Source organism: Bufo bufo, chromosome 1, assembly GCF_905171765.1.
Source record: "Bufo bufo chromosome 1, aBufBuf1.1, whole genome shotgun sequence".
NCBI lineage: Eukaryota > Metazoa > Chordata > Amphibia > Anura > Bufonidae > Bufo > Bufo bufo.
The window spans coordinates 172,468,134-172,540,222 of NC_053389.1; positions in this window are offsets into that span (position 1 = coordinate 172,468,134).

Consider the following 72,089-nt stretch of genomic DNA (forward strand, 5'->3'; position numbering starts at 1 on the left):
TTCTTGCCAGCCACGCTGTGGAGAACTTGGACGCGTGTGATGGAGCATTGTCCTGCATGAAAATCATGTTTTTCTTGAAGGATGCAGACTTCTTCCTGTACCACTGCTTGAAGAAGGTGTCTTCCAGAAACTGGCAGTAGGACTGGGAGTTGAGCTTGACTCCATCCTCAACCCGAAAAGGCCCCACAAGCTCATCTTTGATGATACCAGCCCAAACCAGTACTCCACCTCCACCTTGCTGGCGTCTGAGTCGGACTGGAGCTCTCTGCCCTTTACCAATCCAGCCACGGGCCCATCCATCTGGCCCATCAAGACTCACTCTCATTTCATCAGTCCATAAAACCTTAGAAAAATCAGTCTTGAGATATTTCTTGGCCCAGTCTTGACGTTTCAGCTTGTGTGTCTTGTTCAGTGGTGGTCGTCTTTCAGCCTTTCTTACCTTGGCCATGTCTCTGAGTATTGCACACCTTGTGCTTTTGGGCACTCCAGTGATGTTGCAGCTCTGAAATATGGCCAAACTGGTGGCAAGTGGCATCTTGGCAGCTGCACGCTTGACTTTTCTCAGTTCATGGGCAGTTATTTTGCGCCTTGGTTTTTCCACACGCTTCTTGCGACCCTGTTGACTATTTTGAATGAAACGCTTGATTGTTCGATGATCACGCTTCAGAAGCTTTGCAATTTTAAGAGTGCTGCATCCCTCTGCAAGATATCTCACTATTTTTGACTTTTCTGAGCCTGTCAAGTCCTTCTTTTGACCCATTTTGCCAAAGGAAAGGAAGTTGCCTAATAATTATGCACACCTAATATAGGGTGTTGATGTCATTAGACCACACCCCTTCTCATTACAGAGATGCACATCACCTAATATGCTTAATTGGTAGTAGGCTTTCGAGCCTATACAGCTTGGAGTAAGACAACATGCATAAAGAGGATGATGTGGTCAAAATACTCATTTGCCTAATAATTCTGCACGCAGTGTAAGTGGTTGTGCGTCAGTGCATTCTATGTCTTCCACCCCTGTGGAAGGGCTAGGTGTATATGTAACATCCTGAAGTATGTCACTAAACTTCTGTCACCCTGCTTCATAATGTTAGGTGTATATGTGTATTACTATCTGGTGTGATTTAACTGTGCATTGCCATGATATGTATTTTTAGGCCTGTTTTATATATTTGCTGTAATTTCAATGTACACCAGCAGGTGGCAGCAGTATGTAGCAGACCATAGTCAGTTAGTATCTAGCCTGGAATAGTCCATTCCAGCCTAGGCTCCCCTGTGTGAGCAGAAGTGGGCTGGCCCCATGTCCTGTCTCATGAGAAGGAGAAGGAAGTTAGTTAGAGTGTAACCAGCCCCCCTGCTGAGGAAGGCTGTGTTGGTAGGAGCTACCAGTTACAGGGATCTCAACCTAGGATCCAAACAAGCAAGCAGCCCTCCAGAACTATAGATCTCCAGGAAGAAATCACCATACCCTGCGAGCTGTCCTGTGAGTACTTATCCAAAGACCAGGAGAAGCTAAGTACCTCCTCAGCTAGTCAGGCCCAAACAAAGCAGACTAAAGTCAGAGCAGAAGATAGATACCTGCCAGATCTACTAGGCATATGTATAAGAAGCAGAATAGATATAAATTCCTGCCACATATTGCCAATACCTGCTGGGATCCAAGACTATTGCTGTATCTTGTATGGATCAAAGCTGCCATTAAGTAAAGACAAGTTGGATCGTATTACCTGTTTGGATCTCAATTATTCCTCAATTACTCCTACTGACCACACTCAATTTTATTGCAAGTGAGCCAGGATTCAGGAGTCCAGCCATACCAAGGTAGGAGACACCGTTGACACTACCATATCTGCTACACAGAGACATTATCCCCCTCTGGCATTTCTCACCTGGTACGTGAGCTATAACATCTTAAAGGGCCCTGCTACAGTACCTGCGCAAGCTGCAATTGGCGTCACGAACTACTACACATATATCCTGACCCACTGCATAGCATCCCCATTGACCCAGTGTTTTGCTCATTGCATTAAAGTGGCGTCACAAACAGGATCGGATTGTATTGTGTGTCCATCCCTAACAACAGCACCGGATCCAATTGTGCGCTAAAACGGACCGGATCACATGTTTCACAATACTGCAAGCGCTGCCGCTTGTGCAAAGACCCTGAAAAGTGACTGTATTGCTGTGCCAGAAAGCGCTAGATGTGCGTTCCAGCATTCAAAGGGTTAATTCGTCATTGTGAAATTCACCATATTCGTTAAAATGGCGCTTCATCTTCATGCCCAGAAACAATGAAGAAAGAAATGCCCTCTCAAGAGCGCGAAAATGCTAAATACGCCCCCCAGAAGCGGGAAAACCTAATAACTCCCCCTCAAGAGCGCAAAGATAACTAATACGCCCCTTTGGGAGCGGGAAAAATAGAGACTGCCCTCCATGAACTTGCTATTGGGACCCGAGGTGATAAAGACTCCTCCCTCTGCGCTCCACCCTTAGTTCTGGCAGTCTGTGTGTTCAAGAAGCAACCATGGCCTACCCGCGTCCCAGGTGGAATGAAATGTCCATCAGCGGAGAGCCAGTTTATCCGGAACATCCGCTGGAGATCCAGGTCTCCCAGCTACTACAAAGACGCGGTCCCTCAACCTTTGGTACCGGCCCGGAGGCAGTGTATCCCTCCGTGTCCAAAGACCCAGCGTCACCTATCCTGGCCAGCATCCCAGAGGAGTCGGAGAAGGCCGACGCTGGTGCCCCGATCCCTGATGTGGAAAGCCAGGACTTGATCAAGTTCCCGGAGGCCGTGGATCCCTCCGCTGAGTCAAGCGCCCCCGCGGAAGACGACGCACAAGACCAGATGGAGGTCGACGTCAACATGGTTCCCGCGGAGGACGCTGCCGACGCACTCACCTTAACCGTGGACAAGCCAGAGAAAAAGATGGCGCCAGAAGTCCATGATGGCCAACAGGAGGCACCGGAACCGGCCGCCCGGCCGCAACTACAGGTAGGAGCTGCCCCGCTCCCTAAGGCCCAGGCCAGTCCCCTCCTGCACTGCGTCTAGAGACCCCAGCACCCGCTGCCAGGCCCAGACCTGCACCGCGTCCAGCGACCCCAGCCAACGTCACCAGGCCTCAGCCTGCCCCGCTGTCAATACCTACTGGTGCGGCGGAGGCGGCTGGTGATTCCACTCCGCCGCCCAGCTACGAAAAGTTGTGGAGCCTGAATCCCGATGTCCCACACGAAATCACTGCTTTCGCCCAGACCGCATGGGAATACAAGTCAGCGGTCGAGGAATGGGTGAAGCAGGTTATTGATGATCCCCAGCCAGGAGACCCCAAGTTAGCTAGGAGAACTGGAACCGTGCTATGGTTCTCAGTAGAACGAGGGGTCGGGTTCGTCCAAGATAACTACTCCGGCACTGAAGTTTTTGTAGGCCGGCGTTCCGTCAAAAGACATTACTTGCCCCAGGCCCGGCACAACCTTTATGTGGGGGACCAAATTGAATACACCCCGATGCGGTCCATGCAAGGACTCTTTGCAGCTGGTGTTACTTTGCTGGACAAGCCGCTTACCCCTGCCATTACCCCAGAGACCTGGCAGGAGGATCCAGGCTCTGCGGGCAGGACCAGATGTCTGCAGGAAGCCCCGGATGGCCGTCTGCAATTTAAAGAGAAGCCACAGCCTGTGCCTGTATCGTTAATACCGGACCTGTCACCACCAGCCCTATCTTGGCCCACCATACATGCTACCTTGGAAGCAGCCCCAGGCAACTTCTCCAGCTCTTCCTGAGCCCCTGCAGCCAGAAGTGCTCCCACCTCCTGTACCGGCTGTGGATTCCGGATTACAGCGTGTCACAGCAGCATTTACCAGGCTGTCAGCACAGCCAACCCCTACAGCCACCGGTAGAGGGAAGTGGCGCACTACAACCAGCGCCACCCTAAGCTATCATCAGAGGCAGGAACAACCTCTGATGAGATTTAGCAGCTCCAGCAGTGATGAGGAGCTGGACACCTACCTGTAAGGTGTCCCCTACAATAAGGAAAATTCAGCAGTGACATTGTTCGGGACCAACGCCATGGACTGATTACCTGACGGGTGAGGACCTGTTTGGCCTTTGTGTGTGATTTTAACGTTTATGTTTCAGGTTGCCTGGTTTGTCCTCATCCAGATGGTCATGTCAGTAAGGACTCCCCCCATTAGCACTTAACCCACTCATGTCCAAGTTAACTGTTTTATCCCCTTTCTCAGGTTACCTGATAGCCTGCTGTTGTTATTATTATATGACATCTTAACCCTTTGGATTACAATTAACTTTTATCCTGTGGATTACAAATGAACTTTTATCAGTTTCCAGAGGATTCTTCAACTACAAGCACTTCCAGGAATAAGGACTTAAGTTATTTTTGAGCCTATCCTTGCACTTACAAAATTGCACTACTTTTATAAAATGTTTATTGCAACATAAAAGCTTGCACCCAAAGAAAGGACTCAAACGTGATACCTGAGCTCTTTGTGATTTTATACTTTGATATTTTTGCACTAGTAACTAGTTTACATGTTATGCAACGTTCAAAGTAACCAGCCCATTGTGTGTATTATCCTTCCAGATGCCACAATGTGAATTTATGAACTGTTTATCATGATTGCACTTAACCATTGCACTTAACAAAAATGTAGCAATTTGCGTAAAGTGTGCCTTTTTACAGCTCTTGTTCTCTTCCCCCTTCATACGGACTGTCATCATAGGGACGTTGTACACCAATGGCCTACACCCGGTGATATATACCCATAGGTACCCAGGGTAGGACCAAGTGGTAAGTCCAGGCAGATCCAGCTACTACACAGGTACCCCTGCTGCTTCGGGAATCGTTAGAAGCCCTAGGCTGCTCCTTCCCACTTGTTAAATGTTCCGGATTGTTCCCATCAGGAGGTGTCTCATTTCCAGGAGATCCATGGGAACGTACTGCCTTCCTCCTGTGACTTGCCAGAAGACACAGAGATGACAAATACCTCCCCTTCTGAGCATTGCCTAAGGTATGGTACCTCAAGCCTTAGAGCCATATACTTTAGCTTCCTCTCAGTCATCATAGTGATCGTGCTACAAGCCAAATTTCTTCAGGCTATGGTGCAGGGAAGGGAATACAGGATAAAGCCACCCTTCTATTTGCGGGCATTCCATTACATAATGATGGGATTATGGAATAAAGACACCCCCATGCTTTCTTTGATGTTTGAAGGCCATAATAACATACAAAGTCAGTTAGTAAAGGTTTTGCTTTGTGCAGTATTTAGGTTACCTGGTTATACCAAAAGAAGGAAACTGTGTGTTGGACACCTTACTCTAGCGGGCAGGAACCTCGAGAAAGCCGTTTCATGTTTTGTCTATGTATGTCATTTTATGTAAGTCACGCAGCACTTTGTATTGTATTGGGTACCCAGAGCTGATTCCTCACCTCCTCAACGTACGCCGAGGACGGCTTATCTTAAAGTAAGCGGGTATGTAACATCCTGAAGTATGTCACTAAACTTCTGTCACCCTGCTTCATAATGTTAGGTGTATATGTGTATTACCATCTGGTGTGATTTAACTGTGCATTGCCATGATATGTATTTTTAGGCCTGTATTATATATTTGCTGTAATTTCAATGTACACCAGCAGGTGGCAGCAGTATGTAGCAGACCATAGTCAGTTAGTATCTAGCCTGGAATAGTCCATTCCAGCCTAGGCTCCCCTGTGTGAGCAGAAGTGGGCTGGCCCCATGTCCTGTCTCATGAGGAGGAGAAGGAAGTTAGTTAGAGTGTAACCAGCCCCCCTGCTGGGGAAGGCTGTGTTGGTAGGAGCTCCCAGTTACAGGGATCTCAACCTAGGATCCAAACCTCGGCTGAGGTTAAAGATCACTCTTCCCAGCCTGAGTCATCTACCTCAGCTGGTGACAAGCAAGCAGCCCTCCAGAACTATAGATCTCCAGGAAGAAATCACCATACCCTGCGAGCAGTCCTGTGAGTACTTATCCAAAGACCAGGAGAAGCTAAGTACCTCCTCAGCTAGTCAGGCCCAAACAAAGCAGACTAAAGTCAGAGCAGAAGATAGATACCTGCCAGATCTACTAGGCATATGTATAAAAAGCAGAATAGATATAAATTTCTGCCACATATTGCCAATACCTGCTGGGATCCAAGACTATTGCTGTATCTTGTATGGATCAAAGCTGCCATTAAGTAAAGACAAGTTGGATCGTATTACCTGTTTGGATCTCAATTATTCCTCAATTACTCCTACTGACCACACTCAATTTTATTGCAAGTGAGCCAGGATTCAGGAGTCCAGCCATACCAAGGTAGGAGACACCGTTGACACTACCGTTGACACTACACAGAGACATTATCCCCCTCTGGCATTCCTCACCTGGTACGTGAGCTATAACATCTTAAAGGGCCCTGCTACAGTACCTGCGCAAGCTGCAATTGGCGTCACGAACTACTACACATATGTCCTGACCCACTGCATAGCATCCCCATTGACCCAGTGTTTTGCTCATTGCAGATGCCCTTGGGAAACCCTGCCAGCAGAGTCTTCAAAAAGCATAAGAGACTGCTGCATGACTTGAGGCTCAGACAGGTTCCCCGATATGCACGGGGGTGATATGACCGACTGATGGGCATGGGTTTCAGGCGTCACCTGTGCGCTTTCTGCAGAAGATTGGGTGGGAGATAATGTGAACGTGCTGGATCCACTGTCGGCCACCCAATTGACTAGCGCCTGTACTTGCTCAGGCCTTACCATCCTTAGAACGGCATTAGGCCCGACCAAATATAGATTCTGGTGTCGATTCTGGCGGCTACTGGGACCTGAGGTAGTAGGTTCAGTAGGATGTGTAGCTGTGGCAGAATGGCCACGTCCTCTCCCTGCACCAGAGGCTCCACCAACACCACCACCGCGACCATGACCGTGTCCCTTATTAGATGTTTGCCTCATAGTTAGCGTTCACAAAGCAAAGTAAAAATTGGTTAAGTATGTTAAAAATAATTAACCGCCAATATAAACCCTGATGAAGGGTATTGCACTCAATTCTTTTTTTTAGAACTCTATATGACAGCGGTATTTGTGGCCTAAATGTGACTGTATTCGATGTACGTTAAATCCAAAATGATCAGTATATGAACACACGGTTTATTTAAACCGCAGTAAACGAATAGCCGTATTTGTGGCCAAAATGTGACTGTATTCTATGTACGGTCAAATTCAAAATGAACAGTATATGAACACGGTTCATTTCAACGCAGTAAACGAATGGCCTTATTTGTGGCCTAAATGTGACTGTCACCTATGCACGTGTAATCAAAGATGACCAGTATATGAACACACGGTTTATTTCAACTGCAATAAACGAATGGCCATATTTGTGGCCTAAATGTGACTGTATTCTATGTACGTTAAATTCAAAATGAGCAGTATATGAACACACGGTTTATTTCAACCGCAGTAAACGAATGGCCGTATTTGTGGCCTAAATGTGACTGTATTCTATGTACGTTAAATTCAAAATGAGCAGTATATGAACACACGGTTTATTTAAACCGCAGTAAACGAATGACCATGTTTGTGGCCTAAATGTGACTGTATTCTATGTACGTTAAATTCAAAATGAGCAGTATATGAACACACAGTTTATTTCAACCGCAGTAAACGAATGGCCGTATTTGTGGCCTAAATGTGACTGTCACCTATGCACGTGTAATCAAAGATGACCAATATATGAACACACTGTTTATTTCAACCGCAGTAAACGAATGGCCGTATTTGTGGCCTAAATGTGACTGTCACCTATGCACGTGTAATCAAAGATGACCAGTATATGAACACACAGTTTATTTAAACCGCAGTAAATGAATGGTTGTATTTGTGGCCTAAATGTGATTGTATTCTATGTACGTTAAATTCAAAATGAGCAGTATATGAACACGCGGTTTATTTCAACCGCAGTAAACGAATGGCCGTATTTGTGGCCTAAATGTGACTGTCATCTATGCACGTGTAATCAAAGATGAGCAGTATATGAACACACGGTTTATTTCAACCGCAGTAAACGAATGGCCGTATTTGTGACCTAAATGTGATTGTATTCTATGTACGTTAAATTCAAAATGAGCAGTATATGAACACACGGTTTATTTCAACCGCAGTAAACGAATGGCCGTATTTGTGGCCTAAATGTGACTGTCACCTATGCACGTGTAATCAAAGATGACCAGTATATGAACACACGGTTTATTTCAACTGCAGTAAACGAATGCCCATATTTGTGGCCTAAATGTGACTGTATTCTATGTACGTTAAATTCAAAATGAGCAGTATATGAACACACGGTTTATTTCAACCGCAGTAAACGAATGGCCGTATTTGTGGCCTAAATGTGACTGTCACCTATGCACGTGTAATCAAAGATGACCAGTATATGAAAAAAAGATTTTTTTTTTAAACGCAGTAACCTAATGGCCGTATTTGTAGCCTAAATGTGACTGTCACCTATGCACGTGTAATCAAAGATGACCAGTATATGAACACACGGTTTATTTCAACTGCAGTAAACGAATGCCCGTATTTGTGGCCTAAATGTGACTGTATTCTATGTACGTTAAATTCAAAATGAGCAGTATATGAACACACGGTTTATTTCAACCGCAGTAAACGAATGGCCGTATTTGTGGCCTAAATGTGACTGTCACTTATGCACGTGTAATCAAAGATGACCAGTATATGAAAAAAAAAATATTTGAAGCACAGTCAGCAAAAAAGCTGTATTTCTGGACTAGCAGACATGCAGATAGATAGTGCTGCACCAGCATGTCTGCATAAAATGGCTGCCGATTAGGTATTCATAGTGACAAACTGAAGTAAAAAAAAAAGCGTTTTCAACAGAAGTTGGCTCAGTGCAGGCATAAAAAAACTGTGCACTGCACCCACAAAACACATTGGATTGAGATCGCTGAGTTACAAGGCAGTTCTTCTTAGTATTGATCCCTGATCTGTCCTTGACAGCAGCAGCATCCTCTCCCTACACTAGGAATAGCAGAGTGATGTGCAGCGCTACGTGACTCAGCCTTATATAGAGGCTGGGTCAAATGCTGCAGTTGGCCAATCACAGCCATGCCAATAGTAGGCATGGCTGTGATGGCTTCTAAGGGCACACAGTTAAACGCTTGTTGATTGGCTGCTTTGCAGACTTTCAAAAAGCGCCATAAAAATCGCCGAACACCGAACACGAACCCGAACTTTTACGCAAATGTTCGGGTCCGGGTCCAAAAAAAGCTAAAGTTCGGTACGAACCCGAACTTTACAGTTCGGGTTCGCTCAACTTTAGTGACAGTCACTTATGCACGTCTTATCCCAGATGTGCAGTATATCAGAGGGTTTTTTCACCCCAATAACCAAAAAGCCGTATTTCTGGCCTAAATGTGACAGTCACTTATGCACGTCTATTCCCAGATGTGCAGTATATTAGAGGGTTTTTTCACCCCAGTAAGCAAAAAGATGTATTTCTGGCCTAAATGTGACAGTCACTTATGCACGTCTTATCCCAGATGTGCAGTATATTAGAAGTTTTTTTTTTACCCCAGTAAGCACAAAGATGTATTTCTGGCCTAAATGTGACAGTCACTTATGCACTTCTAATCCCAGATGTGCAGTATATTAGAGGGTTTTTTCACCCCAGTAACCAAAAAGCCGTATTTCTGGCCTAAATGTGACAGTCACTTATGCACGACTTATCCCAGATGTGCAGTAAATTAGAGGTTTTTTTCACCCCAGTAAGCAAAAAGATGTATTTCTGGACTTGCAGACATGCAGATAGCCTGTGCTGGTGCACTATCGTTGCATAAAATGGCTGCCGATTATGTATTGATATTGACAAACTGAAATAAAAAAAGTTCGTCTTCAGCAGTAGTTGGCTCAGGGCAGGCTTAAAAAAATTGTGCACTGCACCCACAAAACACATTTGCTGTAGATCGCTGAGTAAAAAAAGCAGTTCTTGATAAGATTTCTCCCTGATCTCTCCCTCACAGCAGCTGCAGCCTCTCCCTACACTAATCCGAGCAGAGTGACGTGGGCGGCGCTACGTGACTCCAGCTTAAATAGAGGCTGGGTCACATGCTGCAGTTGGCCAATCACAGCCATGCCAATAGTAGGCATGGCTGTAATGGCCTTTTGGGGCAAGTAGTATGACGCTTGTTGATTGGCTGCTGTGCAGCCTTTCAAAAAGAGCCAAGAAAGCGCCGAACACCGAACCCGAACCTTTACATAAATGTTCGGGTCCGGGTGCCGAAAAACCTAAAGTTCGGTACGAACCAGAACTTTACAGTTCGGGTTCGCTCAACTCTAGTTACCTGTATTCTTGTCTATAATATGGGCCAGAATAGGACAAGTTCTATAATTTGCAAAACGGAATCGATCCTACATTTCTATGACCTCATAGAAATGAATGGCTCAGTGTGCTATCCTCAAAAAATGCAGATAGCACACACATGAACAATATGGTCATGTGCATAAAGCTGCTGTGACATCAAGCTCTTAAACCTCCATAAAAAGGACATGTTTCTGGGGGCCATGGAGGTGGATCCTGACATGTGAACCCACACTACTCACGGCATTAACATGTAGAGTGCATTCACAGGCGGTTAGAATTCTACAAAAATTTCTCAATTGTGAGATCAAACTATTTATGCTAATGCCATGCAAAAATCATACAAAACATGGCCTAAAATGATTAGGAGCTACTGATACATATGTACGAGGCACGGTAAGGAGGTGGTACAGGCACAATACCCAAAATCTAATTTTACTCATAATGTTCTGGGTAATTTTTATGTAAATGTTTATCCTTCATCTCATCTGATGTGTTGCTGGTAGATTGATCTTACGTAATCAATTCCAAAAGTCCAGAAACAATGGCGGCAGCTAGAGAAATGCAGATTAACTTGCAAGGATGAAAATTCATGAATACAGAAATGAAATAGTGATGTTGGCAGCAATGGTGCTGATGGTAGCAGTTGCAGTGGTGGTGGCAGTACGATGGTTGTGATGGTATCAGTGATGGCGACAGTTGCTGTTGTGGTGGAATTAGTAATCATAGCATCAATGGCTCGGGGTGACTGCAGTGATGGTAGCTGTGGGTTGAGATGTGGTGGTATCAGTGATGGTGGTGTTTGCAGTGGTGGTAGCGGTGATATCAGTGATAGAAGTGTTGGTAGTAATGGTATCAGTGGTAGTAAAGTTTTTCCACTTCATACAGTCTTTGTAGAAATGACAGATGTCAGATTTTAGCTGCAGCCATATTTAGACTTCATCATTACAGTGATAAATATCATCCTTCCCTTGGGGCCATACCCTGATGAGAAGTTCTGCTGCTGCAGCATTAAAAGTCATCAACCACATAGACGGGCATCTCGCCCTGTAGACTGTATGTGTAATATGTCACCTTGCTTCAAGACACATTATATACAAGAAATACCACTTTATACTGTACCTATAGAAGACTATAGTATACTGCAATACAGCTATAAAATACACCACTGTATCCTGCACCAATAGAAGACTATATATATATATAGTATACCGCAAAACAGCTATATTATACACCACTGTATCCTGCACCTATAGAAGACTATATACAGTGTGTATATATATATATATATATATATATATAGTATACCGCAATACAGCTGTATTATACACCACTGTATCCTGTACCTATAGAAGACTATATAGTATACAGAAATACAGCTATATTATACACCACTGTATACTGTACATATAGGAGACTATATATACTGTATACTACACACTACATGCACATCATACAACACTGTATACTATACCTATAGAAGACTATATATAGTGTATACCACACACTACATGTACATTATACAACACTGTATATAGTACCTATAGAAAACTATATATACTGTATACTACACACTATATGTACATTATACAACACTGTATACTATACCTATAGAAGACTATATATAGTGTATACCACACACTACATGTACATTATACAACACTGTGTATAGTACCTATAGAAAACTATATATACTGTATACTACACACTATATGTACATTATACAACACTGTATACTATACCTATAGGAGACTATATATACTGCATACCACTCACTGTATCAGAGGTCAGCAACCTCCGACACTCCAGGTGTTGTGAAACTACATCTCCCATCATGCACACTTGCTTGGCTGCTCTCTAAACTCCCACACAAGTGAAAAGATCATGCTGGGAGTTGTAGTTTCACTACAGCTGGAGTGCCAAAGGTTACTGATCCCTGCACTATATGTACATTATACAACACTGTATACCTATAGAAGACTATATATACTGTATACCACACAGTACATGTCATTGTACAACACTGTATACTATATCTATAGAAGACTATATATACTGTATACCATACACTACATGTAAGTCATACAACACTGTATACTATATCTATAGGAGATTATATCTACTATATACCACAATACAGATACATTATACACCACTGTATACTGTACCTATAGAAGACTGTATATACTGTATACCACACACACTACATGTCATAGTACAACATTGTATACTATATCTATAGAAGGCTATACATTATATACTGTATACCACACACTACATATACATTATAAAACACTGTATACTATACCTATAGGAGACTGTATATACTGTATACCACATATTCAGGGATGTGCCCAGACATTTTGAAGGGCAGGGGCTTAAGTAAAAAAAAAAAGGGCACTTGTCATAATTTCAAAAAATGTTTGTACCACAAAGCTTACTTTTCTAGAAGTCCTACCTTGTTCTCCATGGATTTTTTGATACTGTATTGTTTTGTGGTGGCGGACAGAAAATAATGTGGTGCTTATAGAACAGACTACACAGTGTAGAGGTATACTGTATATTGTGCGGCACAGTGTATGCTATATGTGTATAACAAACATATTTCACATGAAAACTTACAATTACTTGGCTTGGCCCTTGGGGATCTCGGACACCACTTCAACACTTTGGCTCGGGGGGCTCGGTGGAGCTGATGTTGTGCTTTATCCTAATGAGAAAGATTTCATAATAAGGATTTGGAGAATGGGCAGAGGGATAGCAGAGCAGGGAGAGGCTGGTGCTGCTACTAGGGGGTCATACCATGGAGGAGTGATAAAGCCCACCATAATGCCCCCCCAGTAGAACTAATTCTCCTTATATTAGACAGTGCAAAAAATACCCCCTTGTAATGCCCCCAGTTGAGCTAATGTTCCCATAGTGTCCCCCATAATGTGTCAGTATAAAATACCCCTATATAGTGCCCCCAGTAAATGCCCCATAGTGCTCCTCTCCCCCTTCCTCCTAGTGCCCCCATAATGCTCCAGTATAAAATGCCCTATATAGTGCCCCAGTAGATGCCCTCAGTGTCCCCTATAATTTGCAAGCATAAAATACCCCTTCTTAGTGCCCCCCAGAGATGACCTCATAGTACTCCTCTCCCCCCTTCCCCATAGTACCCACCATAATGTGTTCCAGTATAAAATGCTACTGTACAGAGCCCCTCATATAAAATACTTCTTCTTTGTGGCCTCAGTAGATGCCCATATAGTGCCCACCAATAATGTGCCGGCAAGAAGTGCCCCCATAGTGCCACCTAATAATGTGCCAGTAAAAAGTGCCCCCAATGATGCCCCCAGGCCTTAATGTTAATGTCACATTACTCCCCCTACATCCATGTCACATTTCTCCCCCTCCATGTCACATCACCCCCTCCTTTTTACATCACCCCCTTTGTGTCACATATCTCCCCCCCTCCATGGCAGCACTCCTCCCCCCAATGGAACATTTCTCCCCCTCCATGGGCCTAGCAGCAGCACATCTTACCCCCCCCCCCCCCCCCCCCCATTGGCACATTTCTCCCCCTCCATGGGCCTGGCAGCGCAGCAGCACATCTTACCCCCCCTCCATGGCACATTTCTCCCACTCCATGGGCCTGGCAGCAGCGCATCTCCCCCCCCCCCCCCTTGCTCCGGTACATTTCTCCCCCGACCCCTCCATTATGGCACAGTGGCAGTGGCACTCACAGACGAGCAGACACAGTCAGCTCAGCTCCAGACTCCCTGCGTGCCGCCCCACGTGACTACTACTGACTGAGTGACCCTGACTGCAGCGCTGAACACTTCTGCGTGGATGCGCCGCATGGGCCTAGCCTGGCACACGCAGGCTGGGCAGGTGCCCGGCAGTTGCGGAAGTGAAATAAAAAAAAAAAAGGCCATTAAAGGGGCAGGGGCAGAAGAGGCAGGGGCTCAAGCCCCTTTTGAGCCCTATGTGTGGACGTCCCTGCACATATTACATTTCCATAATTTCCCTCTATGTAATTGATGGCGAACCTTTTAGAGACCGAGTGCCCAAACTGCAACCCAAAACCCACTTATTTATTGTAGAGTGCCAACATGGCAATTTAACCTGAATACTGCAGTCCAATATAGTATATCTTCCATGTACTTTATCATTTAGCTATAATAGCCTGCCTACATTCAGTGCGCTGCCTGTGCTGTTCATTGTGCGCTGTGAGCTGATGATTGGCAGGAAAAGTCTAAGACAGTGGTGCCCAACCATTTTTCGTCTGAGGGCCGCACTAGACATGGTATAAATTTCGCGGGCCAGAACCAGGTAGCTTTGCCAGAAAGAAATGCAAACACTGTGAGAGGGCACGTGTGAGAATTACTACTGTGAAGGGGCAAATATCTGGGCTTTTTTTTTTGTGAAGAGGCACATCTGGGCATTTTTACTGTAAAGGGGGCATATCTGGGCATTTTTACTGTAAAGGGGGGCATCTGGGCATTTTTACTGTAAAGGGGGCTTATGTGAGCAATACTACTGTGAAGAGGGCACATCTGGGCATTACCACTGTGATGGGGCACATCTGGGCATTACCATTGTTAAGGGGGCACATCTGGGCATTACCATTGTGAAGGGGGCACATCTGGGTATTACCACTGTGAAGGGGCACATCTGGGTATTACCACTGTGAAGGGGCACATCTGGGCATTACCACTGTGAAGGGGGCACATGTGAGTATTACCTTGAAGGGGGCACATCTGAGCATTTCTACTGTAAAGGGGGCACATCTCGGCATTACTCCTGTGAACGGGGCACATCTGGGCATTACCCCTGTAAAGGGGGCACATCTGGGCATTACCCCTGTAATGGGCGCACATCTGGGCATTACTCCTGTGAAGGGGGCACATTTGGGCATTACTACTGTGTAGGGGGCACATCTGGGCATTACCATTGTGAAGGAGGCACATCTGGGCATTGCCATTATGAAGGGGGCACATTTGGGCATTACTACTGTGTAGGGGGGACATCTGGGCATTACCCCTGTGAAGGGGGCACATCACCCATGTGCAGGGGGCACATCTGGGCATTACCCCTGTGCAGGGGGCACATCTGGGCATTACCCCTGTGAAGGGGAAACATCTGGGCATTACCACTGTGAAGGGGGCACATCTGGGCATTATCACTGTGAAGGGGCACATCTGGGCATTATCACTGTGAAGGGGGCACATGTGAGCTTTATTACTGTGAAGGGGCCACTCTCTCTACTGCCAGCCACAGTGCAGACCACCGCTACCAGTGTCGCAATTCCAACCAAGACCAATGAACACCACTCATGTCCTGGCCTTCCCAAACTACAAGGAGGGGTTCCCTTCTTACCCCTCAAAGGCATGTGCTGCTGGACCCCCTGCCACATGGACACCACTGGCCCTTCAGGATATATACCAACTCTGCTCACTAAGGTACCAGCCACACTCACAGGGGGCAGCCCTCCTGAAACAACACTGCTCACACACTGACCACTGTCGCCTGTGCCCGCCATTAAGCAGTAAGGTGGTCAGCCCTTCCTTCCTCCGCACGTAGCAGCGCACACACAAACAACTACTGGGCCACAGGAACAACAGGAACTTATTACACTTAAATTCGTTCGCCTTGATGTTTAGAATGGCGATTCAGCACTGCGCCACAGCAGCCGCACAGGCGTGTCGCTTCTTCTCCTTCTTCTTCGACTGTGCGCAAGCTCTGCCTCCTGTCATTGCGCGGGCCGCATGACATGGCTTCACGGGCCGGATGTGTTCCGCGGGCCGTAGGTTGGGCATCACTGGTCTAAGGCATATTGGTACACCATAGACTTTTTCCAGTGCGTGGGTGCCCACAGAAGGGGCTCTGAGAGTGCCGCCTCTGGCACCCATGACATAGGTTCCCCACCACTGCTATATAGACTTTATCTGTACACATATATGTCTGTGTATAAGATATACACACAATTTCCAGCATCAACATCTGGGATGTGAAGGGGGCACATCTGGGCATTACCACTGTGAAGGGGCACATCTGGGTATTACCACTGTGAAGGGGCACATCTGGGCATTACCACTGTGAAGGGGGCACATGTGAGTATTACTACCTTGAAGGGAGCACATCTGAGCATTTCTACTGTAAAGGGGGCACATCTCGGCATTACTCATGTGAACGGGGCACATCTGGGCATTACCCCTGTAAAGGGGGCACATCTGGGCATTACCCCTGTAAAGGGCGCACATCTGGGCATTGCCATTATGAAGGGGGCACATTTGGGCATTACTACTGTGTAGGGGGGACATCTGGGCATTACTACTGTGTAGGGGGGACATCTGGGCATTACTACTGTGTAGGGGGGACATCTGGGCATTACCCCTGTGAAGGGGGCACATCTGGGCATTACCCATGTGAAGGGGGCACATCTGGGCATTACCCCTGTGCAGGGGGCACATCTGATGTATCTTGCCCCTCTGCAGCCCTTGTCACCATTTCCCCTGTCCATGTAGTGGTGGCGGGGGTGTAGATAAGTTCATCAGAAGTTTTATGAGAAAGAACAAGAATTCAGTGATTTATTGCTTCAGCTGCGGGGGGGGGGGGCTAAATGGATCCAATTCCCACTTTTACAGATTTATTATGTCTTCCAGTTTCTTCTGCCTTGTTGATGTCACATTTATCTGGACCTGCAAGGCCTCATTGATGAAGTTATAGAGGGTGCAAAGGTAGCAGGTTCCCCCACCCCAGACCATGATCCCATAGGAACCCTATCACGTAAGAGAGCAGTGGCTGTGAATATCGCCAGTGGGGAGGGGCAATGACAGTGATGTCATTAACGCTACATTATTATCTTGTTTATAGACCTTATACAGGATGACGTCATCGTTTGCAGTAAAATGTTAGGTATTTTCCATGTAAACACCAATATAAAGGTTAATTTCAGCATCAACCAGACACTGGATTAAATAAGGTTCAATACACACGTGAATTTGCACTTGTGGGTTTTTTTAAGCACTAGAAAGGAGCCATAGAAACTGCTTGCATTTTTTTTTCATACTGCATGTGGTTTTGAAACGCGAGTAATCGTATGCACATACCATATGGTCGCAATAATTAGCAATTTTTGAAGCTTCTCGACAGTTTTCTAAAGTGGTGAGCAAAGGGATGGAGCTTAGTATTAGGGACAGGGCTCAGCATGTGGGGCGGGGCTTAGTGCGGCCCACCAAATTAACTATAACTTACACCAGAAACTGACATAATAAATTATAGCTGAATTATATGCCAGTCCCTGGCTGGCGTAGACTTCAGTTTCCGGCGCACAGAGTGCCAGAGATGCGCCTAATTTATTAAGAGGCATCTGCCTCCTTATAAATTAGGCGCATCTCACTTTGGCGCACAGGGATCAAGACTGGAGTATGGGAACGCCAGTGTTGAATAACCCTCAGTGTGCTTTCCCAGTAGAGTTTTTCATGGCATTTTGTCCCCTAGAGAGAAGGGCATGTGAAAACCCCAGAATAAGGGGGTGTATTGGCCGGACCCATATTGTGGTCTGCAATATATAGGCCCTGGCCATTTTTCCACCGCATCATGGATGTGGACCCATTCACTTCAATTGGGTCCTCAAACCGGAAGGTCCGGTGTGGAACAGAGGCACGAAACCCACACGGAAGCACTATGGAGTGCTTCTGTGAGGTTGCTCTCCGTGTGGGTTTTCAAGCTTCTTTTAGGGTAGCTGACAATTATCTAAAATAAGAAGTGTTGAGGCGAAGTAGGGGCAGTACTAGATAGGTAGGGGAAAGTTGTAAAAACCTCTGGTATGCATGTGAATACAGGGGAAGAGCTTCAGTAAGCAGGGAGAGAGTGTGTATGCGTTTTCACCGCCAATCTTGGCCTTTGTACTAGCAATGCAAAAACAGTGTATGAACAGCAGTAGTAAATCAATCACCCCCAGAGTTGGATCGAGGTAGGAACGGGGGAAAAAGAAAATAGGCACTGTAGCTGAATAAGCAAATGATTTAATATACTAGGAGCAGTGTTAAAAACTCAGCGATAATGAAATCTTATATCGCTGAACCTAAAAGGCCCTGGTGCCATTACCAGACTGTCAGTTTCATCAGTCTGTAATAAATTCACTGATTTACAAAATTCCGCTATGAATGTTGTAACGGGTTGCTTTGCAAGCTTGTAGCGAATTAAATGCTGCCCTCTAAATGTAACAGTTCAGTACATACAGTAAATAAATACGTGTAATGTACTGATCACACAACTCTCACCAGCCACAATTCCCCTTCTCCAACCCCCTTAGGGTACTTTTACACTTGCGGCATAGGAATCCGGCAGGCAGTTCCGTTGCCGGACCTGCCTGCCGGATCCGTCAAAACGTATGCCAACTGATGGCATTTGTAATGATCAGGATCCTGATCGATCTTACAAATGCATTGAATTGCCTGATCCATCTTTCTGGTGTCATCCGGAAAAACTGATCCGGTATGTATTTTTTTAAAAAAAAATTTCAGTCTGCTCATGTGCAGACCGGAAGGACGGATCCGGCATTGCGTATTTTGAATGCCGGATCCGGCACTAATACGTTCCTATGGAAAAAAATGGCATTCAGGCAAGTGTTCAGTTTTTTGGGCCGGAGATAAAACCGCAGCATGCTACAGTATTATCTCCGTCCTGATCAGTCAAAAAGACTGAACTGAAGACATCCTGATGCATCCTTTGCAGCAAGACATATGGCATCCCTTAGAATTCAAAGTTATCACGTGTAGGACCAGGCAGACTTGAAAGAGACCGGACTAGGTAGTGGCACAAGCGTAGCATAAGACAGACCATCCTGGTCAGGACAATCGATCAAACGCAGTTATCTCCACAGGTGACAAGACACGCTAGTGTCCCATCCCTGGTGGAAAACATCAACACAGGTGGTACATACAGAGGTACATACCTTATGGGACTAAAAGGTTAAGGAACAAAAAGAAACCAATGTGGATAAACAGAACTGTAAAGAAAGCAATAAATGACAAAAAGAAAGCATATAAAACACTAAAACAGGAGGGTAGCACGGAAGCACTGAAAAACTATAAGGAAAAAAATAGAACATGTAAAAAACAAATAAAAGCGGCCAAACTAGAGACCGAGAGATTAATTGCCAAAGAGAGTAAAACTAACCCTAAAATGTTCTTCAATTATATAAATGTTAAAACGTATAAATCTGAAGGTGTCGGCCCTTTAAAGAGTAATGAGGGGGGAGTCGCAGAGAGCGACGAGGAGAAAGCAAAGCTGTTAAATATTTTTTTCTCCAATGTATTCACTGAGGAAAATAAACTGTCAGATGAAATGCTGAATGTAAAAATGTATTCCCCATTAAAAGTGTCCTGTCTGACCCAAGAAGAAGTACAACAGCGACTTAAAAAGATTAAAATAGACTAATCACCAGGATCGGGTGGCATACACCCCCGTATCCTAAGGGAATTAAGTAATGTCATAGCCAGACCCTTATTTCTGATATTTGCGGACTCTATACTGACAGGGAATGCCCCACAGGATTGACGCATAGCAAATGTGGTGCCAATATTCAAAAAGGGTCCAAAAACAGAGCCTGGAAACTATAGGCCGGTAAGTATAACATCTGTTGTGGGTAAACTTGTCATGGTCTTACCTGCTTGCTGCTCTCCTTCGTTTGACATGTGCTGGCGGCCATCTTGGTTTCTTGTAGCCTTCCACCCTGCGGCTCCTCCTTCCCCTGGGAGGAGCTGGATGCCTAGCTCATATATATAGGAGGTCTGTGGCTTCAGTTCCTTGCTTGGTCCTCTTGTGTTCACATGCTTCTAAGACTGCTGCTGCTTCTGGTTCCTGATCCTGGCTTCGTCTGACTACCCTTCTGGTTCCTGATCCTGGCTTCGTCTGACTACCCTGCTGGTTCCTGATCCTGGTTTCGTCTGACTACCCTGCTGGTTCCTGATCCTGGCTTCGTCTGACTACCCTGCTGGTTCCTGATCCTGGCTTCGTCTGACTACCCTGCTGGTTCCTGATCCTGGCTTCGTCTGACTACCCTTCTGGTTCCTGACCTCTGGCTTCGCAAAGACTCTGCTCGGTTTCACCATCCGTTTGGACTTTTGCTTTACAGCTTTATTTTCAATAAAGCCTTCTTATTTTCACTTATCTCTTGTTGTACGTCTGGTTCATGGTTCCGTGACATTAGGACCAAGCCATGAATTCTGACGGTACAGGGCCATCCTCGCTACCCACGCTGGTTGCCAGACTTGATCAGCAGGATCACCTGTTGGGTCGGTTCGCTGTGGCGTTGCAAACCCTGCTTGAACGCACGGCTCATTTCGCTCCCGTTGCCGATGGGTCGGTTGTCGCTCCTGGGCTCGCTCCTACTGCCGCTCCGGTTGTTGCGCCAGAGTCTACCCCGACACCTGTTGTTGCGCCTGCGGTGTTTCGGGGTATGACCGGTTCTGCCCCTCTTCCACAGCGCTTTGGGGGAGAGCCAACTCAGTGCCGAGGTTTCCTTAACCAGGTGGGCATTTATTTCGAGTTGCTGCCGCATGCCTTTCCTACTGAGAGATCAAAGGTGGGCTTCCTGATCTCGCTGCTCTCGGACAAGGCCTTGGCCTGGGCCAGCATTTTATGGGAGAACAACAATCCGGTGGTTGCCGAGTTTTCCGGTTTTGTTGCTTCTCTTCGGAAGGTATTCGATGTGCCGGCTCGTGCTGCCTCTGCTGCGAAGCTCCTTATGTCCATCAGACAGGGTTCACGATCCGTAGCTGAATACGCCATTGAGTTTCGTACCCTGGCAGCAGAGGTGGGCTGGAATAATGAGGCTCTGGTCGCTGCTTTCTCTCATGGTCTCTCGGATGCCTTGAAGGATGAGGTTGCAGCTAAGGACCTACCAGTTGAGCTCGAGTCTCTTATTTCTTTCCTGATTTTGATTGACACCAGACTCAGGGAGAGACCTTCCTTTAAGGAGAACCTGCGGAGGTCTTCTAACAGATTGGTGCCTACGTTTGCTGTCCCACCCGTGCCTCCCTCTCCTCCCACGCCTCCTGGGGATGACTTGTCTGGGGGTGAACCCATGCAGCTGGGGTTTGCTCGCCTGTCCGAGGGGGAGAGGGCACTCCGGAGACGTGAGGGCCGATGCATGTACTGTGGTCTCGGTGGGCATTTTCGGTTGGCATGTCCGAACCGTCCGGGAAACGCTCGTACCCTGAGATCCTGTCGGGGGCAGATCTTGGGTGGAGTCTCCTCGTCCCCGGTTTCCCGTGTTGACAAACCACTGATCACTGTTGTCCTCTCCTGGGTCGGGGGCTCGGTGACGACCCAGGCATTGGTGGACTCTGGTGCTGGTGGTTTGTTCATTGATAGTGTGTTCGCTGCCGCCAATTCCATTCCTCTGCAGGCTCGAGGTTCCCCACTGGCTCTTGAGGCGATAGACGGCAGACCCCTTCTGCCGCCACACGTGACTCATGAGACCCTTCCAGTGGGGATAGCCATTGGTGCCGTTCACAGAGAGTCGGTCTGCCTCCAGGTTATTTCGTCTCCACACTACTCGGTGGTCTTGGGGTACCCCTGGCTCCAGAAGCATAATCCGACTTTCGATTGGAGATCGGTCGAGATCCTCTCGTGGTCACCGCAGTGTGGGGCTAGTTGCATCCATGGGTCTGTCAAGTTGCTGTGTACTTCCTCGGACTCTCTGTTGCCTCCTGAATATGAGGAGTACCGGGATGTATTCGATAAGGTGCGCGCGGTTGCCCTACCTCCGCACCGCCCATATGATTGTGCCATAGAGTTACAATCTGGTGCCGTTCCTCCTCGTGGCAAAGTCTATCCACTGTCGGTAGCGGAGAATGAGGCCATGGAGGAGTACGTGAGGGAGGCGCTTTCACGCGGACACATTCGCAAATCTTCGTCCCCGGCAGGGGCTGGATTTTTCTTTGTGAAAAAGAAGGGCGGTGAGTTGAGGCCTTGCATCGATTACAGGGGTCTCAATCGCATCACGATCAAGAACGCTTACCCGATACCCTTGATTTCCGAGCTGTTCGATCGCCTTAAAGGGGCCACGGTCTTTACCAAACTCGACCTGAGGGCGGCATATAACCTGGTAAGGATCAAGGCGGGCGATGAGTGGAAGACCGCGTTTAACACCAGGACCGGTCATTACGAATCCTTGGTTATGCCCTTTGGGTTGTGCAATGCGCCCGCAGTCTTTCAGGAATTCATCAACGATGTTTTCCGTGACCTGTTGCAGCAGTGTGTGGTAGTCTATTTGGATGACATCTTGGTATATTCTGAATCCATGGAGTCCCACATTCTGGATGTCAGACGAGTGTTGCAACGGTTACGAGAGAACAAGCTGTTCGGTAAGCTTGAGAAATGCGAATTTCACCGATCCCAGGTAACCTTCTTAGGTTACATCATTTCCGCTGAGGGGTTCTCCATGGATCCTGAGAAGGTTTCGGCTGTCTTACAGTGGCCCCAGCCCAGTGGTCTTCGTTCCCTGCAGCGCTTTTTGGGCTTCGCCAATTATTATCGGAAGTTCATCAGGGACTTTTCCATGCTGGCCAAGCCTCTCACGGATCTGACCAGGAAGGGCAGTAATTCCCAGGTCTGGCCGCTCGAGGCCATCCGAGCTTTTGAGGCCCTAAAGTCCGCCTTTGTGTCGGCTCCGATTCTGTCGCATCCCAACCCTGGGTTGCCCTTTGTCCTTGAGGTGGACGCGTCTGAGACGGGAGTAGGCGCCCTTCTGTCTCAGCGTAGAACACCAGAGGGTCCTCTGCTTCCTTGTGGGTTTTACTCCCGGAAACTGTCTTCCGCGGAGTGCAACTATCAGATTGGTGACAGGGAGTTATTGGCCATCGTGCAGGCCCTTAAAGAATGGAGGCACTTGCTCGAGGGTTCGGTGGTTCCGGTTCTCATCCTGACGGACCACAAGAATCTGACCTACCTTTCTGAGGCCAAGAGATTGACACCACGTCAGGCCAGATGGGCTCTGTTCTTGTCACGTTTTAATTACGTGGTCTCCTACCTACCCGGTTCCAAGAACATCAGGGCGGATGCCTTATCACGGCAGTACTCCGAGCTGTCCAGGGAGGAGTCGATTCCGACTTCGGTCATACCTCCGAATCAGATCCTGGCCGCCATTCGCACCAGCCTGACCTCTCCCCTGGGTGAGCAGATTTTGGCGGCTCAATCTGGTGCTCCCTCTGGGAGACCCAACGGCAGATGTTTTGTGCCTGAGGAGTTGCGCACTCGGTTGTTGCGAACCTACCATAACTCCAAGACCGCGGGGCATCCTGGAAAGAATCAGCTGTCCTGGGCTGTTTCACGTCTGTTCTGGTGGCCTTCCCTACGTTCCGACATCGCCGCATATGTAGCGGCATGCTCCGTTTGTGCCCAGAGTAAGTCCCCTCGGCACCTTCCGTTGGGCCTTCTGCAACCCATAGCCACCGGGGAGCGTCCATGGTCACACCTGGGGATGGATTTCATTGTGGACCTCCCTGCATCCCGAGGCCATACGGTCATTCTCATGATTGTGGATCGGTTTTCCAAAATGTGCCACTGTGTTCCTCTCAAGAAGTTACCCTCTGCACAAGAGTTGGCCACGATTTTTGCCAGGGAGGTCTTCCGGTTGCACGGTTTGCCTAAGGAGATTGTGTCGGATCGGGGGAGTCAGTTTGTGTCCAGGTTCTGGCGCGCCTTTTGCTCCCAGTTGGGGATTCATCTCTCCTTCTCCTCGGCCTACCACCCTCAGTCCAATGGGGCCGCAGAACGATCCAATCAGGCCTTGGAGCAATTCCTTCGTTGCTATGTCTCCGATCACCAAGACAATTGGGTTGACCTCCTGCCTTGGGCTGAGTTTGCCAGGAACACGGCGGTGAACTCTTCCTCTGGGACGTCTCCCTTCATGGCCAATTATGGGTTCCAACCTGCCGTGTTACCGGAGGTATTCTCTCCCCAGGATATTCCGGCTGTGGAGGATCACCTTTCCGTCCTACGTGCTTCTTGGGTACAGATCCAGAAGTCCCTTGAGGTCTCTGCGCAGCGCCAGAGACTCCAGGCTGATCGCAGACGAGCGCCTGCTACTTCCTACCAGGTCGGAGACCGTGTATGGTTGTCCACCCGCAACCTCAACCTTCGAGTGCCCACTCCCAAGCTGGCGCCTCGCTTTGTTGGTCCCTTCCGAGTGCTTCGCAGGGTAAACCCGGTAGCCTATGCCCTTGCGCTTCCTCCTGGCATGCGGATCTCCAACGTGTTTCATGTCTCCCTGTTGAAGCCACTGGTGTGTAATCGTTTCACTTCCTCGGTTCCTCGGCCTCGTCCGGTCCAGGTGGGCAATCGTGAGGAATATGAGGTGAGCAATATCCTGGACTCACGCCTGGTCCGCGGTCGGTTGCAGTTTTTGGTCCATTGGCGTGGTTATGGTCCAGAGGAGCGTTCCTGGGTTCCCTCCGCAGATGTCCATGCTCCTGCCTTGCTCCGAGCCTTCCACGCACGCTTCCCTCAGAAACCGTTTTGTGCTCCGCGGAGGAGGGGCCCTTGAGGGGGAGGTACTGTCATGGTCTTACCTGCTTGCTGCTCTCCTTCGTTTGACATGTGCTGGCGGCCATCTTGGTTTCTTGTAGCCTTCCACCCTGCGGCTCCTCCTTCCCCTGGGAGGAGCTGGATGCCTAGCTCATATATATAGGAGGTCTGTGGCTTCAGTTCCTTGCTTGGTCCTCTTGTGTTCACATGCTTCTAAGACTGCTGCTGCTTCTGGTTCCTGATCCTGGCTTCGTCTGACTACCCTTCTGGTTCCTGATCCTGGCTTCGTCTGACTACCCTGCTGGTTCCTGATCCTGGTTTCGTCTGACTACCCTGCTGGTTCCTGATCCTGGCTTCGTCTGACTACCCTGCTGGTTCCTGATCCTGGCTTCGTCTGACTACCCTGCTGGTTCCTGATCCTGGCTTCGTCTGACTACCCTTCTGGTTCCTGACCTCTGGCTTCGCAAAGACTCTGCTCGGTTTCACCATCCGTTTGGACTTTTGCTTTACAGCTTTATTTTCAATAAAGCCTTCTTATTTTCACTTATCTCTTGTTGTACGTCTGGTTCATGGTTCCGTGACAAAACTGTTTGAAGGTTTTCTGAGAGATGCTATCTTAGAGCATCTTAACGGAAATAAGCAAATAACGCCATATCAGCATGGCTTCGTGAGGGATCGGTCATGCCAAACTACAAACCGGATTCCAAAAAAGTTGGGACACTAAACAAATTGTGAATAAAAACTGAATGCAATGATGTGGAGATGGCAAATGTCAATATTTTATTTGTAATAGAACGTAGATGACAGATCAAACGTTTAATCAGAGTAAATGTATCATTTTAAAGGAAAAATACGTTGATTCCAATTTTCACGGTGTCAACAAATCCCCAAAAAGTTGGGACAAGTAGCAATAAGAGGCTGGAAAAAGTAAATTTGAGCATAACGAAGAGCTGGAAGACCAATTAACACTAATTAGGTCAATTGGCAACATGATTGGGTATAAAAAGAGCTTCTCAGAGTGGCAGTGTCTCTCAGAAGCCAAGATGGGTAGAGGATCACCAATTCCCACAATGTTGCGCAGAAAGATAGTGGAGCAATATCAGAAAGGTGTTACCCAGCGAAAAATTGCAAAGACTTTGCATCTATCATCATCAACTGTGCATAACATCATCCGAAGATTCAGAGAATCTGGAACAATCTCTGTGCGTAAGGGTCAAGGCCGTAAAACCATACTGGATGCCGTGATCTCCGGGCCCTTAAATGACACTGCACCACAAACAGGAATGCTACTGTAAAGGAAATCACAGAATGGGCTCAGGAATACTTCCAGAAACCATTGTCAGTGAACACAATCCACCGTGCCATCCGCCGTTGCCAACTGAAACTCTACAGTGCAAAGAAGAAGCCATTTCTAAGCAAGATCCACAAGCTCAGGGGTTTTCACTGGGCCAGGGATCATTTAAAATGGAGTGTGGCAAAATGAAAGACTGTTCTGTGGTCAGACGAGTCACGATTCGAAGTTATTTTTGGAAATCTGGGACGCCATGTCATCCGGACCAAAGAGGACAAGGACAACCCAAGTTGTTATCAACGCTCAGTTCAGAAGCCTGCATCTCTGATGGTATGGGGTTGCATGAGTGCGTGTGGCATGGGCAGCTTGCATGTCTGGAAAGGCACCATCAATGCAGAAAAATATATTCAGGTTCTAGAACAACATATGCTCCCATCCAGACGTCATCTCTTTAAGGGAAGACCCTGCATTTTTCAACAAGATAATGGTAAAACACTCGGTAACACTAACATGGAAAAGGATCTAGGAATTTTAATAAACAGCAAACTAAGCTGCAAAAACCAGTGTCAGACGGCTGCTGCCAAGGCCAATAAGATAATGGGTTGCATCAAAAGGGGCATAGATGCCCGTGATGAGAAAATAGTCCTACCACTTTACAAATCATTAGTCAGACCACACATGGAGTACTGTGTACAGTTCTGGGCTCCTGTGAACAAGGCAGACATAGCAGAGTTAGAGAGGGTCCAGAGGAGGGCAACTAAAGTAATAACTGGAATGGGGCAACTACAGTACCCTGAAAGATTATCAAAATTAGGGTTATTCACTTTAGAAAAAAGACGACTGAGGGGAGATCTAATTACTATGTATAAATATATCAGGGGTCAGTACAGAGAACTATCCCATCATCTATTTATCCCCAGGACTGTAACTGTGACGAGGGGACATCCTCTGCGTCTGGAGGAAAGAAGATTTGTACACAAACATAGAAGAGGATTCTTTACGGTAAGAGCAGTGAGACTATGGAACTCTCTGCCTAAGGAGGTGGTGATGGTGAGTACAATAAAGGAATTCAAGAGGGGCCTGGATGTATTTCTGGAGTGTAATAATATTACAGGTTATAGCTACTAGAGGGGTCGTTGATCCAGGGAGTTATTCTGATTGCCTGATTGGAGTCGGGAAGGAATTTTTTATTCCCCTAAGGTGAGAAAAATTGGCTTCTACCTCACAGGTTTTTTTTGCCTTCCTCTGGATCAACTTGCAGGATAACAGGCCGAACTGGATGGACAAATGTCTTTTTTCGGCCTTATGTACTATGTTACTATGTAACACCGTCCACGTACAAACCGGTCCCAAATGCCAAGTCCCTAGAAGTCCTGTACTGGAAAAACAAAGATAGCAAATTAAATCAGTAACTGGATGACAAACAGACAAATCCACTGATGCCCAATCAGTCCAGAGTGACGATTTGAAGCAGCCAAACCATACGGACATCAAGAATCTCCTTAGGCAAGCAGAATGGATATGACAAAGTGTATCCGTCTAAAAAGAGACAAAGAAACAAAAACATATTACATGTTTGTATTTGAAGCACAATAACCTATTGACACTATTGTACTTTCATACACACAAGCAGACTAAAGGAACAACAGTTCAGAGCCCAGAGAGCAGACAACCCCTATCTATCAAATAATCCCCATCTGAATTCAGTATTTAACCCATGCGGTTTTAAAGTATGTAAGCGATATATCCATACCAATTCTCTGCGTTTCAATGTTTCCTCTCTATTAACACCTCTAATAAGGGGAGGAATGTGCTCAATTATCCTAAATTTCAGGTCCTTCTCTCTATGTCCAGCTTCAGTAAAATGTTTAGATACAGGTAAATCGAACTTTTTCTTTTGAATACTGTACCTGTGATGATTCAAGCGTGTCTTTAGGTCAAGAGTAGTTTCTCCCACGTATAATAGGTCACATGGACACTGGAGCAGATAGATTACAAACGAACTATCGCATGTTAAGAAATGTCGAATATCATGCGTTGTGTGTCGAGTAAGGTGAACAAATCTATCACCTTTAAGCATGTACCTGCAATTCACATAATTTAGGCAAGGAAAACAACCTTTACTTTTGGTGCCTATATAGGATTGACTAAGACCTCTGGATGTCATTTCAGTTTTAACAAGTTTATCCCGTAGATTCGAAGATCTCCTATACGACATAAGGGGAGAGGCCTGTAATTCTCTCACAGAATGTAAATTACTGCGCAAGATAGGCCAATGTTTCTTAATGACAGCAGCTATTTGACTGCTGCGCCCCGTGAATGTAGAGATAAAAGGTATGTGTGTCTCAGTTTCCCTTTTGGTCACTGGATTATCTGTTCCCACCTTATCTAAATGTGTCTGGATCAACTGTCTGGGATATCCCCTTAACGATCCACTGTACGCGTAGAAGTTGACTTCTTGGGAGGGACTTAACCATTGCCCGTGGATGACAGCTGTCAAAATGTAGCATAGTATTACAATCTGTCGGTTTAATGAACAGACCCGTGGTAAGGGATCGCCCTTGTGTCTTAAACATAGTGTCAAGAAACTGGACTTGCTGTGTAGAGTGGGTGAGAGTAAACCTAATCTCAGGATCAATAGTGTTGAGGAAGCAATGGAAGTCCAACAGCTCAGCCTCACAAACACATCGTCTATGTATCTCCTCCACCCAAGCACATGGCCGTAGTGGTGGGACACATAGACGTGGTCCGCCTCCAGGCACGACATGAAGATGTTGGCGTAAGTAGGCGCCATGTTTGAACCCATTGCAGTTCCTCGCAATTGGAGATAGTAGCCATCTTGGAACGCAAAATAGTTGTATCGCAACACAATGTTGAGTAATTCAATGATGAAATCCTTACATTCTGTAGTATACTGAGTATAAATTAGGCATTTTCGAATCGCCTCTACACCCCTATCATGGTCGATAGAAGTGTAAAGGCTAGTCACATCAAAGGATGCCAGAATCGTAGTGGAAGTCACTGTGACATTAGAGATTTTATCCAAAAAATCACTAGTGTCACGTATATATGAACGAGCAGAGACTGCAAAGGTACGAAGGAGTTTGTCAAGAAAGATGGCTATCTTTGAAAACACAGACTCCCTACCTGAAACTTTAGGTCTTCCAGAAGGATTATCTAGTGTCTTCTGTATTTTAGGTAATACAGTATGTATATCAGTGGGGTCTTGGGATGCGTCACCAGTAAAAAAAGTATACAGAGAGTCATCAATGATACCAGCAGCCTTTGCCCTCATAAGTGTGTTGGTAATCACTTTAAGTACATTGTAATGACCGACGTCACACACAGGGAGGATAAAAGGGAAAGCCCTGCCCAAGGGAGAGGGAAAGGTGGTGACCCCTAACTCACCTTGCGGCTGGCACCTGACTGCCCTGACGTCCCTAGACGGGTTCCTCACCCGTCCGGCGATCACGTGCCTAAACCCTGGCTTTCCCTAAAATGAGCCCTAGATAGTGAACGGGCCGGTGGGATCGCTAGTCCGCACCACTATCACTAAGAGGGAAACACCAGGGAGAGGACAGACAAAACAGACAAACACATACACCCAGGTGGGCGATCACAATAGACCACAAAGGTCCAACAGGGATCCGGAGGGTAGCGTTCTGGACCAACTACCAGAGAACGCAGCAACACAGCTCCAGAAGGTCAGAATAGATGTCCAGGCAGGAAGTTCTATCTCTGGCAACCAGAGAAGTGTGAGAGAGGAATATAAGGAGGTTTGGGAGTGCTGGACAAGGAACAGCTGAGGAGAAGGAGCTACGGATCCCTGAGTGAGCCAAAAGGGTTTGCATAGCAAACCCAGAAAGCTACCATAAGGAAAACAGCCCTATCTTAAATAGAGCGTGCAGCCAACCGCTGCGACTTCCTGACCCCGGGTAAAACGGAGTCAGGCGTGGTTCTCGATACCCTCGTGACATACATCAAATTTAAGGTCATGTTGTAACCGTTTATATACTGCACTATCATGTAGCTATCTGAAAATCTCTGCCACATACCAATCAGTGTCCATGACATCAACGCCCCCCCCCCCTTATCAGCAGGTTTGATAGTAAGGGAGCCGTTGCCACACAGTTCCTCCATTGCTTGTAAATCCACTGTAGTCATGTTAGGATGCAACAGACCACCGGTAGCTTGCAAAATCCTTTGATAAGGGAAAATTATAGCATTCTTAATACAGAATGCTTACTAAAAAGAAATAAAAAACAATTTAACCTTTAATCCACTTGTTCGCACAGCCTGGCTTCTCTTCTTTCTTCTTCTTCTTTGCTGTGCAGGAGGAAAAGGACCTGTGGTGACGTCACTGCGCTCATCACATGGTCCGTCACATGATCCATCACCATGGTGATGGATCGTGTGACGGACCATGTGATGAGCTCAGTGATGTCATCAAAGATCCTTTACCCAGGTCCTGAAGAAAGAATATAAAGGGGAGGCGTTCGGCGCGAACAAGTGGATTAAGGTGAGTTTCATTATTTTTTTTAATTTTTTTTAACCCCTCCAGCCCTAATTTACTAAGCATTCTGTATTAAGTACTTATAACCATGTTATAAGGGAAAATAATTACATCTACACAACCTTGAACCCAAAGCTGAACTTCAGTAAAGAAGTTCGGGTCTGGGTACCACATTCAGTGTTTTATCACGCGCGTGCAAAACACATTGCACCCGCGCGATAAAAACTGAACAACGGAACGCAATCGCAGTCAAAACTGACTGCAATTGCGTACCTACTCGCGCGGGTTTCCTGCAATGCACCCGGGACGCATCCGGAGCCAAAACGTGACGCCCGTGTGAAAGAGGCCTTACGCCACACTCTCAAAGAGCCAATTCTGGACCTATAGATACAACACTAATAAGTCAGCTGATAGTTTTAATGTATTTGTTTTTCTTCATGTAGAGGACACTATACCCTTATTTTTTTTTTGGTCAATAAAAGTTACGTTTTAATGCCTGCACAAGAGGGTCCCTAGTAGGATTTTTCGGTGATCAATTTTGACCACAGTGAAAAATAGGTTTCTCTCCGCGCTGCTGTGTGGACGGATCACAGACCCATTCAAGTTGAATGGGTCTGGATCCATCTTCAGAATTCTCACGGATGTTGCACGTGCACTGGGGACCGCAAATTGCTGTACCCAATGCACGGAACGGCCGAGCAATGGCATGTGCATGAGCCCTAAATGCCAAGAGCTCCAGCATGTTGTGTGCTTGAAAAGAAGTCTGAAAGACAAAAAAACACCACCTAATGAACAAAAATGGCAGGAGCCATAGACCTGCAGGTAACTCCGGAGCTGACGTTTTTAACGCATAAAAGGCAGGTGCAAAAAAAGGCACTAAAAACTCAAAGGTGCAGAAAAACGGCAACAAAAGCCTATGTGTGAACCCACCATATAGGAAACATAAATAAGATGCTGAAAGTGAACTCGGAGAATTTACAACCAGATGTGTGTGTAGAAAGAGAAACAATCGGTTACAAAAGTGTCAGATTGGCATCTCGCTATTCAAGAAAAATGATCAGATTTAGGCTCCATTCATATTAATGTGATTTTAGTCACATCCGATCAGAATTTTTTTGTGGATTGGATGTGGACCTATTTATTTCAATTGGGTCGCTAAAAATGCTGTCTGCATCTGTATCTCCGTTCCGCACTCCAGCATAATTCTGTCCGTTTCCCCTGATGAAGCCAGGTTAGCTGGCGAAACATGTTGGGGGGCAGTAACTAGTTTTTAGATTCTCATGTTTGTGTCAGTTCTGGCAACTAGTGCAGCAAACTAATAGTGAGCCACCTTAGAGCAAACCTAGTTCGCCGCACAGTATCACCCTTAATCAAAATACGTATAGGACGGTGCTGCATTGGTCTGCTAAACTATAGTTCAAGTGTGTGACTATATGGGGAGTGCACCCCCGACTGACATTGTAGATACAGCAAATTTGCCTCAGCACTGACAAGGCATGAGATAGTTTTGACCCTATTTCTTTTGCTCACATGTACTTGTAACTAGAATAGTGTTTTAAAATAATTATAGTAAAAGTTACGTTTTAATATCTGGGACAAGTGAGGTTATTGGCCTAAATAGGCTTTGTTTTGGTGGCACTCCCGCATAAGAGATAGAACGTGTCCTATTCTTGTCCTTTTTGCTGACAAGAATAGGCACTGTTGCAATGGGTCTGCAAAAAAAGCGGACGCAACACAGATGGCATCTGTATTTTTTGCGGATCCGCGTTTCAGCTGCAAAATACATACGGTTGTGTGAATGCAGCATATTCTGCACGTTACGCCGGCATAATTGTGTGACGTAGGTGTTGGCAGGATAAGGGCAGAGATTGTGACCAATGTCTGTGCCGTAAAAGCGATATATCATTTGTTGCAGATGCCGTTCATCTTACGATGTGCCAAACCGTATTATTGATAAATTGTCTCCTACAGAAATCGCACAAAGTGACACTCCACTTGCAGAATCTTCCTTTATCCTTAGGGACAAAGCTTGCATTCACTCAGGCAGTGAATCCGGGAATATCCGTCCGCACCAATTGTCTTGCTCACGGATATTTTTAGGCTTCCATACTTGTATCCTTTGTGTTCGCAGCTGCAAATGTTCTCCCGATAATTTATGACTAATGAGCGCAACGTAATGTATGCAGATTGCAGCATGTCCATGTGTAGTAGCAGAACATGTTAGGCTACTTTCACACTAGCGGCAGGACGGATCCGACAGGCTGTTCACCCTGTCAGATCCGTCCTGCCGCTATTTCGCCGTGTCGCTGGACTGCCATTTCGTCCCCATTGACACATTAAGCCACCACACACAAAAGGGGTGTTAAGTCGCTATGTCATAATGTGGCTCCCATTATTAATAGTGCCCCCATTAGTGCCCCCCAGTAACATTAATGCCTCCATTAGTGCCCCCCAGAATGGATAATGCCCCCATTAGTGCCCCCAGTAATAGTAATGCCTCCATTACTGCCCCCCAGTTATAGTAATGCCTCTATTAGTGCCCCCTAGAATAATAATGCCCCCATTAGTACCCCCCAGTAATAGTAATGCCTCCATTAGTGCCCCCAGTAATAGTAATGCCTCCATTAGTGCCCCCAGTAATAGTAATGCCCCCAGAATTAATAATGCCCCCATAAGTGCCCCCAGCAATATTAATGCCCCAATTAGTGCCCCCCAGATTTAATAATGCCCTCATTAGTGCCCCCCAAGAATTAAAAGTGCCCTCAATAATAGCACTAAAAGAATTAGAACATAAAAAAGATCTCATATTCAAGATGGCGGACAAGGGAGGTTCGGTGGTGGTGTTGGACAAGACCTGCTATCATGAACAGATGTTGGGGGTTTTGTCTGACAGCACCACTTACCAAATATTAAAACATAATCCCCTATCTAAATACAAAGAGGAATTAGTTCTCATCTTGAACAGAGGTAAAGAAAGGGGTTTTATTAATCATAAACAATATGCCTTTTTGAATGTTGACTCACCGATAACACCGATCATACATGGTCTTCCAAAAGTACATAAGAGCATCAACCCTCCCCCATTACGACCTATAGTGTCGGGTATTGGGTCCCTAGCGGAAAAAAACTGTGAATGGCTGGATTCAGTGTTACAGCCACTAGTCAAGAGAATTCCTGGATATATCAGAGACACCACAGATGTACTCAGATATATGCATAACTGCAAGTGGCAAAATAATTACTTGTGGTTGACATTAGACGTGGTTTCACTGTATCCATCCATTCCTCATGCTATTGCTCTTTTAGCATTAGAATATCATTTGCATAAATACAGTAGATATTCACATATGTTTATTGATTTTATTTTGGAAATAACATCTTATCTGCTGACACATAATTATTTCTTATTTGATGAGATTTTTTACGTTCAGATCGCAGGAGTTTCAATGGGGGCCAAATTCTCCCCGTCATTGGCCAATCTCACCATGGCCTACTGGGAGGAAAGGTAAATTTTTTCGGTGGACAATCCTTTCTCTGGGTGTTTGGTCTGGTATGGCAGATACATCGATGATCTACTCCTCATTTGGGGTGGCGATGTGTCTGCCATACCAGACTTTATAACCTATGTTAACCATAACACCTACAATTTAAAATTTGTTCATGTACAACACACCGAGACTATCAGCTTTTTGGATTTAAGACTGACAGGAATCCCAGACCAGATAATAAATACTGAAACATATCGTAAAGAAATATCAGGGAATACGATCCTAAAGGCAGATAGCCATCACCCTACCCATACAATTAAGGGCATACCAGTAGGAGAATTTACACGCGCCCGTAGGATATGCAGTACAGAGATGGCATTCAATAAAGAATGTGAAACCATCTGAAAGCGCCTAAAAATTAGGGGGTATCCACACTGGTGCTTTCCAGGTGTTTGAACATTGCAAAAAGCAAATTAAGATCAGAGTTGTTGGGTCTTAGAATAAATTATAACAGAAAGAACAATTCCAGAAATAAGAATAATAGTGCCCCAATAAACAGAAATAGAAACCTAAATAAATAAAGGAACAGAAATATGTGAAAACACCAATTCTGACATACTTACTGTAATACAAGGAAAGGAATCCAAACCCACTCTTGTGCTAACTTATAATCGCCAATTCCCTAAAATAAAAAAGATTATTGAAAAATGGCTCCCAATTCTCTATGAGGATGATATACACTCACCTAAAGAATTATTAGGAACACCTGTTCTATTTCTTCTTAATGCAATTATCTAGTCAACCAATCACATGGCAGTTGCTTCAATGCATTTAGGGGTGACAAGGTCTAAACTTCAGAAAAGAACTGATGTATTTATATTGAGTTTATATATATATGATGTAACAAAGCCTTTTTTTGCATTGTTTTTATACCTATTTTACTTTTATATATATATACATTTCTTTTTATGATGGGATAGTTATGTTGTGTAGCTGAGCTGGTATTGTTATAAAATATATGCATGAGAAAATTAGATCAAGGGATAGTCCACTGAACTTTGTTCACATTATGCGATTTTCCAGTGGGCGGAATGAGGATTACCCAAATGAATAACACATGCGATACTTAGGGAAATTCTTATGTAGCTGAGCTGACATTGTGTTATGTAGCACTGTTACAAAATATATGCATGAGAAAATGGGACAGTCCAGCAACCCTATTCACATTGCGATTTTTTTCAGTGGGCTGAATGAAGATTACCCACAAGGATAGCATATGCAATATTTAGGAGAATATGCTATAACTTGTGGAAAAATCGAGATGCGGACAGACAATATATACATGTTTTCCGAAACAAGACATGCATGTTATCTTCTCCGGTACCAGCTCTCCTACACATGATCTTATGAATTATTTAATTATTTAATTAGATTTTTTATGTCACTGGTGTGTTTGTTTGAACAGGTGTCTGATGCGCTGATGATCGGGCCCGCCTCCCCTCCTCCCCCCGCCCCTTTGTGGAGGGGGGAGATGGAGGTTGAACCTATTTAAGGTCATGGCGGATCAGATACTTTCGATTATGACTAAGATCAGAAGTGTTCGAAACGCGTAAATCGGGGAAGAGTGGGAACGGGTGCCACTGTATTTGTAAATTTTTTGAAATTTGGTGAAATAAAGACCGGGACCGAAAAACTTTCACAACTGGTGCTGGATCCTTTTCTTTCTACACATGGACCCTCAATAATAGTAATGCTTCCATTAGTGCCCCTCAGAATTAATAATACCTCCATGCGTGCCCCCCAATAATATTAATGCCCCCATTAGTGCCCCCCAGAATTAATAATGCCCTCATTAGGGCCCCCAGAATTAATAGTGCCTCCATTAAAGCCCCCCAGTAATATTGATGCCCCCAGTAGTGCCCCCCAGTAATAGTAATGCTGCTTCTTTTCTCTGTGCAAAAAGAACCAACTCACCTCATCCATTTGATCACGCCGCTGTAAACACTCGCTGCGTGATGTCTCGCAGGTCCATCCTGTGATCAAATGGAGGAGATGAGTTCTTTTTTCTTTAACACAAGGGAGGTTGGGGGGAGATTAATTAAAGGTTGTACTAATGACTGCTCCATAATGGAAGCGCTTATTGGTAACAGTCCTTATAGGAAAAGACCAGCAATTATTATTGCCGGTAGAAACAAATTACCACCACTGGCAGGGGCACTAAATTACCGGCTTGGCTTCCGAGATACAGGCCGGGTGGCAACCCTAACCGTGGACCTATACAACAATTTTATCTGCCAGTTAAAGCCAGATAGTAATACTTTTCCTTTTTTATAATCTCTTTTTATTTTCTCATTACAGATTTTTTTATTTTATTTTCTGAACATGATTTTGGGGGCGGCCATCTTGGCTGAGGTGTTCTTAACAGCATTTACAAAGCATTAAGAAAATTGCTTTACGGCAGCCTGCTCGTTAGCGGAGGAGATCATGGCCATTACATGCAATGATCTCCTTCACAGTATGGGGAGGAGCTATCACTATTACCATCGCTCATCCCCATACTGAATCATTGTTTGCCGGCAGCAGATCGTGATTACCCAGCATGATCTACCACCAACAAATGAGGATTTTTAAGCCTGCTAAAAGATTTCAATTACCCAATGAATCAGATAATCGGCAGCAGTATTACATTGCCAGATCATCGCTAATGAGCGTTCATACAAACACCTATTAGAGATTATCTTAACAATTATCTGCAGGTGTAATAAAGTTTAAAGGGGTTGCATTAATAAATAGCATTTATCATATAGAGAAAGTTAATACCAGCCACTTCCTAATGTATTGTTATTATCCATATTGCTTCCCTTTGCTGTCTGGATTCATTTTTCCATCACATTATAACACGCTCGTTTACATGGTTACGACCATCCTTCAATCCATCAGCGGTGGCCATGCTCGCACACTAAAGAGAAAAGCACCAGCCTATGTGAGCTCTAACGGTCCCGGCCACCAGAGAACTCTGCACTTTTTCTATAGTGTGCAAGCACGGCCACTGCTGATGGATTGTAGGGTGGTGCAATCTCTCTGCTTTTAAGACAGATAGTGAAACCTCATAAAATACTTATTAATTAACATTCACCATATGCCTACTTTATGTTGGCATCATTTTGGTAATGTCATTTTATTTTTATAGAGCGTTAGAATGTTTTGAATTTTAGAAGCAATTTTTGAAATTTTCAAGAAAAGTTCCAAAATCAACTTTTTTAAGGACCAGTTCAGTTCTGAAGTCACTTAATAGAACTGACATAATAGAAACCACCCATAAATTAACCCATTTTAGAAACTACACCCCTCAAAAGTATTTAAAACAGTTTTTGTTTTTTCGTTGTTTTTTTTTTTAAATGTTGTTAACCCTTTAAGTATTCCACAGGAATGAAAGCAAAATGGTGAATTTTCAAAATTTCACTTTTTTTGCAGATTTTTCATTTAAATCAAATTTTTTTCCTGTAAGGCTGGGTTCACACGGGCGTTTTGCACTCGCGTGAGAAAAATCGCGCATGTTTGGTACCCAAACCCGAACTTCTTCACAGAAGTTCGGGCTTGGGATCGGTGTTCTGTAGATTGTATTATTTCCCCTTATAACATAGTTATAAGGGAAAATAATAGCATTCTGAATACAGAATGCATAGTAAACTAGCGCTGGAGGGGTTAAAATAAATAAATAAATATTTAACTCACCTTAGTCCACTTGATCGCGTAGCCCGGCATCTCCTTCTGTCTCCTTTGCTGAACAGGACCTGCGTTGAGCATTAATTACAGGTAAAGGACCTTTGGTGATGTCACTCTGGTCATCACATGATCTATCACCATGGTAAAAGATCATGTGATGGATCATGTGATGACCGGAGTGACGTCACCAAAGGTCCTTTACCTGTAATTAATGCTCACCACAGGTCCTGTTCAGCAAAGGAGACAGAAGGACATGCCGTGCTACGCGATCAAGTGGACTAAGGTGAGTTAAATTATTATTATTATTATTTTTTTAACCCCTCCAGCGCTATTTTACTATGCATTCTGTATTCAGAATGCTATTATTTCCCTTATAACCATGTTATAAGGGAAAATAATAATGATCGGGTCTCCATCCCGATCGTCTCCTAGGCAACCGTGCGTGAAAATCGCACCGCATCCGCACTTGCTTGCGGATGCTTGCGATTTTCACACAACCCCATTCACTTCTATGGGGCCTGTGTTGCGTGAAAAACGCAGAATATAGAGCATGCTGCGATTTTCACGCAACGCACAAGTGATGCGTGAAAATCACCGCTCATCTGAACAGCCCCATTGAAATGAATGGGTCGGGATTCAGTGCGGGTGCAATACGTTCACCTACCGCATTGCACCCGCGCGGAAATCTCGCCCGTGTGAATGCAGCCTAATACATCAAGGGTTATTTATTACCCTGATTGTGCAGTTTGCAGAAGCACTCCATATGTGGCTGTAAACTGCTGTATGGGCACTCGGCCTAGCTCAGAAGGAAAGGAGCGCCATATGGTTTTTGGAGGGCAGAGTTTGCTGGAATGGTCTTGAGAAACCATGTTGCATTTGAGGAGACCCTGAGGTACCCCCACATTAAAACCCCCAAAAAGTGTCACCATTTTGGAAACTACACAACCCAAGGACTTTTTAAATAGTGTAGTAAGCCCTTTGACCCAACAGGCATTTCATAGAATTTATAACATTTGGCTGTGAAAATGAAAAAAATACTTTTTACAAGAAAATGGTGCTTTAAGCCCAAACTTTCTTTTTTCACAAAGTATAACAAGAACTCACCCCACAATTTGCTACCCATTTTCTCCCTAATACCCCAATTGTGGTCGTAAACTGCTATTTGGGGATACGCCAGGGCTCAGAAGGAGCAGCATCTGGATTTTCTAACATGGAATTTGCTGAAATGGTTTTTAAGAGCGATAACTTTTTTATTTTTGTGTTGACTGAGCTGCAGTTTTTATTGGCACCATTTTGGCTTTTTATCAAATTTTCTGAGAGGTGAGGTCACAAAAAAAAACTGTTTGGCGTCATTTTTTTTTACGCCGTTTACTTGATGGGGTAGATCATGTGATATTTTTATAGATCTGGTCGTTACGGACGTGACAATACCAAATATGTCTATTTTTTTAATTTTTTTACGTTTTACACAATAAGTGCATTTTTATGTGTTGGCATTTTCTTAGAGCCATATATATTTTTTTTTTCCTGGCTATGGTCTTGTGCGAGGGCTCATTTTTTGCGGGATGAGGTGATATTTTCATTGGTACCATTTTGGGGTACATGTAGCTTTTTGATCGATTGATATTATGTTTTTTGGGAGGTGAGGTGACTACAAAAAGCTATTTTGGTGTAATTTTTTTTTTACGACATTTACCTACCCATGGGGTAGATAATGTAATATTTTTATAGAGTCGGTCGTTATGGACCAGACAATACCAAATATGTCTATTTTTTTTCTATTTTTAATAATTTTTAAATGACTTAATTGGGGAAAAGGGCTTTTTTTTACGTGAGAAACTTATTTTTTAATTTTTTTATTTTACACTTTGTGTCCCCCAAAAGGTCATACAAGTGGTACATTAGGATTTTTTACTATTAATTTCTCATGTAGATGTGAAGCAAGCCTAAAGGTCCCTTTACATGGAGCAGATCAGCAGATTATTCTTCCCAACAATCTGCTGCTCGCTGATGGAGCACATGCAGCGAACTCCTCCAGATTATCGGGAGGAGCTATCACTAATGCCATCGCTCTTCCCCATACTGACTTTTGCCGGCAGCAGGTCGTGTTAACACAGCATGATCTGTTGTCGATAAACAATATTTTTGTTCGCTCATTTATCGGGTAATCAGAGGCACATTTACACCGCCAGATAATCGTTAATGAGCGTTCCTATGTAAGGAGCCCTTTATTCTGCATGTAATGATACCACCTCTGTGTATAGATAAGCAGGTAACTGCAATAAAGTGCTCTGTACAGACCAAGAAGTGGCGCCAATAATTAGGGTTAGTGACCAGTGCGAAAAATGCAGGAGTTTTTGGTTTTAGTTTAAATATAAAAAGTGATAAGGAAAATGAAAAGTAGCATCACCGAAAATTCTTCAAGCATATGCTAAAGATAAAAAACTGATTTAAACTATAGGTCATTTTCTGATGACACATTCCCTTTAAATGAGTTCAGTGTGACAGCTCTCATGGTGGGGGCAGGGTGACTGGCTGATACCTGTGAGCAGTTGTCATGGAGCCTCCGGCATCAAAGTTTTATCACTGAGCTCCGAGACTTTATGTTTAAATGTCATATAATAATTGGAAAATCCTGAGCGCAGTAAGGAGAGAAGACTTGGAAAAGAAATCTATAACTCAGCGGAGAATGGAACCGCTAGAAGAAGGATGGGGGACGCTATGAGGAGGAGGAGGGTCCGAAGCTTCTCACCTGTCAGGGGCCAATGTAAATCTGCTTACTAAACCTTAGATGACAGTAGGCGCAAGGCACATAGAATAGCGTCATTAATCTTCTATGTAAAAGCTCCTGCTCTCTGTAACATAAGCAGTGCGCCCATACAGTGGTTGTTTAGTTGTCTATGCCGAAAATAGAGAAACACTCTTGTCTTTTCCCTTTTACCACAAGCCTCATTGTCTGCACCCATTGTCTATAGATGTATTACCAGCGGCCTAGCTGCCATTTGTCATCAAACTGAAATCCTTCTGGTCCCAGTTATCATCAGATTCTAATCCACTGGTACCAGTTATTACCAGACCGTAATCCAGTGGTGCTAATTATTACCAGACCATAACCCAGTGGTGCTAATGCAATGTGCGCCTCCCCACAGGGCCCCTCTATATCGCGTCCCAGGTTTAGTAGGAATGCTGAGTGGTGTAGTGTGGCCTAAATGTCTCTTTATGTGTGTCACGGTGATCCTACCTGGATACCGCTGGACCAGACCTTGAGATGAAGTTCAATGGCAGCTTTACTTGAATAAATGTTTCTCCAAACAGTTTTCAGGCTTTGTTTTGGTTCCAGTAAGCTTTAGCATGAACTGGATGGCAAACTCAACTCTGCTTTATCTCTTTATCTCTGCTGTGCTGACAAGCTAGCTTAATGACTTTGATTTCTTCTTTATGCTGCACCTCTCTCCTTAGTCGGACTTTGGTTCTGCCAGAGGACTATGCCCTTGGCTTCTGAGGCTCCAAATTTCTGCCTCCATGGCCAGCAGAGCTTAGGATGCTCTGGCTGGCATGGGCACGTCCAGCAGAGACGTGCCCCTGCACACCATTCCCCTTACTAGGGAAGACTAGAACTGACTCTAACTGGTCCCCACCCTTCCTGAAGGAAGTAGGAATAGCCCACTTCTCTACAGAGGGGGGTTAGAATGGAATGCAAAACTCCATTCTATCTAAGTACAGCTCTGCCATATTTGCTGCCACCTGCTGGTGAACCAGGTATATTACATGAACATAACCGTTGCATAACGATTAGGAATGCACAGTGTGGAGGACCTGGACAACAATACATAAGATGACATTTTGTTAGCCCAATAAAGACAGTACCAGGTAGCAGGAGTGGTAACACCACTCTGGGGTGTTATACTAATTATTACCAGAACATAACCCAGTTGTGCTAATTATTACCAGATCATAACCTAATGGTGCTAATTATTGCCAGATCATAACCCAGTGTTGCTAATTATTAACAGAAAGTAACCCAGTGGTGCTAATTATTATCAGACCATAACCTAGTGGTACTAATTATTGCTAGACAATAACCCAGTGGTGCTAATTATTACCAGATCATAACCTAATGGTGCTAATTATTACCACAACGTAGCAGTGGTGTTAATTATTAACGGACCATAACCCAGTGGTGCTAATTATTGCCAGATCATGACCCAGTGGTGCTAATTATTACTAGACTATAACACAGTGGTGCTAAATATTAACAGACCATAACCCAATGGTGCTAATTATTACCACAATGTAACAGTGGTGTTAATTATTAACGGACCATAACCCAGTGGCGCCAGTTATTACCAGACTGTAATGCACTGTGCTGATTACTGCCAGACTTTAACCCACTGGTGGCAGTTATTACTAGAATCTAATCCACTGGTGTAATTTTTATCAGATTCTAACCCACTGGTCCCAGTAATCACCACATTCTAACCCATTGGTGCTAGTTACTACAGTCTGTAATCCACTGGTGCCAGTTATTACTAACCTCTAATCTACTAGTAAGACTAGTTTCACATATGAGGTACCGCCTTCCGACAGGATGTTCCCCCGTAGAATGTTGGGAATCAGCAGACAAAAACTGCTGCGATTCTGGGCATATATGTCGGGTTGCGGCTGGATCTCCTCCAGACCCCATGAGGGGGGTATTGGTCATTCCCCACTCGCTCCCCCTTTTTACCCAGTTTACTATCTCAAGCCTCCCACCGGCACGTCCCCTAACCCGGCCTCGGCCAACTCCCAATAAAACACGGACACTAAGTTTGGATTAAAATCGGCACAGCAGCCGTTTTATTACATAAATACATATAATAAATAACCTTTAATTTCCAAACTGTAACATATTCCTGAATCCCAACGGGGGAAGTCCTGGAAGCCCCAAACAGCAGAAGTTTATTACCAGGTTGAGCCGCCTTGCCACCAGCCGTTAAGCGCCAGCTCGGAGGCACCCCTGACGGCCCACCCCCCAAAATTATCCACAACCGACCACCAACCAACTGTGGAGCACTACCATCCTCATCACCTTAGAATCTCTCCAACTTCAAGGACCTCCCACCGCTACAAACGCATGGGCTTGACTCCTTATGCCCGGGCGTCCCTCCACATACGCAACGCAGTCTCGATCCCCTCCTGCAAGGCCAAGCACCACATATCCAATCCCACAGCATTCAAGTGTACGCCATCCGCTCGCCAAAACCCCCCAACATCACGTTTCAGGTCCGCATGCCTCACCGCCACTGCCCCATTCCTTGCCATAAACCGGCGGATAGCCCGGTTAACCTTCACCCTTGCCTTGTTAATTCCCTCCACTGAGCGCGCACACCTCCACACCTTACGGGGGACTATGTCCGACCACACCGTCACAAGGTTTGGGAACAGCGACCACAACCTAAGGAGGTCAAACTTTATGTCCTTCACTAACTCCCTTAGAGGCCGCGCCCCCAAATCATTGCCCCCCACGTACAGGACCAATACGTCCGGGGCCCTGTCCAGTCTGACAAACCTGTGCACCTCTGACAATACCCCCCCCCCCCCCCCACATCATTCCCCTACGACCCAGCCATCTTACCACCGCTGTGGAACGGTCAAACCCCAACTGCTGACCATCCGGCCGAACCGCTGCCTGCATGGCTCCCCAAAAAACGTAAGAATGGCCCATAATCCAAACTAGAGCTGGGTCCAAACCTGTAATGACAGAAATGAAAAAGACACCAAAAAACATCCCACATGCAGTAAATACAACACTCAGTGCTACAATCTTTCCGGACTGATATATGAACTAAACCGGACCAATTCCCACCTCCCTATCCGCTTTATCACCTCTTGCCCCAACCCCCAACAAGCTGCCTCCGTCGCCGCCCCAATTCTAAATGAATGACTCGAGTAACCTTCCACTTCTCTGCCCAACTGAACCAAGCACCTTTTAAAAACCGCTGTGAACTGAAAGCGTGAAAGGAAAGACCCATCGGCGTGCACCAGATGAGGAGACACTGCTCTCTGCACCTCCTCTGCATACTGCCGCATACAATGGACTGGGCACATCAAACAACCCGGCACCGCAAATAGAACTACCTTGCGGCCCCTGCTCTCCACATCCGTTTTTGACCTCCTAGTAATGAACTCCACCCTATCTGTAAAAAGGTCGAAGTCATCCCAAAGCAACCCCCCTCTTCTACTAACCGATGGACTCATCAGTTCCCCCAAACGCAAAGCTCCAAAGAACGCCAGTGAAAAAGCCAACCTGAACAGCCGCACTTCCCACGGAGAAACACAAACTGTATCCAACTGCTCACCCAACTGCAGGAGCAGGGAAAATGACACCGGCCTACGATTGTCCTCAACCGACCGCAAACGCCGCCAACCCTTCAGCGCCCTCACCACCAGGAAGGACTTAGTAACGTCTAGCAACTTTAAAAGCCTGAAACCAAAAGCTAAACCTGCCACACAACCATTCAACTTCGAAACGGACCAACACTCTTCTCTACAGTGGCCCATAAATAACAGCAATGATATTTCCAACTCCTCGTCCCCAACCCCCAGTCTAGCCTTCCATTCCTCCCAACACTGCCAGGCCCTGCGATATGTCTCCCACGTACCGGGCGCTAAAGAAGACTGGATGAGCCCCATTACGGTGTCTCCAGAAGTTCCCATAGGCAGTTCGGGCAGTCCAGCCCGTCTTCCTCTGCCTCCGGAGCCAGCTGGCGAAAACGCTCCCACTGTGAACGAGAGAGAGCATCAGCAATACAGTTGTCAACCCCTGGTACGTGCACAGCTACCACCCACGCGTTGATGGTCAAACACTCCAGGACTAGCCTCTGTAATAACCGCACCACCAAAGGTGACGAGGCCGACAACCCGTTAATTGCCTGCACCACTACCAGGTTGTCACAGTGGAAACGGACCTTCTTATTCATAAACTTCTCCCCTCACAGTATGACCGCTGCCACTATGGGGAAAAGTTCCAGTAGCGCCAAATCCCTCACCCAGCCTCTCCTCACTCAAGCGTCAGGCCACACCCCCGCACACCATTGACCCGCACAATAAGCCCCATAGCCACATCCTCCCACCGCATCAGAAAACAGGTCAAAGTCAAACGCCTCCACAACATCCCCCATAAACATATCCCGGCCATTATAACGACTCAGAAACGATGCCCACACTCGTAAATCCTCCCTTAGCTCCCGCCCTAACCTAATGTAGTGATGCGGTGCTGTCACCCCTGCTGTCGCTGCCGTCAACCGCCTGCTAAAAATCCTACCTATGGGCATGATACGACAGGCAAAATTGAGCTTTCCCAGGATCGACTGCAGCTCCCGCAACTGTATTTTTGCTAATCGCAGAGCCCTTTCCACCTCCCTTTTTAAATCCTCCAGCTTGTCCCGGGGCAGTCTACATTCCATGCGCACCGAAACGATCACTATACCTAGGAAGCTCAATTCCGTCGTCGGACCCACCGTTTTTTCCGCCGCCAGGGGAACACCAAATGCGTCGAAAAGCACCTCTAGCTTGTGCAGCAATAATGAACACACACTCGATTTTCCGGGGCAAATACACAGGAAATCGTCCAAATAGTGAATGATAAATTCACATCCGGCCGAGTCCTTAACTGCCCATTCTAAAAATGAGCTGAATGTTTCACAATACGCGCATGATAGCGAACATCCCATCGGTAAACAACGGTCTACAAACAACCCCCCATCCCAAAAACAGACTATCTGGATGAACTGGTAGCAACCTGAACACGGCTTCTATGTCTGTCTTCGCCATCAACGCCCCTTTCCCAAACTTTTTAACCCACTGCACTGCCGCGTCAAACGAGGTATAGACCACCGAGCATAACGTCTGATCGATACCGTCGTTGACCGACGATCCCTTTGAGAAGGATAAATGATGAATGAGGCGAAATTTATTCGCCTCCTTCTTCGGAACCACCCCCAGAGGCGACCGGCGCAAATCCTCTATCGGGGGCACCGAAAAAGGCCCAGCCATCCTTCCCAACCTCATTTCTTTCTCCAGCTTCTCAGTGACTATGCCTGGGTGTTCCCTAGCAGACTGCAAATTCTTTTTAAACAACACCGGCCCCAACGGAACAAACGGGATACGAAACCCCACAGTAAACCCTCCCGTAACAGTTTCGCGGCCCTCGCGTCCGGGTATCTACCAAGAAACGCTTCCATCTTTTCCAGACGAAACCGGCGTCTCCCCCTTTGCTAAAACCCTTGCTTCCCTTCTGCCTAGCACCCCTGAAGCACCGCGTGGCTCCATGGGACCCCCCACAGCTAGAGCACTCGTGCTTGAACTTGCACTTGGCTCCGAATTTGCATCCACCTTCATTAAATAGGAAACACAGTCCCTTTGCTGACGCTGCTGGGAAGGCCGACTGTCCTCCGGCTCCCGCCTCACCCCGAAAGGACTGAGCTCCTGATTCCCCCCGAAAGGACTGAGCCAACCTTACCGGCGCTGTCACTCTTAACCACAAAGCTATGTCTTTGTGATCCCATCTAATACTCGGGCGCACCGCCTTACGCTGCCTAAACTGCTCATCATAACGCAGCCACGCCTGCTCACCGTATACGCGATACGCTTCCCCGATGGAGTCTAGATAGCAAAACATTGTGGAGCAGCACTCTGGCGCCTTCTCCCCTACCACGCTGGCTAATATCGCGAACGCCTGTAACCAATTAGGGAACGTCCGCAGTATTAACCGGTACCGACGCTTTTCTTCCTCCTCTTTTTTGCCCTCATCCTTCCTAGCTTTATCCAGGTTAAACTTCTCCAAAGGGAGCAGGGAAAAAATCTCCACATACTCCGCTCTCCAAATTTTTTCTCTAACTTCTTGCTGCAAATGGGCCCCCAACGGCCCCTCGAAGCAAACGTAGACCTCCCCCCTTGCTTTATCGTCCAGCCGCACCCTATCCTCCTGCTCCGAACCGCCCGCTTGCATCTGCACTGATGCCGTGGCACCTCGCGGGCCTAACACGGACTGTCCTCCCGCCCCACCCCACCAGAACTTCCCCCCACCACCCATGCTGGCAACGGTGACATCCCCCCCCGCACCCCAATTAGCTAATAACACTTCTAAGCCCCCCAACAACTGCCCTAACCCCCTACCCAACTCCCCCTGGGGCCCCCCTGCCGCCCCCGCAGAAGAACTAGCGAGTAACTGCACTAAAGGTCCCAATAGCGCCTCACCTGGCTGCCTGGGTGCTGTGACCCCATCAGCCGAAGATCCTGACTCCTGACATCCGTCCCTCCACGACGATCCCGGTGAAAGGCACTCCCATGATGGTCCCCTGGCCCGGCTGGGACCAGGGACGTGGAATCTAGGGTCTTCACTCGACGTCCCTGGGAAGGCGGAGTCTAGAGGATCTACCTGGAATGTGTTCACCCACCACTTGCTCATGCCGAGGGGCCTCATCCACAATTGGATTAACCCCTCTGGCTACACCTCTCCTATCCCCCGGGGGTCGCTTAACCAAACCCCCGTCATGGTAGCCTCCCCTAAAGGCTACGCCCCCCAGTCCGGCTATTACTTTATAGTTAATGGGGCCGGTGGGGATTCTGGTAGCATCTAGCAATGCTGGAATGCTGTGCCGCAAATGTGAAAGTAGCCCAACAAATGTCCCTAGACTAGTCACAGTACAATTTTCACCCCACACATCCGGATTATCTAGGCCATAGCCGGGAATGTGTGGTAGACGTGGCCTTGAGCCGTACCACCTGAAAGTACCTTATCATTTATTCCTAATCTGAATATAGAATGTCCTTTTATTAAATTCAGTGACCCTTACCCCTCCCCCACTGCGCCCATCTGATGTAAACGCTTATGAGGACTCTGCTCATTATTCTGCTGCTCTTTATTTTTCAAGCACTGGGATCCAGCAAAGAGCTAAAGCCTTGTATCATCACGCTATAATTAAGTTTACAGCCCTTTCTTTTGGTATAAAACATTTGATTAGAAGCAAGTAGCAGATGTATGACACTCTGAGGTCTCCTAGGACTATATCGTCAACGTCAAGACAGCATTAGTGATGTCAGAGTGACTGCAATATACTGTATAACTATGGGTAAATGGATGGTGGCAGGTGGTAAAAAAACATTGTTTTTATGTTGCCTTCATGTTGAAAGTAGTTTTCATTTAATTTTTTCATTCCAAGAGCTGTAGCTTTTTTTATTTTCCCATCTCTGAAGTCATATGAGGGCTTGTTTTTTTTTGCAGGACAATTTGTAGTTTTTAATGGCACCATTTTGGGTACACTTAACTCATTGATTAACTTTTATTAACTCTTTATGCGGTGGATGGGGAAAAAAAACAGCAATGCTGCCACCGGGTAAATTTAGCAGCGTTGATATTTTTGCATAAATAATACGATCATTTTATTTGCTGCGTCATTACAATTAGTGATACATACATACATGTTTTTTTATGTTTTACTACTTTTGCACAAAACAAACCTAAAGAGAATGTTTTTTGCATCATAACGTTTTGCATCAAGGGTTGGAGGGTTGGATTTTTGAAGCACGACTTTTACTTTATCTTTTCATTGGTATCACTTTGGGGTACATAACACTTTTTGATCACTTTCTATTTTGCTTTTTTTTTTCTGGTGAATATGAAAAAAACTGTAATTTTGGCATGTTTTTTAAAGGCATTCACCGTACAATGATTTTTTACTTAATAAATCTTTTTTAAATTTTTTAACCATTTACTAATCTCACCAGCGGACTTTAATAGGTGATCTTTTGATTGTTTCCATAACACATTTGTATTGCTAATACAGTACAAATGTACCGCGTACTTGACTGTCATGCTATACTAACAGTCACGAGCAGGTTGAGCCAGAGAGGCACAGCCTGCTAGGAATACACTGCTGACAGCTCTGAGCCATCACTTATTCTGGGCCTACCATGCAAAGAGATTGGCACACCGCAATTTAATTTATTGGGTACCGATGGGAGACAGAGGGAACTCCTTCCCTCTAAACCACTCACACGCCATGCTATTGACGGCAGCATCTAGGGGGTTAAACGGCCAGTGCAGGTCATTAGAGCAAAGGCAAAGCTCTCATGTGACAGCCAAGCCCCAGCACTTATTCTAGGCCGCCAAAAAAGGCGGTCTAGAATAAAGTCCATTAATAACTGCCGTCAAAAAGTATCGGTGGTCATCAAGAAGTTAATACATTTTTTGTGATGTTAGATTTAATTTTCTATGTCACTATCTACAGTCGTGGCCAAAAGTTTTGAGAATTACATAAATATTGGAAATTGGAAAAGTTGCTGCTTAAGTTTTTATAATAGCAATTTGCATATACTCCAGAATGTTATGAAGAGTGATCAGATGAATTGCATAGTCCTTCTTTGCCATGAAAATTAATTTAATCCCCAAAAAACCTTTCCACTGCATTTCATTGCTGTCATTAAAGGACCTGCTGAGATCATTTCAGTAATCGTCTTGTTAACTCAGGTGAGAATGTTGACGAGCACAAGGCTGGAGATCATTATGTCAGGCTGATTGGGTTAAAATGGCAGACTTGACATGTTAAAAGGAGGGTGATGCTTGAAATCATTGTTCTTCCATTGTTAACCCTGGTGACCGGCAAAGAAACACGTGCAGCCATCATTGCGTTGCATAAAAATGGCTTCACAGGCAAGGATATTGTGGCTACTAAGATTGCACCTCAATCAACAATTTATAGGATCATCAAGAACTTCAAGGAAAGAGGTTCAATTCTTGTTAAGAAGGCTTTAGGGCGTCCAAGAAAGTCCAGCAAGCGCCAGGATCGTCTCCTAAAGAGGATTCAGCTGCGGGATCGGAGTGCCACCAGTGCAGAGCTTGCTCAGGAATGGCAGCAGGCAGGTGTGAGCGCATCTGCACGCACAGTGAGGCGAAGACTTTTGGAAGATGGCCTGGTGTCAAGAAGGGCAGCAAAGAAGCCTCCAAAAAAAAACATCAGGGACAGATTGATCTTCTGCAGAAAGTATGGTGAATGGACTGCTGAGGACTGGGGCAAAGTCATATTCTCCGATGAAGCCTCTTTCCGATTGTTTGGGGCATCTGGAAAAAGGCTTGTCCGGAGAAGAAAAGGTGAGCGCTACCATCAGTCCTGTGTCATGCCAACAGTAAAGCATCCTGAGACCATTCATGTGTGGGGTTGCTTCTCATCTAAGGGAGTGGGCTCACTCACAATTTTGCCCAAAAACACAGCCATGAATAAAGAATGGTACCAAAACACCCTCCAACAGCAACTTCTTCCAACAATCCAACAACAGTTTGGTGAAGAACAATGCATTTTCCAGCACGATGGAGCACCGTGCCATAAGGCAAAAGTGATAACTAAGTGGCTCGGGGACCAAAACGTTGACATTTTGGGTCCATGGCCTGGAAACTCCCCAGATCTTAATCCCATTGAGAACTTGTGGTCAATCCTCAAGAGGCGGGTGGACAAACAAAAACCCACTAATTCTGACAAACTCCAAGAAGTGATTATGAAAGAATGGGTTGCTATCAGTCAAGAATTGGCCCAGAAGTTGATTGAGAGCATGCCCAGTCGAATTGCAGAGGTCCTGAAAAAGAAGGGCCAACACTGCAAATACTAACTCTTTGCATAAATGTAATGCAATTGTCGATAAAAGCCTTTGAAACGTATGAAGTGCGTGTAATTATATTTCACTACATCACAGAAACAACTGAAACAAAGATCTAAAAGCAGTTTAGCAGCAAACTTTATGAAAACTAATATTTGTGCCATTCTCAAAACTTTTGGCCACGACTGTATATAAAAAAAAAATCCAAACTAAAACTACATCAGATTTTTACACAAGTCATAAAAGAAGATAAAGACAACCAAATCAAACAAATGCGTCAAAAATATTGGAATATTGGTCATTTATTTATTGAGGAATATGATCCAATATCATGTCTGTGAGTGGCAAAAGTATGTGAACCTTTGCTTTCAGTATGTGGTGTGACCCCCTTGTGCAGCAATAACGGCAAGTACACGTTTCTGGTAACTGTTGATTAGTCCTGTACATCGGCTTGTAGGTATTTGAGCCTATTCTTCTGTACAAAACAGCTTTAACTCTGTTATGTTGGTGGGTTCTTGAACTGCTCGCTCCAGGTCCTTCCACCTCATTTCTACTGGATTAAGGTCAGGACTTTGACTTTTGCCATTCCAAAACTTGCCTGCTTTATTCATATTGATGACCTATCCTCAGGATAAGTCAGTCTCAGATCGGTAGGGGTCAGACTCCTGGCACCCCTGCTGATCAGCTGTTTGAAGAGACCGCAGTGCTCATATGAGTGCTGCCTTCTCTTCATTGTTTACCTGCTCACCGTCACTACGGCAGCGGTGAGCAGGTGTAATTACACTTAAGCTGTCCCATTCACTTCAATGGGATGGCTTTGTAGTATACACTTGAATAGGTGGGAGCCACCCCATTGAAGTGAATGGGGACACCATGTATTTACATCTGGTCACCTCTGTAGTTGCGCAAAAATTTGCGACTTTTTACTGCTCTGCACTATGCTCGCCAGTTTTCTGAAAGTGGGCGTGTTTTCTTATGTAAATGAATCTCTAGACAGATTTACTATTGCGACTATTTAAAAAGTCGCAAGAAAATGCGCAATTTCACTCCAGTGAGGACCATGCTTATCTTATGAGACTTTTTAATAGAACATGCGGCTTTTTCGTAAAGACGTGCGACTTTTTGGTAAAGCTGCTTACTGACGGATAAACTGCTACCGTCAAACCACATTTATTACAGTCTTAAAGGGCCGATCATAAATCTGACTTGGCTAAAACTGACTTTAGCCATATGTGAAAGTGGAGTGAGCTGTCAGAGTCATGATAAATCTGGCCCCAAGTCTGTGCATCCTGGAAGCAGTCAATGTGCCCCCCTTGGCCGTATTGCGGCCCGCATACAGCGGGTCCGCAGTACACGCGCACTGGCCGTGTGCATTCCGCATCACGGATCGTGGACCATTCACTTGAATGGGTCCGCAATCACGGAGATCGGGATGGAGGCACGGATCGGAACTCCACGGAAGCCCTATGGAGTGCTTTCGTGGTGCTTCTGGCCGTGCCTCCGCACCGCAAAAAGTAGCGCATGCCCTATTTTTTTTGCGGTGTGGACCGTCGGATGCGGATCGCGGACCCCATTCAAGTGAATGGGTTCGCAATCCGCATGCGGTTGCCCCAAGGTCTGTGCCAGTGCATTGCGGACCGCAATTTGTGGTCCACAGCACGGGAACGGAGCCCTTACGTTCGTGTGCATGTAGCCTAAGAGGCAGGCCTGTAACCAAGACTAGCCATCCTGCTGCCTGTAAGGAATCTTGTGTGAGAGACTATGGGCACTACCATGAAGGACATTTATCAAGACTGGTGTACCTATACTCTAGTCTTTATCTCCCTAACCTGGCTTGAGGTGTGCCTAATTTTTTAGGCCCCTTTCACACGGGCGAGATTTCCGCGCGGGTGCAATGCGTGAGGTGAACGCATTGCACCCGCACTGAATCCGGACCCATTCATTTCTATGGGGCTGTGCACATGAGCGGTGATTTTCACGCATCACTTGTGCGTTGCGGGAATATCGCAGCATGCTCTATTTTGTGCGTTTTTCTCGCAACGCAGGCCCCATAGAAGTGAATGGGGCTGCGTGAAAATCACAAGCATCCGCGAGCAAGTGCGGATGCGGTGCGATTTTCACGCACGGTTACTAGGAGACGATCGGGATGGGGACCCGATCATTATTATTTTCCCTTATAACATGGTTATAAGGGAAAATAATAGCATTCTTAATACAGAATGCATAGTACAATAGGGCTGGAGGGGTTAAAAAAAATAATAATTTAACTCACCTCATCCACTTGTTCGGGCAGCCCGGCTTCCCCTCTGTCTTCATCTTTGCTGTGCAGTAGGAAAAGGACCTGTGGTGACGTCACTGCGCTTATCACATGGTCCATCACATGATCCATCACCATGGTGAAAATAATAAAATCTACACAACACCTAACCGAAACCCGAACTTCTGTGAAGAAGTTCGGGTTTGGGTACCAAACATGTAGATTTTTCTCATGTGCGTGCAAAACGCATTAAAATGTTTTGCACTCGCGTAGAAAAATCGCGCATTTTCCCGCAACTCACCCGCATCTTATCCGGCCCAAAAACAGGACGCCCGTGTGAAAGAGGCCTTAAGAGCAGATGCCTTTTAATAAATTTGTCTCAGGCCGTTCTCTCAATTTGTCTCCCTCTCTACTCCAGACAAGGGCTGGTGTAGAGTTCAGTAATAAGTTATACCAGTTATACCAGTTTCGGGCGAAAATTTAGCAAATTTAGAAGTCCTCATGAAACTCTGCCCTGCACTAAGCCCTGCCCCCTTTCAACTCAAAAAGTCCCAATTATTGCACAAATATGGTGTGTGCAATGAATGGGGACAAAATGGAAGCGTTTTTTTTTTTTTTTAGGTATTGAGACTCTATGATGGATCTCCATACCGAAAAATAGAAACGCTAGCCTAAGCCAGTGCCCTAACTGACAAACTATAACTGCTAAGCTTGTTGCCTTCTAAAAGACTACTGCAACCATGAAGCTTGTTGCACCACATAAATCAAGTAAAAACTGTCTTGTTTAATTTAAAACTGACTGATGACTTAATAGGATGGAAGAATTTCCTCCGGCTACTCTTACCTAACCCGTTCCCCTTCAATAACCACACCGACACCATCTTGCTTTGGTGAAAATGACCATGACGGCCAAACTTTATTATTCACACAAAATAATAATAATAACAGGCATTTTAACACATCCTTCAACGTTATGACCCACTGCACCGTAACAAGGATCCTGGAGGGCAACCCAAACAAGTGGTATCTTCCTTAACCGTCTCACCTTATACTTCAAACTTACTCTTGGCCGCACTCACCGACCCAAGGGCACCAAATCCTTGAAGTATCTCCTCCTGTAGGCCTTTTAGCCCAAACAGGAGCCCCATCCTCGGCATTCACAAACCACATGAGATACAGGCTCCAACATGTCCTGCATCTCTTAAACCATTGTATTGCTCCCCAGGATCCGATATCAATCAGCAACCAGAAGACCACCGGTGACACCTCACCTGTGGACGTCCTGCCACACCTTAAGGGCCGTCGCCAAACCCTCCTGAATACCTAATGCCCACATGTCAATTCCCACATCGTTAAGATGCACGCCATCGGCCCTCAAGAATTGAGGTGACGCCGCCTCCAATTCCCGATGGCGAACCACCAAACCACCTTGTCTGCGAACAAAACGCCCCACCTCCTTATTCAATTTTGCCCGAGCTTTGTTAATCCATTCCACCGACCTGGCCAACCACCAACAACTTCTCGCAAACCACCTCCGACCACACCACCAGCAAATCAGGAAAATTCGACAATAAACGCAACACATCCAACTTAATATCCCGAATCACGTCACGGGACCAACGCACCCCCAAATCGTTGCCACCAACATGAAGCACTAAAATATCAGGCGGCCGATCTAACGTGACATTTGTTTGAATCTCAGGCAAAACCCGCCCCCAAAGAAGCCCCCTCAAACCAATCCACCGGATTAGCAACTCCTCCGTCGGGAAACCCAATTGGCGTCCGTTCCGCCTGACTTCAGCTCGCAAGGCCCCCCAATAGACGTACGAGTGCGTGAATATCCATGCCAGACAAGGCACCGCCCCTGAAACAAAACAAACAGAGTTAAACCATAACCGCCGACGCCAAGTCAATCATATCACTCTGCGCAACCCCTCCCTGCAACCATTCATAACAGATGTGGCCTAATATATGATCGAAAACAATCCGACTCCCAGCGCCCGATTCCCTTTATAACCTCTTCCCCTAGACCCCACCTGGAAGCCTCGGTTGCGGCCCCAATCCGAAATGAGTGAGATGCTAAATCCTTGGCAGGCAAACCCGCGGCCGACAAGCATTTCCTGAAAACAGCTACAAATTGAAAGCGAGACAACCGCGAACCATCCTGGTGAACCAGCAACGCACCCGGGCCACCGGGCCGCAACTCCAAAAATTCCTCCACGCAGCGCACAGGACAAAGCACTGACCCCACCAGCGGCCTAAGCCACAAAACAACACCCTTACCCTCCTGATCAGTCTTAGACTTGCGTATTACACACCTCAAAACACTGTCCACCAGCCCTACGTCTTCCCATAACAAACCCCCACCACCCGTGCGACTCACTGACACCAACTCTGATATACCAAAGGCTCCGAAAAAGGCTAGTGCAAATGCCGCCCTAAACAGACACACTTGAAATCCTGACACACAAACCGACCCCGCCTCTTTCCACAACATCTGCAACACCGCAAAAGAAACTGGCCTCCGAGTGTCACTCCGTATCACACTACGACGGTAACCCTTTAACGCCTGCCGCACCATAAAACACCTAGACACATCTGCCGTATCCCAGGGGGTCAGTAGAGCAGCTTTAGGTAAGTGGGGAGTCGTAGTGCAGGGCAACCCACTAACCTGGGATTCACTGTCGTCTTCAATCCGGGTCAATACTGGAACAGGCAGCTAATAAATGTTGTGACGCCAGTGTCAATTGAACGGTGACACACCGTGTAGTGATAGGTGGAATAATGGAGCAGTCCAGATATTCATATAACAGGTCAACTTTACTGGATGAAGTTATAGTAGGATGAACAGCCAGTGAATACAGTTCCAGAGTTATTCCACACTTTACCATACAGTTAACAGTAGTGGTTCAGGCTTTTACTTACAAAAAGACTAGCTTCAAGACAGGCCTCCTAGGATCAGGGATTCCCTCTTATGCTACTTGCAGCAATACCCTCAAGGTCCAGACACCTAAATCCTGGTGATAACCCTTGAGCAAGGACTTGGTAGAGGTCTTCTTCCCTCCTGATGGCAGGCTCTATCTTTGGAGTACCTCAGGTATAATTAACCTAGAGAACTGGGTGGGAATGACCTTCCACACCAGTAGTGCAATCTCTGCACTCTTCATGGAGCCCTGAATCTCTCAGAACTGACTCTAGAAACTTCTAATTAACTTCCTAGGCTAGGCCTATTTATACTGAACTGGGGCTCCCTCTGCTGGCTGGAATAAGGATTGCCTGCAACAGGCCTAACTGGCTTAAAGGGAAATACACATTACAATCTAGCAGTGTCGGGTAACCTACCCGTATGCTGCACATCAGCCAAGCCCCGCAGGCGCAACCAGAAGGCCACCGCCGCCACCCTCTTTGACGCGACCGAAAACGACAAACCCGCAGCATAAAACGTTCCCACCCAAAAAACCAATAACGTCCAAAAATCATCCACCGAATTGCAACCACCCAGCTGCTCAATCAACTCCTCCCACAAAGACCACACTGAGGAGTAAGCTGACCACGTACCACTATTAAGCGACCGCCTAATCAAGTCTGCTGAAACCCCAAGGCCACGCTCCAGAGCCACTGGGGACAAGGCAACCCCTGGACTTCGGCACCCGGCGCCAAGCCGCGGAAACGATCCCACTGAAAACGAGAAAGGGAATCGGCAAGTGAGTTATCTACTCCAGGGACATGTACCGCAACAAAATATGAATTCAACCGCAAACCCCTCAATACAAGATGCCTCAGTAAATTCAACACCGGCGGCGAGTTAGCCGTCTGGCTATTAATCGCTTGCACAACACCCATATTATCACAGTAGAAACATACCCGCCGGTTCCTAAGCCAGTCTAACTCAGTAGCCAAAACAATAGGAAAAAGCTCCAACAATACCAAGTTGATAAGGAAACCAGCCGGCTTCCACTCTACCGGCCACGCCTCCGCACTCCATTGTCCCCTACAAAAAAAACACCATATCCACACGAACCAGATGCATCCGAGAACAATTCCAAATCTACGCTACTAATCACTGCCTCCATCCACATAGACCGCCCATTATACTCCAACAGAAACGTCTCCCGCACCGCTAAATCATCCTTCACTGCTGCTGGTAATCGCAAGTAATGAAAAGGGGCAGTAATCCCTGCTGTCGCCAGCGCCAAACGACGACAAAAAACCCGCCCCATCGGCAAAATGCGACAAGCAAAATTCAATTTGCCTAAAACCAATTGAACCCGCTTGAGCTGGACCTTTTTTGCCTTTCGTAGGAACACTACCTCAATCAACAGATCAGACACCTTATTGTCAGGCAGACGACATTCCATGGCCACACTGTCAATCTCAATCCCTAAAAACTTTATAACCGTGAACGGACTCTCCGTCTTATCCGCTGCTTACGGGATACCGAAGCGCGCCGCCACTCTTTCCATTGTATGTAACAAAACGGCACACACCCTGGATCCAGCCGGACCCAAAAACAAAAAATCGTCCAGGTAGTGCAAAACCGAACTCCATCCCGCCTCCTGTTTTACCACCCATTCTAAAAAAGAACTAAACGATTCAAACAATGAGCACGAAATCGCACATCCCATCGGCAGACAACAATCAACGTAGAAACAACCATCCCATTGGAAACCAAGTAAATGCAAACTATCAGGGTGAATGGGCAACAACCGAAACGCAGCCTCAATATCCGTTTTAGCAAGCAGGGCGCCTTGATCGAAAGACGTGTACGAAACGGAGCACAACTCATCTGCTATACCATCATTCACAGACCCCCCCAGCGGATAAGACAAATGATGAATGAGCCTGAACTTATTGGGCTCCTTCTTAGGCACTAAACCCAAACAGAAACCCACAAATCCGGCAAAGGACACTCCGCAAAAGGGCCTACAACCCTGCCAGCAGCCACCTCCCCCTCAAGCTTATCTTTCACCACAGCCGGATGGCGCAACGCTGAGGACAAATTCCGGGACGCCCTTCTCGCCCCGACTAAACTACACAGAATAACGAAACCCCCTGTAAACCCTGCCAACAACAACTGAGCTACCTCCCTATTTGGATACTTCCTTAAATAGGGCTCCATCTCTTCCACCCTCACCGGCGTCACCCCTCTTCTACATAACCTCGGGTCCCTTACCCTTCCCTCGCTTGAAACACAGAGACAAACTATGGGAGCCGCCGCAACCGGAGCACTCATGCTTGTATCTGCAATCACACAAGAACCTGCAATGCCCTTCGTTATACTGCCAGCAACAGCCCCTCCTATTCCCCCCTTGAGATTCCGAAGCCGAGGTACCCCCGGCCGATCCACGAAAGGGCTGAGAGTTCCCCCTAGGTGCCGCCATCAACCGCATCCACAGACCAATGTCCTTGTGGTCCCAACGAATGCTAGGCCTGACCGCCTTCCGCTGCCGGAACTGCTCGTCATACCTAAGCCACGCCACACCCCCATATGTCCGATGAGCCTCCCCAATAGCATCCATATAGCAGAAAAGAGCCGAGCAGTGCTCTAGCCAAAATCGCAAAGGCTTGAAGCCAATTTTGAAAAGTACGCGGAATCAATCTATACCGCCTCCTTTCTTCCTCCTCCTTTTTACTCTCGTCCGGCTTTCCCCTATTCAAATTAAATTTCTCCAAAGGAAGCAACGAGAAAATTTCCACATATTCACCCTTCCATATCTTTTCCCTAGTCTCCTGCTTCAAGTGAGCCCCCAGCGGCCCCTCAAAACACACGTAAATCTCTCCTTTTGCTGCATCCGCCAACCTAACGCCATCACCCATGTCACCTCTAACTCCTGCAACCACTCCCGATCCTGAGGCCTGTGTACCAACCGCAACGCCGTCCTCACCCGCCCCTATTAAACCCCGCGCCAGCCCTTGTTCCCGTGCCAACGCTTGTGCCGGAGCCCAGACAGACGCCGGGGATACAGCGGATCCATTACCCAACCGTGACAACAAGGACAGCATACCCGACAATACATCCTGCACCAAAACTTCAGAGCCCCCCCCCCCACTATGCAGTACTGAACCCCCACCCCCCCAACAGGAATCTGACACGACGTTCTCTCACCTGGCCGTCCCCGGATGGATTCTCCGGCAGCCACAGATCTCCTCCTTGGTGTCACCAATGGCATGTCCAGCCTGCATGGCACGGCGTCCTCCTCCACAGAGACGTCCATTCCGCCTGCCGCTGTGTCTTCTCCTTGCTCGACCTCTCCTTCTTCCAATTGAGACAGCTCCCCCTCAGCCTGCTGACGCAGGTGACAGACATCCGACATCTCCCCTGTAGCGGTGGCCTCATCACATGGCCGCGAACTGCTCCGTCTATCCTCTCTCAGCGATCCAGACTCCACAGCAGCGACGCTGTAAGCAGCGTCATAGTGCTGAAGGTCAGGGGGCGGAGCCACCGCCTCCATCCTGGCAATTGTGCAATGTTGCCGACCCACCGCTAGGGGCCGCGACGCACTCTCCTCCCTAGTATCTCCCCCACGCTCTCCGGTCCTAGCGCGTTGAGGCCGCCGACCGGAAGACACCGGCCACGGCGCAGAAGACCCTCCCTCTCCACCGGCCGGAAGGCCCAGGCCGCCGGACAGCCCGACCACAACACCTCCAGGCACCGAAGGTAATGTAACCAAAGCTCGCTCCCCGCTGAGCCTCTCACGGGGAGTCAGCCGCACGCACGTAATCTCTCCCCCTTGCAGCATGGGAGACGGGACCGGATCTAGCACGTCCCTCTCCCGCCGGCCTGCCTCGCGCTGACGGATTCCTCCCGCTGCGTCTGAGCGCCGAATCGGGAACGGACACTTCAGACCGCAGCGGAGGGTCCCTGGGGGGGCTCCTAAGCAACGGCGGACCCGTGGGGTAGACTCAGGGCTCAGGCGTTCAGGGGGGACCGACCTCCTGGCCCTGCTAGGACGTGCAGACACAGTAGCGGTAGAGGGGGGGTTCAAAGCCAACTGAATGGTCTGCTGCAAACGCTCTGCACCATGTACCTGGACCGCAGCCCTTACCGCTTCTAATAGCTCATCCAGAGACGACATCTTGGATCCCTAAACGCTCTGGCTCTACACTGGCAACTTCCCAAAACCCTTCCCTCCAAACCATATATACTGCCCGCCAACCTGCTAACTCCTCCCCCTCCTTAGTTTAAAACCAACCCCTCGCCACACTTCCTAACATTAACCCCTTCCTAGCCTGCAGTCTTCCCCCCAAGTCAATCCACACTCCACTATGTCTGCGCCTCGCTCCGTTGCTATTATTCCTTTCACCATGGCGGAGTGGGGAGCCACACAGAACCAAACAGATCCGTTCTGTAAGGTCCGACACCCCTTACAAGCAGGCTAACAGGAGGAGCTTGTAGACCATTTTAGGGAGACTTTTGTCCAGTCACATTCAGTGTTGTTCAGAAGTTTTGTATTTTTCTATATATTAGAATACTATTTTTTGATTGTTGAAAACAGTTACAACTGACTGTCTTGTCAGCTGATATACAGTATTATGCAAGTGTATAGTATGTACAGTACAGTAAGCAAACGAAAACCCTATTGCTAATATTTGACAAGCAGAGGTCTTGAAAATGATGAGGAAAGGAATCACAAAAGAATATAAAAGATACCGTAGGTATGCACATAGAAGGACGCATAACTGGCCCTTTAGTTTCATTGCCCCTCCTCACCCCTGCACCCAAATTCTATGCGTGTGATGGTACAGAGTGGTATGAATGGCACAGATTTATGTCAAACAGATCTGGTCACATGGCAGTTTATGTTTTCTTCCTCATCTCATTGAGTTTTCTTCGTTTAGTTAAGTATCTTAGCGAGTTAATGTACTGAGGCTGTTAGCACGGTAGCAAGGAGCAAAATGGTGATAAAATGACAAAAATGCGATCAATTGTATGAGTTGTTCAAATAAAACATTTTTATTGTTTCCAGTTATAACTCAGCTCTGATGGTAATTAAAAAATGGAAAACATCAGGAGAATATTTGCAGTAGCGTAGCCAGGGCCGCAGCACGATGGGGGACTGTGCAGGGACGGAAGAGGAAGAAATCTTTATCCGAATGAATTATTATCAATGTCTTCATCCCAGAAGTAATAAATATATTCTGTAAAGAAACATTGGGTGGAATTTACTAAAAACGTCATAAATGTATGATTGTCTTAGTCCAAATAGCACTAGAGTAAGATGCGACAAATTTATTAAAGGGGTTGGCCCACAAAAAATATTCTTCGTTTTTTAAACCAGCACTTGGATCTGAATACTTTTGTATTTGCATGTATTTGAAAATTTTCACTGAATTCTATCTGTACATCGCCACCTGCTGTTTGCTCCTTTTCTAATTTCTCTGTCCTGTTCACTGAGATGGAAGCACATGCTCAGTTCCATATTTAAACTTCCATCAGCTGGGAAAGTGCATGCCTCCTATGCTGCCAGCTTGAAATAAATCCTTCTATAAAGCTCTTCTGGAAGCATGGCTTCTAGAAGTACTGTAATGCCAGACCTTGGACCCCACATTAGGCCCTGGACTGCCACAGCAACCGATCAGCACCCCGTAATGTTATTGTGTGGGGTCCAATCAGGCATAGGAGGGCTCCCCTCTGACTACCTGCTCAGATGTTATGGTCTCTGTTGACCGCGGCTGGTGGCTAGATTCAGAATTATCTCTGATCTCAGTCACTGCTGGAGTTGTTAGCTGTAAGAAATAACAGCCACCCAAAGTGTATGGGGAACACAGTAACCACCTGATGATCCTGATGCACAGGGCTCCTCCAAAGCCTTTTCCATGTCTCTTCCTCGGGCTTTCTCTCTCCTATCTCCACCTTGTGTATTGGAAAGGGCCCTAAACGACTTGATGTGGCTAAGGGGCTTGTGGGAGACTGCTGTGACTACTGTAGTTACGCCACTGCTGTGTGGTCCTGTCAATCAAGAAGGAGAGGGCGGGTCTGGCAGAGGATGCAAGAGGCGCAAGGGTGCACAGAGTGGATTGGGCCTTCCCTCAGTGCACTTAATAGCTCATTTGCATATAGCTTAAAAGTACTTTTCTCCTAAATGAAGCAACTGATCGCTAAGTGAAAAGTATCATTACATTCAGCTGAGCTAGACCTACAAGGCATTATGCCGGGTTTATCAGTGATTTTCCTGGTGACAGACTCCTTCTAAGGGTTGTTCAGGAGCATAAGCATTTTTCAGAGTTTCCTTTGTAATATGTCTTAGGCCGCATGAACACGGCCGTGGTGTGTTTTGCGGTCCGCAAATCGCGGATCCGCAAAACATGGATGGCGTCCGTGCCCGTTCCGCAATTTGCGGAGCGGCACGGACAGTCTTCAATATAAATGCCTATTCTTGTCCGCAAAGCGCGGACAAGAATAGGACATGTTATATTTTTTTAGCGGGGCCACGGAATGGAGCATCTTTTGCGGCCCCATTGAAGTGAAGGATCTGCATCCGAGCGGCCGTGTGCATGAGGCCTTATTCACACATCAGTGTTTGGTCAGTGATTTCCATCAGTAATTGTGAGCCAAAACCCGGATTGGAGCCTCCACAGACATAAGGTCTAAGGGAAAGATCTGCAGCTGTTCTGTGTTTAGAGCCGCACCTGGTTTAGAGCTCGCTCCGTACAGTATTCTAACAAAGTTTTATGCGAATCGACTTCAGATGTTTCATCCGAAGTCGATTCGCTCATCCGTACTGTGGATGCACACATCATATGTCCCTCACTGTCCTGGTTATGGATGATACTTGGTTCCTCCTTTCAATCAGACTACATCAATTACAGTACATTTGCATTGTATGTAAATACAATGCAAGCCATATTACAATAAAATTACCTATGAGGCTCAAGGGCTGGGAAGCATGAGGCGTTGAGGCATGCTCCTGACTGCACCTCCAGTCTCCTGGTCAGCAGCTGAGACTTCTCTAAGCTCCCTGACCATGCAGTGTTCTGCATGACAAATGCTTCAATCACAATATCCATCAGCAGGACATCAATATTCTCTTAAGAGCTCTGCAAGCAAATGTAAATCTGGATAAGATTTATCACACAAGTGTATTGGCTTCCAGTAACTGTGCAGCTCCACCTCAGGTTGTCATCTTACAGGTCACATCTTGAAGTAATCTCCATATAACAATTACTTTGCTTTATAATCTTGTACTGATCCTGAGTTCCATTAGGTTTCATACTCAAGTCACAGCCTTAGCTGCAGCCACCATTCCACTGTTACATCTTAGCTTATACTCCAGTCTCCTTTAGAGCTGCATTCACCATTCTGGTATTTTATGTCTTATACTCCAGTTACATTTCAGAGCTGCAGTTACATCAATTCTTAACCCAGACCGTAATCATCTCAGTGGGTGTTTCTCTTCCATTTGGTAATATAACACCTGCAGTTGACCCGTGGAGTGCATGAGGAGGATGGGAATGGTAGTTATGGTCCTGAATGGTAGTTATGGTCCTGAGGGTGGTCGTAGTACTCACAGTTCACAGTGGCAATCTCCCCCATCCAGCTCTCCCAAGGGCTAAGCAGTCACTGGAGGGTGCACCCTTTCTCCCCCGTGGGGCACTTCCTGGAGTTGGGGCTCCTGTCTGGCGGTAGTCAGGGTGCCCTTGATGGTACATCTTTGTCAGGGTTCAAAGCAGGAATACTGATGAAGAGGCCAACGGACAGTGGACTCAATAACCAGGCCCATTGCTTGCAAACAAAGTCTCTTTACTGAAGTTGATGATAGTAAAGTAGCAGCAATGCACAGTTCCAAAGTATATCACAGTACAATATTCTCTCAATAGCAGCGTAAGGACAGAGACAATAATGGAGGTTGTATTACTCCTTGTCTCTGTGAGATGGAGAAACAGTCACCATTGTCTGAATACTGTATACGTGCATATTGATTCATTAGCACTGTCATTCTGCTCTTTAACCACAAGATGCCGCTGTTTCTTAACAAAGCTAACATATTGCAAGTGTTTGAATATTCATAGGAGGTGGACTGTGTGTGAACAGAATCCGGTCGAATCCTGGCATCAGGGTGTCCTGAAGTGGCTGGAGTCGCAGCAGAGAGGGACTGATCGCTGTCCAGTACCCAGATCCTGTCTGGAGTCAAAGGATTGTTTTCAAGAAGGCTGTTAGGAGCTTTGGGACGGAGCGCTACCTATTCTGCAGGACCTCATGTTTGCTGAAGAGACTTTTTGCTGTTCAGTTTAAAGACATCATCGGATACAGAACAAGACCCGGGTCAGTTAAATCGTGCACGCACCTAATTGCAGATTGGCGCCTAAGAGACTGCGACTAGGCCCGTTAGTTAGTTAGATAGGGACTCTGTGTTATATAAGGCCAAAAGTGTTTGCCACGTTTACTACAAGGACTCCATAACTAAAAGGGACATTGCGCAATTGAGAGTTTGACTTATCCAGGCCGTTCTGAGATTGTTTTTTCGTCACATATTGTACTTCATGACACTGGTAAAATGGAGTAAAAAAAAAAATTTTTTTTGCACCAAAAAATACCTAATTTAACAAAAATTTGAAAAAAAGGATTGTTTTCAAGAAGGCTGTTCTGCAGGACCTCATGTTTGCTGAAGAGACTTTTTGCTGTTCAGTTTAAAGACATCATCGGATACAGAACAAGACCCGGGTCAGTAAAATCGTGCACGCACCTAATTGCAGATTGGCGCCTAAGAGACTGCGACTAGGCCCGTTAGTTAGTTAGATAGGGACTCTGTGTTATATAAGGCCAAAAGTGTTTGCCACGTTTACTACAAGGACTCCATAACTAAAAGGGACATTGCGCAATTGAGAGCTGACAACTGGCCCACAACTTCAATTCAGCTCAGTGCATTGCTCAGGAACAATACTCTGATACGGGTTCCTGGACTAGTTATGGGAGGGGAGGTGTTGTAGAGTTGACTCAATCATTCGTGTCGTCAACAGGGTAATAACAGGTATGGTGGGGTAATTTTATTGTGCCCACCAGTAGGTAAATTATAGCAAACTTCTTTGGTATTCACCAGGGGGCATCTCGCTGTGCAGCACAGGGGTTTTCAGCTGTGGCTGAGTATATGTAACTTCATTTTCTTTGCCTCCATATTTGGGATTGGGTTCATTGCTATATCTTTCAGTAAAGAAAGTTCTGTTTTGCACAAGCTGGTGTCGGTTTTGCTTTCCTCATTCGTGACTTCGCTGCATCCTGGGGAGCCCCGGTACACAGCTTACATCTCTGACTCACTCTAAAGTATCTCAGCAGAACCAAAGGCATGCAATGAGTTCCTTATTAAATCGTTCTGAGATTCCGGGACTGCGGGATGCAGATAGAGCCGGTGACCAAGTATGAGTGTCACGAGTTGGAGGTCCCAGGAGAGACCACCGCATCGTCATGCAATAAACAAACGGAAATCAGGTACAGACACATAAGAGTTTATTGCACAAACAAAACAGGGAAGGCAGCACAGACAAAACAAGAGCTCTGTGTACCGTCAGCACAGTGGGAGAAAACCCCCACTGCGCCACTGTCTAGTAATACTCCAGAGGGGCGTGACTAAGCAACTCCTGGTGTTCACTAGAGCCCTAGATGGTAGGGTTAGACTTTGCCGCAGGAAGTTGCCAGGGTCCACTCTGGAACGTGAACTAGACAGTGACAGCAGGAGCGAATGGACAACAGGTACCAGAAGGTACCGACGGCACATAGGCAAACATAACAGACAGGTAAATACAAAACAGGGCAACTAATAATACAAGCAGGAGTTCACGCAAGGGAGCAGGAGTGGCAATGAGCAGAGAAGGACTTGCTCCACCAGAGGTAAACTGCGTGGCCTTGCGCATATGCCACTCTGCTGCAAAGGCTTGCTGAACACAGACATCAGAATAAACACAGAGTAACTAAAACATAACTGGCAGAACAGATATCAGAAAGACAGGAAAGAGGACAGGAAAGGACATAAATGAACAAGTAGGGAAACCCACAGAGCACAGACAGACACGGATCCCATGGGTCAGCAGCATGGGAGAGAGAGTACAAACCAGGAGCAGGACAAGACAACACACACCAGGAGAGCTGACACAGAACTGAGGAAACCTCAGCCTTATATACAGGTTCCATGGGTGCAGCAGAGAGACCACACCCAAGGAGCAGACAGAGGATTAAGGCTAGGTCTACACGACGACATTTGTCCACTGACATGCAAGAATCCCTTCATGTGTACCTAGAGATGAGGGCCTCATAGCAGGTTTTGCAATGGGGCCATTTTTGGTTCTTGATAACAAGTACAGAAGGACTTTGTGTTCGTTTTCCTCTGTCTCCTTTCCATGATTCTTTAACCCCTTAAGGACACAGCCTTTTTACACCTTAGGACCAGGCCATTTTTTGAAAATCTGACCAGAGTCCCTTTAAGTGCTGATAACTTTAAAACGGTTTGACTTATCCAGGCCGTTCTGAGATTGTTTTTTCGTCACATATTGTACTTCATGACACTGGTAAAATGGAGTAAAAAAAAAATTTTTTTTTGCACCAAAAAATACCTAATTTAACAAAAATTTGAAAAAAATTTGCAAATTTCAAAGTTTCAGTTTCTCTATTTCTGTAATACATAGTAATACCCCCAAAAATTGTGATGACTTTACATTCCCCATATGTCTACTTCATGTTTGAATTGTTTTGGGAATGATATTTTATTTTTTGGGGATGTTATAAGGCTTAGAAGTTTAGAAGCAAATCTTGAAATTTTTCCGAAATTTACAAAAACTCAATTTCTAGGGACTAGTTCAGGTCTCAAGTCACTTTGCGAGGCTTACATTATAGAAACCACCCAAAAATGACCCCATCTAAGAAACTACACCCCTCAAGGTATTCAAAACTGATTTTGTATACGTTGTTAACCCTTTAGGTGTTGCACAAGAGTTATTGGCAAATAGGGAGGAAATTTGAGAATTTCATTTTTTTGTCTAATTTTTCATTTTAACCCATTTTTTCCACTAACAAACCAAGGGTTAACAGCCAAACAAGACTGTATCTTTATTGCCCTGACTCTGCCATTTACAGAAACACCCAATATGTGGCCGTAAACTACTGTACGGCCACACAGCGGGGCGTAGAGTGAAAGGTGCGCCGTTTGGTTTTTGGAAGGCTGATTTTTATGGACTGGTTTATTTACACCATGTCCCATTTGAAGCCCCCTGATGCACCCCTAGAGGAGAAACTCCCTAAAAGTGACCCCATCTAAGAAACTACACCCCTCAAGGTATTCAAAACTGATTTTACATACGTCGTTAACCCTTTAGGTGTTGCACAAGAGTTATTGGCAAATGGCGATGAAATTTGAGAATTTCATTTTTTTGCCTAATTTTCCATTTTAACCCATTTTTTCCACTAACAAAGCAAGGGTTAACAGCCAAACAAGACTGTATCTTTATTGCCCTGACTCTGCTGTTTACAGAAACACCCCATATGTGGCCGTAAACTACTGTACGGGCACACAGCGGGGCGTAGAGTGAAAGGTGCGCCGTTTGGTTTTTGGAGGGCTGATTTTGCTGGACTGTTTTTTTGGCACCATGTCCCATTTGAAGCCCCCCTGATGCACCCCTAGATTATAAACTCCATAAAAGTGACCCCATCTAAGAAACTACACCCCTCAAGGTATTCAAAACTGATTTTACAAACTTTGTTAACCCTTTAGGTGTTGCACAAGATTTAATGGAAAATAGAGATACAATTTCAAAATTTCACTTTTTTGGCAGATTTTCCATTTTAATATTTTTTTTCCAGTTACAAAGCAAGGGTTAACAGCCAAACAAAACTCATTATTTATGGCCCTAATTCTGTAGTTTACAGAAACACCCCATATGTGGTCGTAAACAGCTGTACGGGCACACGGCAGGGCGCAGAAGGAAAGGAACACCATATGGTTTTTGGAAGGCATATTTTGCTGGACTGGCTTTTTTGACACCATGTCCCATTTGAAGCCCCCCTGATGCACCCCTAGAGTAGAAACTCCAAAAAAGTGACCCCATTTTAGAAACTACGGGATAGGGTGGCAGTTTTGTTGGTACTAGTTTAGGGTACATATGATTTTTGGTTGCTCTATATTACACTTTTTGTGCGGCAAGGTAACAAGAAATAGCTTTTTTGGCACCGTTTTTTTTTTGTTATTTACAACATTCATCTGACAGGTTAGATCATGTGGTAATTTTATAGAGCAGGTTGTCACGGACGCGGAGATACCTAATATGTATACAATTTTTTTTATTTATGTAAGTTTTACACAATGATTTCATTTTTATAACCAAAAAAATGTTTTAGTGTCTCCATAGTCTAAGAGCCATAGTTTTTTCAGTTTTTGGGCGATTATCTTAAGTAGGGTCTCATTTTTTGCGGGATGAGATGACGGTTTGATTGGCATCTATTTTGGGGTGCATATGACTTTTTGATTGCTTGCTATTACACTTTTTGTGACGTAAGATGACAAAAAATGGCTTTTTTTACACCGTTTTTATTTTTATTTTTTTACGGTGGTCATCTGAGGGGTTAGATCATGTGATATTTTTATAGAGCCGGGCGATACGGACGCGGCGATACCTAATATGTATACTTTTTTTTTATTTATGTAAGTTTTACACAATGATTTCATTTTTGAAACAAAAAAAATCATGTTTTAGTGTTTCCATAGTCTAAGAGCCATAGTTTTTTCAGTTTTTGGGCGATTATCTTGGGTAGGGTATGATTTTTGCGGGATGAGATGACGGTTTGATTGTTACAATTTTGGCGTACATGCGACTTTTTTGATCACTTTTATTACCTTTTTTGGGAAGTAAGGTGGGCAAAATTTCAATTTCATCATAGTTTTTTATTTTTTATTTTTATGGTGTTCACCGTTCGGGTAAAGTAACATGACCGTTTTATAGATCAGGTCGTTACAGACGCGGCGATACCAAACATGTGTAGGGAATTTTAATTTATTTCATTTTTTATCAGTGATAAATGTGTTTTTTGATTTTTACTTTTTTTTCACTTTTATTCACTTTTTTTTGACCCAGACCCACTTGGTTCTTGAAGATCCAGTGGGTCTGATGTCTGTATAATACAGTACAGTACAATATATATTGTTCTGTACTGTATTTTACTTACACTGAACAGATCTATGCCTTTCAGCACAGATCTGTTCAGCACCATGGACAGCAGGACGCCTGAGAGGCGTCCTGTTGCCATGGGAACCTTCCCCGTCTGCTCAGTACTGCTCAGAACTTCGCAGACGGGGAAGGGTAAGGAGGGGATCTCTCGGGGGGCTCTCTGGGGGCTCTCTCCCTCTCCATCGGGGGGCTGCAAAGGCACAGCAGCCCCCCGATGGGAGAGGGAGGGAGCTCCCTGCGCTGTTAACCTTTTCCATACAGCGGTCCGTACGGACAGCTGTATGGAAAGGGTTAAACGGCTGACATCGCATCGCAGATGTCAGCCGTTTATACCAGGGTGCCAGCAATGTGCTGGCACCCTGGTATCCCCACTAGACACCAACGATTATACAAAAGGGAGGCGGGCGGGGGATCGCGATCCCGCCTGCCGCACCGCCCACCTCCCGCACCGCCCACACCGCCCACACCGCCCGCAACCCTCCCCCTGCACCTCCCGCCACCATAAAAATCATTCGGGGGTGCAGGGGGGTGAATAAAACTTTTTTTTTAGGCATATAAAGTTTCTGATCCCCGCGGTCAGGGACCGCGGGGACCAGAAACTTCAGAAATCGCAGCAAACCGCAGGTCTGAATTGACCTGCGGTTTGCCGCGATCGCCGACATGGGGGGGTCACGGGACCCCCCCGCGCATTTAGCCTAGGTGCCTGCTCAATGATTTGAGCAGGCACCGGGTTCCGATCACTGCCAGCCGCACGGCAGTGATCGAAAATACACAGGGCGTACATGTACGCCCTGTGTCCTTAAGTACCAGGGCACAAGGGCGTACCTGTACGCCCTATGTCCTTAAGAGGTTAATGGGACCATGTGGCATTTGGCCAGAGGTCACCTCTGAGGCCTGTCATTGGCTGCAGTGGTGCACATGACCTTGTCCATGCAGAAGTTAACAGGATGGGACCAGAAGTCCAGTGAAGAAGGCATGGGAGCCAGAAGGTAAGTATGGTTTTCTCTACAGGTACCACTGGCTAGGGAATGGAGGGGGGTTAAAAAAAAAGTTGATGTTTGCTGGCCCCCTGACAGGGCCTAGTGCAGCTACATGGCCTGGCACTTTGGTATGTTGGCAGATGCTCAAATGTGGGGGAAAGCAGCTGACAGACACCTCTAGCATCTCCTATCACAGGGAGACAATAGGATTGGACAGGTACAGTAATACTCCATCAGATCTGTGTTTTTTTCAAGGACCATCCTGGAGACATTTAATTTTCAGTGGATCAGTCAGATCCTCACAGGAATATCCTCTTACATCATATACGTTGTTTCTTCTAGGTTTTCTCGCTGATTTAATACTTGTTTATTCCTCGGTGACATCTGTAAAACTATTGTTACAATAATGTACAAAATACCAGATCCTTCGTCTGGCGGCCGACATGAAGAAAGTGGAGCGTTTAGCAAAAAGAAGAGAAATCTCTGCAGCAGTTCCAGCATGTAGACGTCCTAAAATTGTGCCATTAATTCTGCCGCCTGGCGCACAGCTCTGGAATCCTAAACACACATCTCCGTCTATAGCGCAAGCTATAATTAATCATCAGCAACCACAATTAGTGGCGCATAATCTTGTCAATTCTATAACTGAGGTAGTACACCAGCGCCCGAAGGGAAGAGGGAACCCACGGAGAGGAGCATGGTGAATATAACATAAGCAGACATTTTCTCTTCCATCCATTCAGGCAATTGCTGTTTTGACATTTCCCTAATAAAATGTCCAGCAAGAAGGTGTGATTGTCAACGTTGCCTCAAATTCAGATCATTGCTCCTGGATAACAAATATAATTTTTCATAATGATGATGAAGAGGAGGATGAGGATAATAATAATGATGGGGATTGTATCAGGGGGTGAGGACTGAACATTTTGTGTACAAGATCCCAGAGTATGTTTGTTCCCTCAATTGTCACCTGGAGACTAATATAGAATGAAGTGCAAAACCAAGAATAGAAGACTATAAGACCCACATGGAGGACAATAAGAAAAAAATATTTTGGACCAAATGGTGTGCTAAAATATTTAATAGAATAACATCTGTCGATGACACACTGTTATACGGATCTGTGGATGACTGCTATGGGGACCCCAGTGGATAACACACCGTTATGGGGGAGATCTGTGGCATTAATGGGCATTAATGGATGATACAGTACATTGGCATTAATGGATGATACAGTGTTATTGGGACATCACTGGATGACATTCTTATGGGAGCACCAGTTGATGACACATCATTATGGGGGAGATCTGTGGCTGATACACTTGCATATGTGGATGACACACTGTTATGGGGATCTATGAATGGCATACTTTTATGGGGATCTGTAGATAATTGTTATGGGGGAGATCTAAGGATGATGCACTGTGGGTGACACAATATTATGGGGATCTATAGATGACATACTTATGTCGGAGATCTGTGGATGATACACTGCTGTCTGTGGATGATACAGTGTTATGGGGATCTATGAATGACATACTATGTGTGTGGGTAAGTAACTGGCTGAGTGATAGAAAACAGAGGGTGGTTATTAACGGTACACACTCAGATTGGGTCACTGTCACTAGTGGAGTACCTCAGGGGTCAGTATTGGGCCCTATTCTCTTTAATATATTTATTAATGATCTTGTAGAAGGCTTGCATAGTAAAGTATCAATTTTCGCAGATGACACTAAACTGTGTAAAGTAATTTACACTGAAGAGGACAGTATACTACTACAGAGGGATCTGGATAGATTGGAGGCTTGGGCAGATAAGTGGCAGATGAGGTTTAACACTGATAAATGTAAAGTTATGCACATGGGAAGGAAAAATGCAAGTCACCCGTACATACTAAATGGTAAAACACTCGGTAACACTGACATGGAAAAGGATCTAGGAATTTTAATAAACAGCAAACTAAGCAGCAAAAACCAGTGTCAGGCAGCTGCTGCCAAGGCCAACAAGATAATGGGTTGCATCAGAAGGGGCATAGATTCCCGTGATATGAACATAGTCCTACCACTTTACAAATCGCTAGTCAGACCACACATGGAGTACTGTGTACAGTTCTGGGCTCCTGTAAACAAGGCAGACATAGCAG